Source organism: Zea mays, chromosome 6, assembly GCF_902167145.1.
Source record: "Zea mays cultivar B73 chromosome 6, Zm-B73-REFERENCE-NAM-5.0, whole genome shotgun sequence".
NCBI classification, from domain to species: Eukaryota; Viridiplantae; Streptophyta; class Magnoliopsida; order Poales; family Poaceae; genus Zea; species Zea mays.
The window spans coordinates 157,700,945-157,773,033 of NC_050101.1; the positions used below are offsets into that span (position 1 = coordinate 157,700,945).

The window sequence follows — 72,089 nt, forward strand, 5'->3', positions numbered from 1 at the left end:
CGGCGACCTTTCTCCTTCAGCTTCTCTCTGCGAGAGGTTAAATAGAGGAGCACCCCTGTCACTCGGTACACGCGAGAAACACTTTCAGTCTCACAATCCAGCCGCCGAGTGAGGGTATTTCCATCTCGTGACTCTGCGCGCACAGAGAAGCGAGAGGGCAGGTGCCTCCGAAGCCGGTGCCGTTCGAGACCTTGCACGGGGGATCGGCAATTAGGTTTTTGGGGAGCGTCTTCGCGACTGCCCAACGTCTCGATCGGATGACAAGAGAAGTTGGACAAGGATCAGGATCCTCGGAGCGCATGGGAGGGTATGATCAATTCAGTTCATTACAGTTCTATATTCTGCATATTATATATGTCGTATGTAGCTTTGCTCTATTGTATTATAATATGTTATATCTGTCTGTCTTAATTTTACAGTCATCTTGTTTATATTGTTATCTGTTTATTTCCAGTTGTTCTGCAATAATTCATGAACCATGTTTATATGCTTATTTTATTTATATGAATTACATGCTTCATATGCTTTGTGTTCTCATGATCCATATTGTTATGGATATTTTTGAGATCACGTTTTCCATGTTTGATTATCTATTATATGTTATCATCATAATGTTAATTTATGGAATTAAAATAATACAGAAAATGCCTATATTTTTAACAGATTCTTCCTCACTCACTTTCTCATAACTTAGACTTTTGTATTTCCACCTACCTTTTTCCTTGCTGCTGACTTCTAGCACAACATTCACTCCAGTCAGTGAAGGCACCTACACCTTCGCCGCGACAGGTCCTTCGCCTCGCCTCATTTGGTGGTACTAGCGAAGGTCTATAACCCCACTCTGCACTGCATGGAGCATGGCTAAACGAGGGTTTATTGGAGCTCCGGCTTCTTTACTGCTTAGCGGTAACCAACGAAGCTGCTCTAAACTAACTTTATCTCTTAATTTGCTAATTCTTTTTATGCTGAGGAAGGGGAAAAACACTCCATCTCCATCCTACCTCAAACAGTGCCTAACATGTTCTTTCGTTCGGTGATTCAAAAATGTTAGTAAAGTCAGCACATGTAGGAAAATGTAGGAAAAGATAAGGGCTTGTTCGGTTATTCCTATCCTATGTGGATTGGATGGGATTGGAAAAAATTGTGAAAGATTTTGACTTGTTTGGTATTGAAACCCATCCAATCCCACCCAATCCACATGGATTGAGAGCAAAACGAACAAGCCCTAAAAGAGTTCGCATTCCAACCAGTGCGTAGATTTCAATACTGAGTATAAACGAGCAAGCAACTGAGCTTATCGTTCTTTCCTTATTTCTTTATGTTTTTTCGAAGAATTTATCTGCTAATAACCTTTCGTCTCAGCCGCCATATATTAAACAAAATATCCGTTTTCTTTTCCTGCCAATCGTACTATTTCCCTTGTAAGCATAGTTTTTTTTTTACCGCATGAAACAAAGCCTTTGTCGTGGTTTACAGGTTCATGCAGAGAAGCAGACAAGCAGAAACCACAACTGAGCCATAGAGCGAGACGAGGACCGGCTTCATTTTCATTTTCATTTCACAGCGACGTCTAATTAACTTCCATTCCATGGTTTGCGGATGGGGTTTGTCACGGACGAGAGCGTTTTGTTATTTTTACATGAGGCCGATCGAAGGATATTTTCCATTTTGTACGTAGGAAATTGACAAGGACGTGTTGGTGTGCCTCAGGGCTCAAGCTGTCGTTTCACTTGGCCATCTAGTATGATTGAAGTTACTGTTCCGGAGCTTTCCTGCTCGTCCTTCCCGGTTTGATACTTTTGATTGTTAGATATCTTCTGTTCGCTTGGCTTTAATTTGTACCGGTTTTACTTTTGTACTAGTACCACACTGAGTTAGTGAGGTTATGTGCAGAGATGGTAGTATAGGACCAGCTAAGGGTTTGTTCGGTTAGCTCTCAATCCATGTGGATTGAGTGGGATTGGATGAGTTTGAATCCCAAACAAATCAAATCTCTTTTCAATTTTTTCCAATCTCATCCAATCCATGTGTATTGGGAATAACCGAACAAACCCTAACCTGTACCAGAGTGGATTTTCTGCTTAGCCTTCTTCTGGCTGCAAGACTTACCTTGGCCGCGTCCCTCGTTAGGGCTGTTGTGTGCTTCCGGTACACGCGGAAGCGGAACAGATCGAAGTGTCAGGCAGCAGCAATGGAGTTCAGCTCCAGCAGCACTCCCGTGACCGTGAGCGAGTCCGATCCGTGATACAGCCCCCACTCCCGCCGCATGCAGCAGCTGGTGCAGACGACAAACGTACCGGCCGCCGCGCGTCCCCATCCGTCCTAAAACAATTTTCTCGTCAATGTTGATGGCGGGCGCGGGCGCGGGTGCGGTGCATTATCACTGAATACATCTGTGCTTAACAGTATAATTATGTGTGGTTCCATACTTCCATCCTCGCATGCATGTGAGGGCCATAGCTCACTGTCGCATGCCCTGCTCTGCTTCAGCACCACACACACACAACAATCAGTGTGGCCATAACAAGCAGCTAGCGAGAGCTCCCCGCGTCCAGCCATGGCAACCACGACGACGGCTGGTAGGAACAATGGAGAAGGAGAACAGAAGAGGTGGAGGGAGAAAGGAGGCTTCAAGACCATGCCATTCATACTTGGTGAGGAGTTAGCTTTGATATATAGCCGCAGCATATATTTGCGATCCATCAGATGGTATTTTGAACAAGCAACGAGCGAGAAATCTAGACGATCGGTCCCCGAAACGAGTGATGTCGGCGCAGTTCTTTTGCCTTGTTTGGACGTTCGATATGACGGACCGTCTAATGGGCATCTCCTTACGATGGATTGCAGGGAACGACATCTGCGACCGGTTCGCCACGGCCGGCTTCGGCGCCAACATGATCACGTACCTGACGCAGCAGCTGCACCTGCCGCTGGTGGAGGCGTCCAACCTGCTGACCAACTTCGGCGGCACGTCCAGCCTCACGCCCATCCTGGGCGCGCTCGCCGCCGACTCCTTCGCGGGCCGCTTCGGGACCATCGTCGCCGGCTCCGTCTTCTACCAGCTCGGCATGCTCGGCCTCGTCGTGTCCGCGCTCCTCCCTTCGCTCCGCCCCGCGCCGTGCCCCGGCGCCCCGGCCGCGTGCCAGCGCGCCTCCGGGTGGCAGCTCGCCGCGCTGTACCTCTCCCTCCTCTGCACGTCCGTCGGCTCCGGCGGGCTGCGGCCCTGCGTCGTGGCGTTCGGCACCGACCAGTTCGACCGCGAGCCCGGGGAGCAGCAGGTCACCGCGGAGGCGGCCGGGGAGGTGGCGGAGCGCAAGCGGCGCTACTTCAACCTCTACTTCTTCACGATGGGGGTGGCGGCGCTGCTGGCGCTGACGGTGGTGGTGTACATCCAGGACAACGTGGGCTGGGGCTGGGGGTTCGGGATCCCCGCCGTCGCCATGTTCGTCTCCATCGTCGTGTTCGTGGTCGGGTACCCGCTGTACGTCCGCCTCAAGCCCGGGGGCAGCCCGTTCACGCGTCTCGCGCAGGTCGCCGCCGCCGCCTTTAAGAAGCGCCACGTCGCCGTGCCGGAGGACGCAGGGATGCTGTACCAGGACAAGGAGCTCGACGCCTTCATCTCCACCAACGGCAGGCTGCTGCACACCGATCAGCTCACGTAAGTCCGTGTCTCTATCTAATTTGTCGTGCTTTGTAATATGTTTCAACGTGTTCTCTGCACACACACACAACACAACACAATCCGTAAGCGTAAGGTAGCGTCCACGTGATGTGCTTTCTGCATTGGGAATTGGGATTGGGATTGGGACCTGCTTGCCTGAAACGGTACTGGACATATCGGCAACATTTGTGGTGGTGGTTACGCTATCTCGTGCGCAAATAAGAGGGGTTGCGCAGTTGCAAGCTCAGGGAGATGCTGCGCCGCCTAATTTTTGCCGTGCAACGCCGCTTTCGCTGTCACGCTAATATAATCCATCTTCACATCCCCTTCTAGGCTGCTACTCTGTAAATTAGATAAATTAAATCATAAAAAATAGATAATTTTCGCAGGGCGGCGATATAAATTAGGTACTCCCTCTGTTTCAAAATAGCAATCGTTTTAACTTTTTATTTTTATATTTATATTCAAATAAATAAGAATAAATATAGACACATATATATATACATCAAGAATTATATGAACCTACTAATTCTCTAAAACGACTACTATTTTAAGACAGAGTGAGTATTTTTTATCGACGAAGACCCACGAAAATTAGTTGGACTACTTTTCATCGACTATGATTAGATCATAGAAATTAGTTGGTCTAATTTTCGTGGGCCAACCATAGCCAACGGAAATTTGTGTTATCAGCATCAAAGTGTGCTTACACTTCAACCATTTGTATCTATCCATAATATGTATTCATATTCATCTACTCATAACACAATGTTCATCCATATCAGGTACATTCACAAACATATATATTCATCCATGTCACATACATTTACGCAAATCGATCCACATCATACAAATCATCCACACCATAAATATGAATTCATGACAAATCTTTAAGCAACAAAATTTTCATGACAAATCGTTCCAAGTACTAATATAGATACATCAAGCCACTCTTAATTCCAATTCATCGAATAATTAGAGTTCTTACCTCTATCTAGAGTATTGTTGAACTGGGGGTTAATGAATGAATTAGATCCCTTGATGTCGATCTCTCTAGGCATTGATAACTATGGAGTATGAAAACTCTACAAATTAAATTAGTTAGAATTGAGTTATAATGACTAAAGTTATATAGAATTCAACTAAGTTGACTATTTTTTGATAGAATTTAAGCTAGATTGACTAAGGGGTTGTTCGTTTGGGATTATAATCTGCCAAAATTATATAATCTAATTTATTTTAAATTACCACTTAGTTTAAAATAAGTTAGATTATATAATCTGGGCAGATTATAATCTCAAACAAACAATCCCTAAGTTATGCGACAATGACTAAGTTTTGCTAAAATTGAGCTAGATTAACTATTTTTCTAGAATTGAGATAAATTAGATATTTTTGTAAAGTTAACTAAGTTCAGATAAAATTTAACTGAGTTGGCTATTTTTGCTAGAATTAAGCAAAGTTAGCTATTTTTTATTAGAAGTTAGCTAATTTGGCTAATGACGTGACTACTTGAGGTCGATGCATCGATTGAGAACCCCATTGTAGTGGTGGTGGTTGTGCCATCTATAATGCAGCAAAATGAAACACTATTAGCTATGTTAAATGCTAAAAATAATAATTAAAGACCAATCATGCTTACTTGAAACATCATTTACTATTGTGTTATATAGTTGGTGAAATACTCATCACTCGGCCAGTAACAGACCTAGAGTTCCCAATCATACTCTTGATGTTGCCTCTAGCTCATCGCTCAGCCTTATCGCTTCATGAATCCAAAGCAACACCTCTTGTGATGTGGTTCTACGATCGCTAGCGTTAGAGTTCTGTGACAAGGACACTACCTTATGTGCTCTCACTTTTCTAGAATTAATGACTCCATTAAATATGGAGTACCTACAATATAAATAATTCAGGGCATCAATTTCATACTTGCGTTTCAAATTTTTTGAAAATATAATATCATACATTCTATTTGTCGGTGTCTCGGACCCGAGGGGTCCCTGGACCGACGAGTGAATTGTCGCTGCGTGTCCCTGCCCAGATGGGTTGGCGCGGGATGAAACACAAGAGGTGGGACAAACCTTGTATTATCCTGCACCAGGGGTGCCACTCGCAGTAGGGGTTACAAGCGCGTCGCGTGAGAGAGAGAGAGAGGGCACAGAGCTCGTCCGCCGCTTCCCTCGCGCGAACCCCCCTCAGGGTTGCCCTGGATCTCCCTTTTATAGAGGCAAGGAGAGAGTCCAGACGTACAATGGAGGGCATAGTTACGCGCTAACGTGTCCGGCAGTGGAGTGCCTAAGCCTTGTGTACATGCCAACGTGGCCGTCGGGGGAGAGCTTGGGCCCTGTACATGTGATGGCGTGGCCTTCGGAGGAGCGCCTGAGTCCTGTAGGAGCACAGCTGGTAGCGCGGCGAGGATCCTGCTGATGTCTCCTTGCTGTCGTAAGGAGCTGAGAGCCACCGACATCATGGTGCACGCGGGACACCATCATTACCCATCGCCGGGGTAAGCCAGATGGGACGCCGGTCTTGTTCCTTGTAGCCTGAGCAGGCTAGGAATAGGGAAATGATGCATCCCCTATTAGCGCGGTCAGTCCGAGCCCAGGGTCGGTCGAGGCGGAGACTTCTCTTGAGGCCGAGGCCGGGGTCGGGCGAGGACGCGATTCCTCCCGAGACTGGGGTCGAGGCCGAGTCCGGGGGTCGGGCGAGGCGGAGACCTCCTCCCGAGGCCGGAGCCTGAGGTCGGGCGAGGCGGAGACCTGTTGCGCCCGAGGCTGAACTTGGTGGTTGATCGTGACTTGTTATCAGTCGTTTCTGGGGTGGCTGACACGGTAGTCGGAGCGGAGCGAGCGGCGCTGTTTTCCTGTCATATCGGACAGTAAAGAAGAGGGGCGAAGTGACTGCGGTCACTTCGGCCTGGCCGACTGAGGCGCGTGTGTCAGGATACGGCGTCAGACATCCCCTACATTTAATGCGCCTACGAAGCGGTCGATTGGTGAGGCGGTCTGGCCAAGGTTGCTTCATAACGAAGCCTGCCCGACCCGGTCTGGCCAAGGGTCGCCCGCTGCCTGAGGAGGTCCTCGGGCGAGGCGTGAACTCGTCTGGGACTACTGTTCCAACCCGAGGCTGGGCTCGGGTGAGATCGCGTCCCTGGGGTAGACGAAGTCTTAGCTTAAACCGCACCCGTCAGTTGGTCTGAGGGTGTTTACCAGCCATGATTAGGAGCGTTGGGGGTACCCCTAATTATGGTACCCGATAGTAGCCCCTGATCCTCGAAGGGAGTGATGGTACTCACTTGGAGGCTTTTGCCGCGTTTTCGGTGAGGGGACCAGCCTTTCTCGGTTTTTGCCTTGTTCTGGTGGGTGCGCGCGAGCGCACCCGCCGGGTGTAGCCCCCGAGGCCTCGGAGGAGTGGTTTAACTCCTCTGAGGTCTGAATGCTTTTCATGGTGCTTCGGCCGGTCTGATCGTTCCCTCATGCGGCCCGGCAGTAGCCCGGGTGCGTGGTCGGGTTCCAAGTTATCAAGCTGGTTTGTTGATGCTGTCAACAGTTTTGGCCGTAGCCGGGTGCGAGAGCAACCCCCGAGCCTCTGCACGGAGCGAGAGGACGATCAAGGACTTTCCCAACTTTTATTATATGCCCCTGCATCGCCTTTCCACAAGGAGGAGGGGGAAAGCGCCATGTTGCCCTCGGAGGGCGCCGAACATGGTGTTTTCAGTGAGCTGCTAACGGGTGATCCGAGTGGACGCCCGTGCTCCGTTCGTTAGGGGTCGGCTGGTGGCCCAGAGGCGCGCTCCAAAAATACCTGCGAGTGATTCGTCGGACCCAGACCCCTTCGACAGGGTCCGAGGGCTCGATGCCTCCCTCCGGTGGGATTCTGTTACAAATCGTTCCCGCCGGTCTCGGAAATGTCCTAGGGTACCTCGGGAGCGTAGCCCGAGCCTCGGCTATGTATCAAACGTACCCAGAGTCATCCCTCACACTGCATGCTCTGGGGCAATTGTCGAACCCTTCCTAGGGGCCAGCCTACGAACCCCTGATCAGTAGTGGGCACGGAGCCCGGGCGCTCTGGGGCGGCTGTCGAACCCTTCCGAGGGGCCAACCTTCGAACCCCTGATTAGTAATGGGCTTGAAGTCCGAGTGCTCTGGGGCGGCTATCGAAACCTTTCCGAGGGGCCAGCCTTCGAACCCTTGATCAGTAGGAGGGCTCGGGGCCCGCTTCCCCCGCCAAGAAGGATCCTTTCCACAACGTCCCCTTTCCCGGTCCCTGTGGCAAGAGAGAGAGAGGAGGAGGAGGAGGGGAAGGATATGAATTTAAATAAGGTGGCGCACCTTTTTTGACGCGGTCATTATGGCGAAGGCAAAGCGACGCCCGCCTCGCCTGCCAGAGGTGTTGCCTGCTCCGTCGGGGAGTTAATGCGATGGGACGGGTGGTTCGCGGGGTAGCAGTTGTGCATGCGCGAGTCGTTCGAGGAACGGTCGTTTTGTCTGAGTTTGAACTTCACGGCGGGTTCGGGCGAAGTGTTGAACGGGTCTTGCCCAGGCCTTTATATACCCGGAAGAGGGACCAGTTGTGGTTCTTTACTCTGCTGCTCGCCTCCTGCTTTGGTTTTCGCAACCTAAGGGAATATCCAGAGAAAGAAAACCGGTGTACCTTGTCCGCTCCGCCACCACCCCCTTCGTATGGCGATGGCCGACCGGGTGACCGTCGTTCCACCGCGTGACCCGTGGCCATTTTCCATCGTCACAGTGGACGATCTGGAGGCCCTTGTCGCCGACGGTTTGCTCCGTCCCCTCTCCGGTGACCCGTAGCCAGAGTGGATGGTCCCTCCGAGCGGGGCTGACCCGACCCCACCGCCGGGGTATGTGCTGAGCTTCGTTTCATGCGGGCGCTCCTGCATTACTACGGGGTGGACCTGCACAACCTCAACCCCAACTCCATTGCGCAAGCGGCCATCTTCGCGGCAGTTTGCGAAGGCTTTTTGGGGATTGACCCCCACTGGGATCTGTGGACCCATCTCTTCTCCGTGGAGCTTTTTGCCTTGACGACGGGGGAGAAGAATGTTCATATGGTAGTGCGGGCCGGCGGTTGCACCCTCCAGTCGAGGCAGGCGTGCGCGCAACAGTACATCCCCGCCATCCTTGTGTCTTCGAACAAGGGGTGGCAGCGCCGGTGGTTTTACCTCCGGAATGACGATGGGAGGCTCCCGTTGTTTTCTCAATGAGTGGTGACTGCTCCCGACAGCAATTGGCGCTACGGGGCCGCGCGCGAGAAACAGGAGAAACTCCAGCCCCTTCTGGAGGCCTTGCAGGAGTTACGAGATGGGGGGCTCACCGCCGCTGGGGTGGTTGCCGCCATCCATCGCCGGAGGGTGCTTCCCTTGGCAGAGCGGCGATTGCCACTTTCGGAGATGATGCCGGGAGTCGACTTGGAGGGTTCACAGATGTCCTCGGTCCCCCTCTCTGTCGATGACCTTCGCAGGCGGGTAGCGGGCACGGTGGGGAGGTTGGACTCCGGTGCCCTTACCCAGCCCTTGATGCGTCCCGAGCGTGGGTGCGTGTGCCTTGGTGAGTGTCCGCTCCTTCTCCTATCTTGTGTCAGGTTGCCTTTGATTCTCTCAGTCGGGATTTCCGCTCGTCTCCAGGAGTTGGGGTGTTGCAAGCCTTCCCTGCCACCGGTCCCGGAGGACGCGGTGGACCGAGCCATGCGGAGGGTCGCTGCGGAGAAGAAGAAGGAGAAGAAGGATGCGAAAAAGGCTCGGGCTCGCGAGCGGATGCGGGCTCGGGACGCCTTGGAGAGGCGCCGTCGGAGGCAGGAGAGGGACGGGCTTCCGAGGGAGCCGTCGCCGGAGACGCCTGACGACGACGATGATGATGACGAAGACGACGACATGGCGGCCTGCCTTGGCCTCAGCCCGGATCTGAGGCTGGGCCAGGGGTCGTCGAGCCAGCCCCCGAGTGGGCTAGCGCCATCGGTATCTAGGGCTAGGACATCAGGGTCCCGATCCGAAGAGCAGGGGCAGGCTGAGGGGGTACTTGACCCCTTGGCCGAGGTAGTTGAGGTGACCCTAGGGAGTCAGGCCGTCCCGCCTGTCTCCCATGAGCAGTCGCCCGTGTCGGTCGTACAGGAGGTTGATCCTCGGGCCGTCGTGACGTCGCATGGGCAGGCCATCCCTTCGGCGCCCCGGGCGCCTGAAGTGGGAAGGGCGCCGAAGCCAGCAGCGGGGCGAACCTTGGCGGCGCCTGCGGGGACCGAGGCCCGAGGGGCCTCCCCGCAGGCACGATTGGCCTTGGTCCGGAGCGGGTAAGTATCTGAGGATACCTATGTCCTGGCTCCTTCCTCGTGTGTCCTGATCCTGCTTTACCTTTTCCTCCCATCAAACGGAGGCTCGGTTCGGCTGGTCTGGCTCCCAGGAAGGCCCTTAAGACGGTGCCGGCTTCTGCAGCCAGTGCCGCATCGCGCCATGCCGATCGGCCGGCCTCCGCACAAGATGCCCCCAAGCGGGGGGCCCAGGCGGCGCGAGTTGCCATGGGGCGAGCTCCCCAGGCTGACCCCTCCGTCGAGACGGCCGTCGTGCCGGGGGAGACCGCTGGCGCGGCCGCGGCCTTGAGCCCACCTGACGTGTTGTCAGCGCCGGCATCAGCTTCTGCCGAGGCTGTTGCCGTTCTGCCCGTGGAGCCACCCGTTGCCGCTGATGCTGAGATGGTTGAGGTGCCGCTGCTCGAGGTCGGTGATCGGAAGCCCGCCTCCTTAGCCGAGGGGGTACCCGATGCGTCGACTGCAGGCGGTCTCGACGCCTTGGAGGAGGGGGGGGTGCAGAACCGTGGCCCGTCTTGGGGAGCGGCGACCTCATCCCCGCGCGGCGTGATCCCACTGAGCGGCGCACGCAGGCGCTCTAGTTCTGGACCCACGGCACCCCAAAACCCCTCTTCGTCCTTGACGATGAGCGGGAGGAGCAGTCTTGGGATGAGCTCCGTGAGTATGCCGAGGCAGCGATGGGGTCGCTTCGGTCGACCGTGGAGATATTTTCCAGGGACGTTCCCAGGATCCTCCAGGTAAGGATTTCAGGCATACCTTTCGCATGACCAGGGCATTCTTTGTGACGTCCTGCTTCCCTTCCTCAGGATCTGACGGATCTGAGCACTCCCAAGTCGTCGTTCATCCGCCGCGAGGCCGACGTCTAGGGTTCGCTGCGGTTCCTGAGGGTCGCGCTTACCGAGGCTACCGAACGCCTCTCCCAACGGAGCGCCGAGGCGCGGACCTTCGGTTGCTCTGTGATGAGCTGGGGGTGGAGGCAGCTGCGGCACGCGTAGAGGCGCAGCGGCAGCAGCTGGAGCTTGGCCAGGTCATCGGCGAGCGGGACCAATCTTGGAACCAGGCCGCCGAGGCCGAAAGCCGGGCTGAGGCCCTTGGGGGCCAGCTAGCCGAGGTGTCCGCTCGGGCCGGGGCCCTTGAGGAGGACTTGGCCGCGGCCGTCGAATCTACCAGTCCGCCCAAGCCGCAGCCTCGGAGCAGCGTGCCCGGGCTGAAGGTATGTTTTGGCCTCTTTGTGACTTCGATCTTCATTCTTCAACTCGTGTATGAAGAATTCTGTTTGGCTGTTTCCAGAGTTCGAGTCAGCCCTCAACGAGTCCGCTAAGGCACTTGCCCGGGCGACTGAGCGGAAGGATGCCGACCGCGTGGCCATGCCTGAAGCTATCTCGGCCTTCTGCCAGGTCTTTGGTCTTGACGACGTCCCCTCGGGAAGCTCCCCCTAGAGTCGCCTGTAGGCCTTGGGCGGCCATGTGCGCAGCAGACTCCGTGAGGCGCTGCATCACGGTGTTAGGCGGGCCTTCGCCGTGCTCGCTTCCCACTACGATGTGGATCTAGAGCGGGTCAGCGAGGGGTACTGTCTACCCGGCGAAGATGAAGCTGCCCTGGCCGAAGTTCAGAGGCTTGACGCGGCCGTCGCGGGCCTAAGCGCGGTGCTGGCGTCCTCCTTCGAGGTGGAGATCCTTCCGCTTGCGTCGCCGTCCAAGGCCGAGGCAGATCTCACCGAGGGTGGAGACGGCGCTGAGGGTGGAGACGAAGCCAAGGGTGCCGCTCCTCCCCCGGGCGATGCCTGATGATAGTCGCCTAGAGGGGGGGTGAATAGGGCGAAACTGAAATTTACAAATATAAACACAACTTCAAGCCGGGTTAGTGTTAGTAATAAAGAAATGAGTCCGCGAGAGAGGGCGCAAAACAAATCCCAAGCCAATAAGCAAGTGAGACACGGAGATTTGTTTTACCGAGGTTCGGTTTTTGCAAACCTACTCCCCGTTGAGGAGGCCACAAAGGCCGGGTCTCTTTCAACCCTTCCCTCTCTCAAACGATCCCTCGGACCGAGTGAGCTTTCTCTTCTTAATCACTTGGAACACAAAGTTCCCACAAGGACCACCACAAGTTTGGTGTCTCTTGCCTCAATTACAGGTGAATTTGATCGCAATGAAAGAATCAAGAAAGCACGATTTGAAAAAGCCAAGCGACAAGAGCGACAAACAACACACGGATCCCTTTCTCTCTCAAGCCACTAATCACTAATGATCTCTTTTCTCAATTGTGAAACTTGGAGAGATGGAGGCTTTGAATGTGTCTTGGAATGGATTGCTAGCTCTTGTATTGAATGTTGAAGGTTGGAATGCTTGGATGGATTGAATGGAGGTGGTTGGGGTTGTATTTATAGCCACCAACCACTTCCTAGCCGTTGGGCCATTCTGCTGAGCGCGGACGGTCCGCCCTCCTGGTGCGGACGGTCCGCCCCTGTAGATCAACGGCTGAAAATGCAACGGTCAGCAGTAACGGCTATATCAACGGCTATATTGCATTTAATGCGTCGTCAGATGTCAGACAGAGCCAGTCGCGGACGGTCCGCCCGCCTGGTCCGGACGGTCCGCGAGGCCGCTATAATTCATTTCTCCGAACCCGTTACCTTCGGGTTTTTCGGTTTCTCACCTACCGGACGGTCCGCGCCAGAGGCCGGACGGTCCGCGCAAGGGCTCGGACGGTCTTTGCTTTTCCTCCGGACAGTCCATAGCACAGACTTGGATTTTTGCATTGGTTCTGGCCGAGTGACATCCTCGTGTCGCGGACGGTCCGCCGCAAGGGCCCGGACGGTCCGCGCTTGGCCTGTTTTTCCAAAAAGCTTCTCCTGTCCGGAATAATCTACGGTATTCCGGACAGTCGATTTAGTATAGTTATAGATGAACCTTTGGCACCTGTGTAACATATAATCTAGAGCAAACTAGTTAGTCCAATTGTTTGTGTTGGGCGATTCAACCACCAAAATTAATTAGGGACTAGGTGTAAGCCTAATTCCCTTTCAATCTCCCCCTTTTTGGTGATTGATGCCAACACAAACCAAAGCAAATATGGAAGTGCATAATTGAACTAGTTTGCATAATGTACGTGCAAAGGTTGCTTGGAATTGAGCCAATATAAATACTTACAAGATATGCATGGATTGTTTCTTACTTATAACATTTTGGACCACGCTTGCACCACATGTTTTGTTTTTGCAAACTCTTTTGCAAATAGTCAAAGGCAAATGAATAAGATTTTGAGAAGCATTTTCAAGATTTGAAATTTTCTCCCCCTGTTTCAAATGCTTTTCCTTTAACTAAACAAGACTCCCCCTAAATGAGATCCTCCTCTTAGTGTTCAAGAGGGTTTTGATATATCATTTTGAAATACTCTCCCCCTTTTGAACACAATAGGATACCAATTGAAAATTCAACACTTAAGATTTTGAAATAGGTGGTGGTGCGGTCCTTTTGCTTTGGGCTCTTACTCTCTCCCCCTTTGGCATGAATCGCCAAAAACGGAGTCATTAGAGCCCTTGAAGTGATATCTTCCTCTTTGGTCATAAATAAATGAGTTAAGATTATACCAAAGAAGAAGTCCTTTTGCTTGGTGCTCATGTTTTCTCCCCCTTAGAACGGAGAGTTGCTTGGAGCGACGGCGAAGGATGAGTTTACGTAGTGGAAGCCTTTGTCTTTGCCGAAGACTCCAATTCCCTTTCAATACACCTATGACTTGGTTTGAAATAGACTTGAAAACACATTAGTCATAGCATAGGAAAGAGATATGATCAAAGGTATACAAATGAGCTATGAGTGCAAGTTAACAAAAGAAATTCCTAGAATCAAGAATATTTAGCTCATGCCTAAGTTTGTTAAAAGATTGTTCATCAAGAGGCTTGGTAAAGATATCGGCTAATTGATCTTTAGTGTTAATGTATGAAATCTCGATATCTCCCTTTTGTTGGTGATCCCTAAGAAAATGATACCGAATGGCTATGTGTTTAGTGCGGCTATGTTCGACGGGATTATCCGCCATTTTGATTGCACTCTCATTATCACATAGCAAAGGGACTTTAGTTAATTTGTAACCGTAGTCCCGCAGGGTTTGCCTCATCCAAAGTAATTGCGCGCAACAATGGCCTGCGGCAATATACTCGGCTTCGGCGGTGGAAAGAGCAACTGAATTTTGCTTCTTTGAAGCCCAAGACACCAAGGATCTTCCCAAGAACTGGCAAGTCCCCGATGTGCTCTTCCTATTAATCTTACACCCTGCCCAATCGGCATCGGAATAACCAATTAAATCAAATGTGGATCCCCTAGGATACCAAAGCCCAAACTTAGGAGTATAAGCCAAATATCTCAAGATTCGTTTTACGGCCGTAAGGTGAGCTTCCTTAGGGTCGGCTTGGAATCTTGCACACATGCATACGGAAAGCATAATATCCGGTCGAGATGCACAAAGATAAAGTAATGAACCTATCATCGACCGGTATACCTTTTGATCCACGGACTTACCTCCCGTGTCGAGGTCGAGATGCCCATTAGTTCCCATGGGTGTCTTGATGGGCTTGGCATCCTTCATCCCAAACTTGGTTAGAATGTCTTGAGTGTACTTCGTTTGGCTGATGAAGGTGCCCTCTTGGAGTTGCTTTACTTGAAATCCTAGAAAATACTTCAACTCCCCCATCATTGACATCTCGAATTTCTGTGTCATGATCCTACTAAACTCTTCACATGTAGACTCGTTAGTAGACCCAAATATAATATCATCAACATAAATTTGGCATACAAACAAGTCATTTTCAAGAGTTTTAGTAAAGAGTGTAGGATCGGCCTTTCCGACTTTGAATCCATTTGCAATAAGAAAATCTCTAAGGCATTCATACCATGCTCTTGGGGCTTGCTTGAGCCCATAAAGCGCCTTAGAGAGCGTATAGACATGGTTAGGATACTCACTGTCTTCAAAGCCGGGAGGTTGCTCAACATAGACCTCTTCCTTGATTGGTCCATTGAGGAAGGCACTTTTCACGTCCATTTGATAAAGCTTAAAGCCATGGTAAGTAGCATAGGCCAATAATATGCGAATTGACTCAAGCCTAGCTACGGGTGCATAGGTTTCACCGAAATCCAAACCTTCGACTTGGGAGTATCCCTTGGCCACAAGTCGAGCTTTGTTCCTTGTCACCACACCATGCTCATCTTGCTTGTTGCGGAAGACCCATTTGGTTCCTATAACATTTTGGTTAGGACGTGGAACTAAATGCCATACCTCATTTCTAGTGAAGTTGTTGAGCTCCTCTTGCATCGCCACCACCCAATCCGAATCTTGGAGTGCTTCCTCTACCCTGTGTGGCTCAATAGAGGAAACAAACGAGTAATGTTCACAAAAATGTGCAACACGAGATCTAGTGGTTACCCCCTTATGAATATCGCCGAGGATGGTGTCGACGGGGTGATCTCGTTGGATTGCTTGGTGGACTCTTGGGTGTGGCGGCCTTTGCTCTTGCTCATCCTCCTTTTCTTGATTATTTGCATCTCCCCCTTGATCTATGCCGTCATCTTGAGGTGGCTCATTTGATTGATCTTCTTCTCCATCAATTTGAGCCTCATCCTCATTTTGAGTTGGTGGAGATGCTTGCATGGAGGAGGATGGTTGATCTTGTGCATTGGGAGGCTCTTCGGATTCCTTAGGACACACATCCCCAATGGACATGTGTCACACCCGGTTTTAGAAGGCAAACCGAATGCGAACCATGTACGTGCCAGGATCAGTTATTCACGTACACAGCAGTTACATAATATGGACATCATCACACAGTGCTCAAAATAGTATTAATAAGGGAAATAGTCGATTACATCATACGTCTGAGACGTCCATATAGTTCTTACAATAAATCAAAGTGCGGAAAAGAAACGTAGATAACGCGGCCTTCACAGGCAGCCGACTGGGGGTTGCCGCTAACCCACACCTAGAACTCGTCGTAGTCTTGGAACTCCTGGAAGTCTCCTTCCACGGCTTCATCTTCGCCTGAGCAGTGGTTGCAATGCTGACAACCTGGGGGGGGGGTTTGGTGTGTAGAGCAAGGGTGAGTACACATCAACATACTCAGCAAGTATCCTGTTTGGCTGTAGTGGACTAGCTTTATGTGGGGATAAGTCAAGCAGTTGCTTTTAGTTGGTCAGGTTATTACTTACTAGTAGAAAGCCAAGTTTTAGCATTAACCCAAGTTATTAACCCGATGTACCCTTTCCAAACGGAAAGAATACCACTTACCAGCATCATAGTCATAACCAGAATCAACAGTCTCATAACCACCTGTACCACAATGTCTCTGATCAAGTATCACTAATCTCTGGAGCTCCCTTGGCCGCTCATAACCGCGAGCACGGCTGATATATCAGTTTCATAACACTCTGCAGAGGTTGTGCACTTTACCCACAAGCCGTGATTCCCTCTCTAGCCCGGGCTTGCAAGACCCTTATTCACTCCCGAGGTGAATGGCCAGGGATTCACTACGAAGCCTTTACAAAGATTCCCCGGGGCTGTAGCCACCCGTTAGGTTTCCTAAATGCACCGCACTCCTCCCCAAGGGGCGAACCCAAACTTGGCAGAGCGAGCCGCATACACCGAGCCCCATTGACGGCACGACGGCTAAGTGAACTACACCCCGGATCCTCTAATTATTCAGCTAAGGGCACCCCATTCCACCCTCATGGTTGCACTGTTTTCCCGGGCGGTCATCCATAGAACAGGTCCTTACGGAGAGGCACTCGAGAAACCGCTCGAGCCCCCTTGAAAACCACAAGTATAATCATAAAGAAGAACGGGAAAACAGCGTATCATAGATAATCACATCATGTTCATTGATTAGAGTTGAGCAATAGCATCAGACTAAGTAGTAATAATCTGACCCAAATAGGTAAACAAGGACATGGATAACAAAAGCTAGTCAATCCTTAGGTATAAAGGTGTAATGCGGGAGGTGAATTAAAGAATGAATAGGACATAGATAGGTCAAAGGACACTTGCCTCCACCAACCGACTGCTGCTCAGGGGCTTCTCCTGCGAATTCCTCGGGCTCTTCGACCGGATCGTTCTCTATGCGAGCGCAAACATACATACATACATCCACATATTTAATACAAAAGAACAGTACACCATACAAGATAACAAATAAAGCGAATATGCATCAAGTATGACATTCGATAACGCATTTGTTATGGTTAGAAAGAAACGGGAAAGGTCTCGCAGGGGGTTAAATCTTATGCACTAATGACACAATTGGTTTTTAACAAAATAATTCTGTTATATATATTTATATATACTAATGGAAACATAATCACTTTTAGTTGATCAACATTGCACAGGGTAAACAATTAACTACGTGAATCAATAACATAACGGAATTTTAAATTAAACTTCCTATTTTCCCATAGCATGAACAGTGATTAGCCTACTTAAAATACAGTAATTATGATCACAGAAAGTAAATAAAATAAAATATATAAAAAAAAATAAAAAAAAACAGAGGGGGGGGGGGGCGGTTGAACCGGCCCTAGGGGCGGTTGAACCGGCCCGGGGGCAGGCGGCCGAGCTGGGGCGGCCGAGCGCGGGGGGGGGGGGGGGGGGGGGGGGGGGCGGCCGAGCTGGGGCCGGGGGCGGCTGAGCCGGGGCCGAGGCCGGCTGAACCGGCCCGGGACAGGGGGGGCGCGACCAGGGGCCAGGGCGGGCGGCGGGCGCGGCCAGGGGGCCGAGCGGGCGGCGGACGCGGCCAGGGAGCCGAGCGGGCGGGGCTGGGGGCGGCCGGGCGGCCGGGCGGCGCGGTCGGGCGGCCGGGCGCGGCCAAGGGCCAACGGCCAAGGGGAGAAGGAGGGGAGGGGGAAGGAGAGAGGAGGGAGAAGGGGGAGGGGAGGGGGCTCACCGGCGAGGGGGGTGGCCGACGGCGAGGGCGCGCAGCCGGGGTCGGGGCAGCGGCGGCGGCTAGGGCAGGGAGGTGGGTGGGGGCGGCGGCTTGGGTGGGGAGGGAGAGAGGGAGAGAATGAGGGAGAGGGAGAGGGGATTTGGGGAAAAAGAGGGGGGGGTGGGGGCGGCTGGGCCTGCTTTGGGCCCAAGAGGGGGGGGGGGTGGGGGCGGCTGGGCCGGCCGGGGTCGGCCCACGGCGCGGGAGAGAGAGAAAAAGAGGAGAGAAAAAGAGAGGGAGAAAAAAAAGAAAGAAAAGATCTTCTCCACATTTTCGAAATCCGATCTTTCTACATGAATGCAATTGCGCTTTCGAAGCAATCAAAAGAAATGCAGGGTTCGGCATGGTGCATCAAACAACATAAAGCATTTAGGGTTTTTATACGTACGGGAATTCCAAACCGAATCCCGCTAGAACTTTGGAAAAGGTCAAGGTTTAGCGAGGGGAAAAAGAAAAAGAAAAGGTAACGCCCGAATTTTGGCGAGTAAAGAAAAGAAAAAAAATCAACTGCAAAATTCGGGGCGTTACAAACCTATCCCCCTTAAAAGAATCTCGCCCTCGAGATTCAGGGTTGGCTAGCAAAGAGCTCAGGGTACTTAGCCATCAGATCATCTTCACGCTCCCAGGTTGCTTCTTCCTCAGAGTGGTGACTCCATCTGACTTTGCACATTCTGACGGTCTTCCTTCGGGTGACTCTATCTGCAATCTCAAGGATCTGAGCTGGCTTCTCAACATAGGTCAAGTCCTCCTGGACCTCGAGACCTTCCACTGGCAACTGCTCTTCTGGCACACGCAAGCACTTCTTCAACTGAGACACATGAAAGACATCATGCACAGCAGACAAATTCTCTGGCAAACTGAGCTGATAGGCCACTTCTCCACGTCTTGCAAGAATCTGATACGGACCAATGTAGCGGGGTGCTAGCTTGCCTTTCACTCCGAATCTTCTGACTCCTCTAATCGGTGACACTTTCAGATAGACAAAGTCTCCGACTTCGAAACTCAGCTCTCTTCTTCTTGTGTCTGCATAGCTTCGCTGCCTTGATTGCGCTATCTTCAGATTCTCTCGGACCATCTTGATGTTCTCTTCGGCTTCAAGCAAAATATCTGGCCCAAACACCTGCTTCTCTCCAGGCTGATCCCATTGCAACGGAGTTCTGCAACTCCTTCCATACAGCGCTTGAAATGGTGACATCTTCAAACTGGCCTGATAACTGTTGTTATAGGAAAACTCCGCATAAGGCAATCTCTTGTCCCATCCGGACTGATCTTGCAACGCACAGGCTCTTAACATGTCTTCGAGAATTTGATTGGTTCTTTCGGTCTGGCCATCTGTCTGCGGGTGATAAGCTGAACTGAAATTCAGATGCGTGCCCAAGGCTTCATGCAACTGCTGCCAGAAATGAGAGGTGAACTGCGTTCCTCTGTCTGACACTATCTTCTTTGGCACACCATGAAGACAAACGATCCGAGACATATACAATTCTGCCAATACTGCACTGTTGTAGTTGGTCTTGACAGGTATGAAGTGGGCTGACTTGGTCAAGCGGTCCACTACTACCCAAATGGAATCGTAGCCGGCTCGAGTGCGAGGCAATCCGACTATGAAATCCATGCCAATTTCATCCCATTTCCACTGAGGGATCTGCAACGGTTGCAACAATCCAGCTGGTCTCTGGTGTTCTGCCTTAATTCTTCGACAACTATCGCACATAGCCACATGCTCTGCGATTTCTCTTTTCATTCCGTACCACCAGAATTTCTTCTTCAGATCCTGATACATCTTCTCACTGCCAGGGTGAATCGAATAAGCTGTCTCATGAGCTTCCTTAAGAATCAACTCCCGAATAGACTGGACATTGGGAACACACAAGCGGTCTTTGAACCATACCACACCTTCTGCATCTTCTCGAAAATCTTTGCCTTTGCCTTCTAGAATCAGTCGCCGGATCTCACTGATTTTCTCATCATTCTTCTGCGCTTCTTTGATTTCGCGCTCCAAGGTAGGTTCCAATTCAACTGTGACTCCTCGCGAATTGTTCAGAAATCCGAGGCTCAACCTGTCAAACTCCTTGGCCAACTCATAAGGCATCGGGCGAGCAACCATCAGATTGACTTGACTCTTTCTGCTCAAAGCATCTGCCACCACGTTTGCTTTGCCTGGATGGTAATGAATCTCCAACTCATAGTCTTTGATCAATTCTAACCATCTTCGTTGCCTCATGTTCAACTCTGACTGAGTGAATATGTACTTCAGACTCTTGTGGTCTGTGTAAACATCGCATTTCTGTCCATACAGATAGTGCCTCCATGTCTTCAGTGCGTGAACCACTGCTGCCAACTCTAGATCATGGATTGGGTAGTTCTTCTCATGAACCTTCAGCTGTCGGGACGAGTAAGCCACAACTCTTCCCTCTTGCATCAACACGCATCCCAAACCTGTGTAACAAGCATCGCAATACACCGAGAAGGGCTTGTGCACATCAGGCAAGACTAGGACGGGCGCTGTAGTCAACTTCTCTTTCAGCGCTTCAAAGGCCTCTTGGCATTTCTGGGTCCACTTGAACTCAACCTTGTTGCCTAGCAACGCTGTCATTGGCTTTGCAATCTTCGAAAACCTTTTAATGAATCGCCGATAATATCCGGCCATTCCAATGAAGCTCTTGATTCCTCTAGCATCTGTTGGCGCTTTCCAGTTTAGAATGTCTGCCACTTTCTTCGGATCCACAGCCAATCCTTCTTTGTTGATTATGTGACCCAAGAACAGGACTTCACTGATCCAGAACTCACACTTGCTCAACTTTGCATACAACTGGTGCTCTCGCAATCTCTGCAATACCATCCTCAAATGATCTGCATGCTCTTCTTCACTTTGAGAATAAACCAGAATGTCATCAATGAATACCACCACAAACTTATCAAGGTAATCCATGAATACACTGTTCATCAAGTTCATAAAGAACGCTGGTGCATTGGTCAAACCAAAAGACATCACTGTGAACTCATATAAACCATACTTGGTAATGAATGCCGTCTTCGGAATGTCCGAAGGTCGGATCCTGAGCTGATGATAACCTGACCTCAGATCGATCTTGGAGAACACACTGGCTCCTCTCAACTGGTCGAACAGATCTTCTATTCTGGGCAAAGGATACTTGTTCTTGATCGTGACTTCATTCAAAGCTCGATAATCAATACACATCCTCTTGGTGCCATCTTTCTTCTCCACAAACAAGACAGGGGCGGCCCAAGGCGAGGTGCTTGGCCGGATGTAACCTTTCTCTGACAGCTCATCAATTTGCTTCTTAAGTTCATCCAATTCTAGTCCAGATATTCTGTAAGCTCTCTTAAAGATAGGGGCGGTTCCAGGAAGAAGCTCTATAGCAAATTCAACTTTCCGCTCTGGTGGCATACCCGGTAAATCCTTTGGAAACACATCTGGGAATTCAGACACAACCTTGATACTCTCAATTGGATCTGCTTCACTGCTATCAACAGTCATCTGATAACAACTTCCTTTCTTCGGCCCAGGCGGGACTAACTCGGTCACCACTTCCTCTCCTAGTGGGGACACCAACTTGATTGTCCTTTTATCACAACTGATAACTGCCTGATACTTATCTAACCAATTCATCCCTAGGATGACATCTATTCCCTGAGTACCCATTACTATAAGGTTGGCGGGAAACGCTATCCCCCTTATTTCCACACTTACATTTAAACAAATGCTATCAGCTCGAATTCTACCACCGACTGAGTCAATTTGAATGGGGGTTAACATGGTAGTAGTTGGAAGATTATGTGCTTCTACCCATGATGCAGTAATGAAAGAATGTGTTGCTCCAGTATCAAATAACACTTCTGCAATATGGGAGTCGACTGGGAACATACCTACTGTCATGTCGGGGGTCTCCTGAACTGCTTCAGCTTCCAAATGGTTCAGCCTTCCATGATTATAGCGCTGCTGAGAGCGATTGCCTGCTCCAGGCTGAGGCACATTCTGCTTTGCTGGGGCATTGGGGCCTGACTGCTGCTGGGCTGCCTTCTTCGGACATTGCATCACCCAATGGCCTTGCTCTCCACAGTGGAAACATGCCCTGTTTCCAACCTGAGCTGGTGCTGCCTGACTGTTCTGCTGATTTGTTGGGGCAGGAAGACGAGGTGCTTGCTGATTCTGCTTTTGAAACTGACCTCCTGACTGATTGCTCTGACGGTTCTGGTACTGATTCTGAGGGTACTGCCTTTGAAACTGCTGATACTGCTGACGCTGCTGATGCTGCTGAGGTGGACGCTGGTTCTGCCTGAACTGCTGAGGTTGATTGCCTGAGAAACGGGGACGGCTGCTGCTTCCAGGCTGGGGTCCACTGATCTTGCGCTTACGATCTTCCATCTCCTTACGCTTCCTTTCTGTCATGATCGCTCTATCAATCAGGTGCTGGAATGTCGGGAAGGTGTGATTCATCAGTTGGTACTGCAGAGGGTCAACCAAGCCTCTCAGAAAACGGTACTGTCGCTTGGCGTCGGTGTTGACATCTTCAGGAGCATAGCGAGACAATTGCAGAAACCTGTCCCGATACTCACTGACAGACGATGACCCTTGCTTAAGGGCCAGGAACTCCTCCTTCTTCACTGTCATCAGACCTGCAGGCACATGGTACTGACGAAAGCTACCTCTGAATTCTTCCCAGGTGATGGTGTCGGGGTTGGCATGGGTGGCGAGGTAAGACTCCCACCATGACTGGGCTGCTCCTCTCAACAGACGGGGACCATACAAGACTTTCTCCCGGTCATCGCACTGAGCGGTATGCAACTCCCGCTCCACAGTGCGCAGCCAATCTTCAGCATCCATGGGGTCAGAAGAATGAGCGAACGTTGGTGGATGACCTCTCATGAATTCAGCACGCTTGTCTCTAGGCATCTGAGGCATCTGAGGCTGGGGTGGTGCTTGCTGCTGTTGCTGCTGCTGCTGCTGCTGCTGAATGGCGGCCAGAGTCTGACCGATGGCTTGAACTGCCTGAGTCTGCATCAGAAACATCTGCTCAATCGACATCGGGGGCGGGGGCGGCAGGTGCTGCTGCTGGGGCACCTCATCCTGCGGAGCGGCTCGCTCCTGCTGAGCACGCCTTCCTCCTCTACGCCTGTTCTCTGACATCTGCAGAACGCAACCACACATCAGAACTGATCTGGCAAAGCTTGCAGCATAAGAAAAGAGTATAGAATTCTCCAACAGCACTGAACAGATGAGCATCTTCACTGATCTCCAACACAGACCACACAGCTTCTCAGATAAAGAGGAAAGTGGAATAAAAGGTTTCCCAACTATATAACTAACTTTATTGACATAGTATGTAAACCAAAATGCAGGGGATACCCACACTCTGGTGACAATCATTACAAAGATCCAAACCAAACATAGTTCATCATGACAAACATAAATGCACAGGATATAGCAAACTACCCTGTCTAACTAAAACTAACTAAGACCGAGACTAACGCTAAGACTGAAGCTTCCATGTATATATTTATTTCGTATTAATTACAAGATCCAACTCTAACGATCTATGGTTCTAGATTTATCTTGGTCTTGCAGGCGGGATTGCCATAAGACTGGTGTCCACGCTGAGGTGAGCGGTACGGGTGCTGAGTCCCAACGGGAGCGGGGGAACCACCGTCCAGATAACGACGTTCCGCGCGCTCAGCCCGCAGCAGGGCGATCTCAGCACGAGCCCTACTCAGCTCATCTAGTGCATGGTCCAGCTCCGTGTTTAGCACGGCGGCTAGGTTGACTGTGCTGCTCAACCTAGGATTGCCCTCACCGACAGGTGAGACAATCACGCCTCCTGTGCTGCCAGATGAACGGCGGGGGTAATACTTCAGGTCAAGACCGTCAGCTGCCCCACCGAAAACCGAGAAGTAGTGCGAAAGCGCACGCCGTGCAGCATCTTGCATGGCTGCCTCAGCTGAGTCCCGCTCAGAGATAGAATAGTGCTCTGAACAGGCCTCTGCACCCTGGAGACTGTCCTCCGGGCAGCGCACCAAGCAAGTCGCCTCCCAGCGGTCCGGGTAGACCCCGCGACTATGCTGGTAGACCACACAGCGATACTCGACGGACCAAGTATGCCGGTCAAATGCCCGACGTAGCAGGGTGTCGAGCGCATCATGGAAGGGACACCCGCGAGCAGCGTCGCGAGTGACGGGTCGAGCAACCCATCCTTCCGGCTCAGGGTTAGCAGAGAAGTCGGTGTCGTGGCTCGAGCTGTCGTCGCCATCTCCGTCGTCTGGGTCTCCTCCAGCAGCTACTCCAGAAGCTGGGGCGCCCAGTGGTGGTGCAGGGGGCGGCTCCAGAGGAAGCACAGGGGAGCAGCTCCTCACGCAGGCGGTGGTGTAGTCTCTCCAAGTGGCTGGACTGTCCGGCCACGGGACGGCGAAGCGGACGCTCAGCAAGGCGGGAAGGTAAGAAGGGGATGACTGACTTTCGTGCAGTGTGTCTAAGTCGAGCCATCTACAAAAGACATCGCAAGCAAAAGGGTAAGAACAGAATTAATATGACCAGCAAATAATGAATCATAAGTAAATGAAGGATTGGAATAAAACATGATTTTCAGCAAGGTATAGTATATAGTAGAACATAGGTTTGGTCGGTAGGACCAACTTTTGAAGAGATATCAAAGTCAAGGAAGAGACAGAGGTCTATAATCCTTAGAACGACCATTCTACTCTAGGTTAGCGGTCCTACAGTCAGCACGGCTTTGATACCACTTATGTCACACCCGGTTTTAGAAGGCAAACCGAATGCGAACCATGTACGTGCCAGGATCAGTTATTCACGTACACAGCAGTTACATAATATGGACATCATCACACAGTGCTCAAAATAGTATTAATAAGGGAAATAGTCGATTACATCATACGTCTGAGACGTCCATATAGTTCTTACAATAAATCAAAGTGCGGAAAAGAAACGTAGATAACGCGGCCTTCACAGGCAGCCGACTGGGGGTTGCCGCTAACCCACACCTAGAACTCGTCGTAGTCTTGGAACTCCTGGAAGTCTCCTTCCACGGCTTCATCTTCGCCTGAGCAGTGGTTGCAATGCTGACAACCTGGGGGGGGGTTTGGTGTGTAGAGCAAGGGTGAGTACACATCAACATACTCAGCAAGTATCCTGTTTGGCTGTAGTGGACTAGCTTTATGTGGGGATAAGTCAAGCAGTTGCTTTTAGTTGGTCAGGTTATTACTTACTAGTAGAAAGCCAAGTTTTAGCATTAACCCAAGTTATTAACCCGATGTACCCTTTCCAAACGGAAAGAATACCACTTACCAGCATCATAGTCATAACCAGAATCAACAGTCTCATAACCACCTGTACCACAATGTCTCTGATCAAGTATCACTAATCTCTGGAGCTCCCTTGGCCGCTCATAACCGCGAGCACGGCTGATATATCAGTTTCATAACACTCTGCAGAGGTTGTGCACTTTACCCACAAGCCGTGATTCCCTCTCTAGCCCGGGCTTGCAAGACCCTTATTCACTCCCGAGGTGAATGGCCAGGGATTCACTACGAAGCCTTTACAAAGATTCCCCGGGGCTGTAGCCACCCGTTAGGTTTCCTAAATGCACCGCACTCCTCCCCAAGGGGCGAACCCAAACTTGGCAGAGCGAGCCGCATACACCGAGCCCCATTGACGGCACGACGGCTAAGTGAACTACACCCCGGATCCTCTAATTATTCAGCTAAGGGCACCCCATTCCACCCTCATGGTTGCACTGTTTTCCCGGGCGGTCATCCATAGAACAGGTCCTTACGGAGAGGCACTCGAGAAACCGCTCGAGCCCCCTTGAAAACCACAAGTATAATCATAAAGAAGAACGGGAAAACAGCGTATCATAGATAATCACATCATGTTCATTGATTAGAGTTGAGCAATAGCATCAGACTAAGTAGTAATAATCCGACCCAAATAGGTAAACAAGGACATGGATAACAAAAGCTAGTCAATCCTTAGGTATAAAGGTGTAATGCGGGAGGTGAATTAAAGAATGAATAGGACATAGATAGGTCAAAGGACACTTGCCTCCACCAACCGACTGCTGCTCAGGGGCTTCTCCTGCGAATTCCTCGGGCTCTTCGACCGGATCGTTCTCTATGCGAGCGCAAACATACATACATACATCCACATATTTAATACAAAAGAACAGTACACCATACAAGATAACAAATAAAGCGAATATGCATCAAGTATGACATTCGATAACGCATTTGTTATGGTTAGAAAGAAACGGGAAAGGTCTCGCAGGGGGTTAAATCTTATGCACTAATGACACAATTGGTTTTTAACAAAATAATTCTGTTATATATATTTATATATACTAATGGAAACATAATCACTTTTAGTTGATCAACATTGCACAGGGTAAACAATTAACTACGTGAATCAATAACATAACGGAATTTTAAATTAAACTTCCTATTTTCCCATAGCATGAACAGTGATTAGCCTACTTAAAATACAGTAATTATGATCACAGAAAGTAAATAAAATAAAATATATAAAAAAAAATAAAAAAAAACAGAGGGGGGGGGGCGGTTGAACCGGCCCGGGGGCAGGCGGCCGAGCTGGGGCGGCCGAGCGCGGGGGGGGGGCGGCCGAGCTGGGGCCGGGGGCGGCTGAGCCGGGGCCGAGGCCGGCTGAACCGGCCCGGGACAGGGGGGGCGCGACCAGGGGCCAGGGCGGGCGGCGGGCGCGGCCAGGGGGCCGAGCGGGCGGCGGACGCGGCCAGGGAGCCGAGCGGGCGGGGCTGGGGGCGGCCGGGCGGCCGGGCGGCGCGGTCGGGCGGCCGGGCGCGGCCAAGGGCCAACGGCCAAGGGGAGAAGGAGGGGAGGGGGAAGGAGAGAGGAGGGAGAAGGGGGAGGGGAGGGGGCTCACCGGCGAGGGGGGTGGCCGACGGCGAGGGCGCGCAGCCGGGGTCGGGGCAGCGGCGGCGGCTAGGGCAGGGAGGTGGGTGGGGGCGGCGGCTTGGGTGGGGAGGGAGAGAGGGAGAGAATGAGGGAGAGGGAGAGGGGATTTGGGGAAAAAGAGGGGGGGGGGGTGGGGGCGGCTGGGCCTGCTTTGGGCCCAAGAGGGGGGGGGTGGGGGCGGCTGGGCCGGCCGGGGTCGGCCCACGGCGCGGGAGAGAGAGAAAAAGAGGAGAGAAAAAGAGAGGGAGAAAAAAAAGAAAGAAAAGATCTTCTCCACATTTTCGAAATCCGATCTTTCTACATGAATGCAATTGCGCTTTCGAAGCAATCAAAAGAAATGCAGGGTTCGGCATGGTGCATCAAACAACATAAAGCATTTAGGGTTTTTATACGTACGGGAATTCCAAACCGAATCCCGCTAGAACTTTGGAAAAGGTCAAGGTTTAGCGAGGGGAAAAAGAAAAAGAAAAGGTAACGCCCGAATTTTGGCGAGTAAAGAAAAGAAAAAAAATCAACTGCAAAATTCGGGGCGTTACAACATGTTCCTTAATGCGATGCATGGAGCCTCTTCATCACCTATCTCATCAAGATCAACTTGCTCTACTTGAGAGCCGTTAGTTTCATCAAACACAACGTCACATGAGACTTCAACTAGTCCAGTGGACTTGTTAAAGACCCTATATGCCCTTGTGTTTGAGTCATAACCAAGTAAAAAGCCTTCTACAGTTTTAGGAGCAAATTTAGATTTTCTACCTCTTTTAACAAGAATAAAGCATTTGCTACCAAAGACTCTAAAATATGAAATGTTTGGCTTTTTACCGGTGAGGAGTTCATATGATGTCTTCTTGAGGATTCGGTGTAGATATAACCGGTTGATGGCGTAGCAAGCGGTGTTGACCGCCTCGGCCCAAAACCGATCCGAAGTCTTGTACTCATCAAGCATGGTCCTTGCCATGTCCAATAGAGTTCTATTCTTCCTCTCCACTACACCATTTTGTTGAGGTGTGTAGGGAGAAGAGAACTCATGCTTGATGCCCTCCTCCTCAAGGAAGCCTTTGATTTGAGAGTTCTTGAACTCCGTTCCGTTGTCGCTTCTTATTTTCTTGATTCTTAAGCCGAACTCATTTTGAGCCCGTCTCAAGAATCCCTTTAAGGTCTCTTGGGTTTGAGATTTTTCCTGTAAAAAGAATACCCAAGAGAAGCGAGAATAATCATCCACAATAACAAGACAATACTTACTCCCGCCGATGCTTATGTAAGCAATCGGGCCGAATAGATCCATGTGGAGTAGCTCAAGCGGCCTGTCGGTCGTCATGATGTTCTTGTGTGGATGATGGGCTCCAACTTGCTTTCCTGCCTGACATGCGCTACAAATCCTGTCTTTCTCAAAATGAACATTGGTTAGTCCTAAAATGTGTTCACCCTTTAGAAGCTTATGAAGATTCTTCATCCCAACATGAGCTAGTCGGCGATGCCAGAGCCAACCCATGTTAGTCTTAGCAATTAAGCAAGTGTCGAGTTCAGCTCTATCAAAATCTACCAAGTATAGCTGACCCTCTAACACTCCCTTAAATGCTATTGAATCATCACTTCTTCTAAAGACAGTGACACCAACATCAGTGAATAGACAGTTGTAGCCCATTTGACATAATTGAGAAACGGAAAGCAAGTTGTAATCTAAGGAATCTACAAGAAAAACATTTGAAATGGAATGGTCAGGAGATATAGCAATTTTACCAAGACCTTTGACCAAACCTTGATTTCCATCCCCGAATGTGATAGCTCATTGGGGATCTTGGTTTTTCTCATATGAGGAGAACATTCTTTTCTCCCCGGTCATGTGGTTTGTGCACCCGCTGTCGAGTATCCAACTTGAGCCCCCGGATGCATAAACCTACAAAACAAATTTAGTTCTTGACTTTAGGTACCCAAACTGTTTTGGGTCCTTTGGCATTAGATACAAGAACTTTGGGTACCCAAACACAAGTCTTGGAATCCTTGTGTTTGCCCCCAACAAATTTGGCAACTACTTTGCCGGATTTGCTAGTAAGCACATAAGATGCATCAAAAGTTTTAAATGAAATGGCATGATCATTTGATGCATTAGGAATTTTCTTCTTAGGCAACTTGGCACGGGTTGGTTGCCTAGAACTAGATGTCTCACCCTTATACATGAAAGCATGGTTAGGGCCAGAGTGAGACTTCCTAGAATGAATCTTCCTAATTTTGCTCTCAGGATAGCCTGCAGGGTATAAAATGTAACCCTCGTTATCCTGAGGCATGGGAGCTTTGCCCTTAACAAAGTTAGACAAGTTCTTAGGAGGGGCATTAAGTTTGACATTGTCTCCCCTTTGGAAGCCAATGCCATCCTTGATGCCAGGGCGTCTCCCATTATAAAGCATGCTACGAGCAAATTTAAATTTCTCATTTTCTAAGTTGTGCTCGGCAATTTTAGCATCTAGTTTAGCTATATGATCATTTTGTTTTTTAATTAAGGCTAGGTGATCATGGATAGCATCAATATTAATATCTCTACATCTAGTGCAAATAGAAACATGCTCAACATTAGATGTAGAGGTTTTGCAAGATTTAAGCTCTACAACCTTAGCATGCAACATTTCATTCTTAGTTCTAAGGTCGGAAATAGTAGCATTGCAAACATCAAAATTTTTAGCCTTAGCAATTAAATTTTCATTCTCTAATCTAAGGCTAGCAAGAGATGCATTCAATTCATCAATCTTAGCAAGCAAGTCAACGTTATCATTTCTAAGATTGGGAATTGAAACATTACAAACATGTGAATCAACCTTAGCATTTAAAATAGCATTTTCATTTCTAAGGTTGTCAATCATCTCACGGCAAGTGCTTAGCTCACTAGACAATTTTTCACATTTTTCAACTTGTAGAGCGTAAGCATTTTTAACCTTAACATGTTTCTTATTCTCCTTGATTAGGAAGTCCTCTTGGGAGTCCAAGAGATCATCCTTTTCATGGATGGCACTAATTAGTTCATTTAATTTTTCCTTTTGTTCCATGTTAAGGTTAGCAAAAAGAATGCGCAAGTTATCCTCCTCATTTTTATCATCATCCTCATCACTAGATGTTTCATATTTAGTGGAGGACCTTGATTTTACCTTCTTTTTGCCGTCCTTGGCCATGAGACACTTGTGGCCGACGTTGGGGAAGAGAAGGCCTTTTGTGACGGCGATGTGGGCGGCGTCCTCGTCGTCGGAGGAGTCGCTTGAGCTTTCGTCGGAGTCCCACTCCCGACAAACATGGGCATCGCCGCCCTTCTTGTAATACTTCTTCTTCTCCTTTCTTCTTCCCTTCTTGTCGTCGCCCCTGTCACTGTCACTAGACATAGGACATTTTGCAATAAAGTGACCGGGCTTACCACACTTGTAGCAAACCTTCTTGGAACGAGGTTTGTAGTCCTTCCCCTTCCGTTGCTTGAGGATTTGCCTAAAGCTTTTGATGATTAGGGCCATCTCCTCATTGTCGAGCTTGGAGGCGTCAATTGGTTGTCTACTTGGTGTAGACTCCTCCTTCTTCTCCTCCGTTGCCTTAAAGGCCACTGGTTGCACCTCGGAGGTGGAAGGCTCGTCAAGCTCGTTGATCTTCTTGGAGCCCTTAATCATGCATTCAAAACTCACAAAATTCCCGATGACTTCCTCGGGGGTCATTAGTGGATATCTTGGATTACCACGAATTAATTGAACTTGTGTGGGGTTAAGGAAAATAAGAGCTCTTAGAATAACCTTAACCACTTCGTGGTCATCCCACTTTGTACTCCCGAGGTTGCGCACTTGGTTCACCAAGGTCTTGAGCCGGTTGTACATGTCTTGTGGCTCCTCCCCTTGGAGAAGACGGAAGCGACCGAGCTCCCCCTCGATCGTTTCCCGCTTGGTGATCTTGGTGAGTTCATCACCTTCGTGCGCCGTCTTGAGAAGATCCCAAATCTCTTTGGCGTTCTTCAACCCTTGTACTTTGTTGTATTCTTCCTTGCTTAGGGAGGCAAGAAGGATGGTTGCGGCTTGGGAGTTGAAGTGCTCGATTTGGGCCACTTCGTCCGTGTCATAGTCCTCATCCCCTATTGATGGTACCTGTACACCATACTCAACAACATCCCATATACTCTTGTGGAGAGAGGTTAGATGAAATCGCATTAAATTACTCCACATAGCATAATCTTCACCATTAAAAGTTGGTGGTTTACCTAATGGGACGGAAAGTAGAGGTGTATGTTTAGGAACACGAGGATAGCGTAGGGGAATCTTACTATACTTCTTACGTTCTTGGCGTTTAGAAGTGACGGACGCCGCGTCGGAGCCGGAGGTAGATGTCGATGAAGTGTCGGTCTCGTAGTAGACCACCTTCCTCATCCTCTTGTGCTTGTCCCCACTCCGATGCGGCTTGTGAGAAGAAGATTTTTCCTTCTTCTCCTTGTGGTGAGAAGAGGAAGATCTTTTCTCCTTCCGCTTGGAGGAGTTCTTCTTCTTCTCCCTTTTCTTGGTGCGGGACTCTTCCGATGAGGTGCTCCCTTGGCTTGTAGTGGGCTTGTCGCCGGTCTCCATCTCCTTCTTGGCGTGATCTCCCGACATCACTTCGAGCGGTTAGGCTCTAATGAAGCACCGGGCTTTGATACCAATTGATAGTCGCCTAGAGGGGGGGTGAATAGGGCGAAACTGAAATTTACAAATATAAACACAACTTCAAGCCGGGTTAGTGTTAGTAATAAAGAAATGAGTCCGCGAGAGAGGGCGCAAAACAAATCCCAAGCCAATAAGCAAGTGAGACACGGAGATTTGTTTTACCGAGGTTCGGTTTTTGCAAACCTACTCCCCGTTGAGGAGGCCACAAAGGCCGGGTCTCTTTCAACCCTTCCCTCTCTCAAACGATCCCTCGGACCGAGTGAGCTTTCTCTTCTTAATCACTTGGAACACAAAGTTCCCACAAGGACCACCACAAGTTTGGTGTCTCTTGCCTCAATTACAGGTGAATTTGATCGCAATGAAAGAATCAAGAAAGCACGATTTGAAAAAGCCAAGCGACAAGAGCGACAAACAACACACGGATCCCTTTCTCTCTCAAGCCACTAATCACTAATGATCTCTTTTCTCAATTGTGAAACTTGGAGAGATGGAGGCTTTGAATGTGTCTTGGAATGGATTGCTAGCTCTTGTATTGAATGTTGAAGGTTGGAATGCTTGGATGGATTGAATGGAGGTGGTTGGGGTTGTATTTATAGCCACCAACCACTTCCTAGCCGTTGGGCCATTCTGCTGAGCGCGGACGGTCCGCCCTCCTGGTGCGGACGGTCCGCCCCTGTAGATCAACGGCTGAAAATGCAACGGTCAGCAGTAACGGCTATATCAACGGCTATATTGCATTTAATGCGTCGTCAGATGTCAGACAGAGCCAGTCGCGGACGGTCCGCCCGCCTGGTCCGGACGGTCCGCGAGGCCGCTATAATTCATTTCTCCGAACCCGTTACCTTCGGGTTTTTCGGTTTCTCACCTACCGGACGGTCCGCGCCAGAGGCCGGACGGTCCGCGCAAGGGCTCGGACGGTCTTTGCTTTTCCTCCGGACAGTCCATAGCACAGACTTGGATTTTTGCATTGGTTCTGGCCGAGTGACATCCTCGTGTCGCGGACGGTCCGCCGCAAGGGCCCGGACGGTCCGCGCTTGGCCTGTTTTTCCAAAAAGCTTCTCCTGTCCGGAATAATCTACGGTATTCCGGACAGTCGATTTAGTATAGTTATAGATGAACCTTTGGCACCTGTGTAACATATAATCTAGAGCAAACTAGTTAGTCCAATTGTTTGTGTTGGGCGATTCAACCACCAAAATTAATTAGGGACTAGGTGTAAGCCTAATTCCCTTTCACCTGATTCTGCCGGAGCAGTTTGTTTGGAACATGCATGTGTCTTTCGCGACCGCCGAGGCCTAAACACTTTGTCGTCGTGTTATAAAGCTGTGTTTCTTTTCCTCTTGTTTCGAGTATCCGGACTCGTTTGTCAGTAGCAGAATTGCTTATACGAGTAAGAGTTATTTTTCACGGAAGGTGACGAGTGAGGTATCCGTATCCCGGAGGCGTAGGAGTCCCTCGGCTCGGTCGGCCTTGCCGCTTACATGCGCTCTTATTCGTTTTGCGGGGTTCTGTTACCGATATAGTCGGGAAACACGAAAGTCGTTTTGGTGGAAAACTTTTCCGAGGAAAATTTTGACGCAGAGGGGTTCCCCCCTTCTAGCCCCCGAGGGAGGGTCGGGCTTTGCCGAGGCAAGGCTGACCCTTCCTTGGCGGTTAGACTCTATGTATGTAAACGAGGTACATGAACGACTTAAAACATCTTAAGGGTAGAAGCGATGTAGCTGTTGGATGTTCCAAGCGTTGCTGTAGACCTCGCCTTGGTCGTTGGCCAGCTTGTATGTTCCGGGCTTCAAGATCTTGGCGATGATGAAGGGCCCTTCCCAGAAAGGAGTGAGCTTGTGGCGCCCTCGGGCGTCCTGTCGCAGGCGAAGCACCAAGTCTCCCACTTGGAAGCCTCGAGACTGAACGCTTCGGGCGTGGTAGCGCCGCAGCGACTGCTGGTACCGTGCCGATTGTAGTAGGGAAACGTCCCGAGCCTCCTCGAGTTGGTCCAGCGAGTCTTCTCGGCTGGTCTGGTTGCTTCGGTCATCTTACGCCTTGGTCCTCGGGGACCTATATTCTAAGTCCGTGGGGAGGACGACCTCAGCCCCATAGACTAGAAAGAACGACGTAAAACTCGTGGCGCGACTCGGCGTCGTCCTCAGACTCTAGACTACCGAGGGTAGCTCTTTCGTCCACCGCTTGCCGAACTTGTTGAGGTCGTTGTAGATCCTTGGTTTGAGCCCCTGCAAAATCATACCGTTGGCACGCTCCACCTGCCCATTCGTCATGGGATGAGCTACGGCAGCCCAGTCCACACGGATGTGGTGGTCGTCGCAGAAGTCCAGGAACTTTTTTCCGGTGAACTGCGTGCCATTGTCGGTGATGATTGAATTTGAGACCCCGAAGCGATGGATGATGTTGGTGAAGAACACCATCGCCTGCTCGGACCTGATGCTGTTTAGGGGTCGGACCTCGATCCACTTGGAGAATTTATCGATAGCGACCAGCAGGTGCGTGAAGCCCCCGGGTGCCTTCTGCAAGGGACCGACGAGGTCTAGACCCCACACAGCAAATGGCCAGGTGATGGGTATCGTCTGCAAGGCCTGAGCGGGCAGATGCATCTGCTTTGCGTAGAATTGACACCCCCGACAGGAGCGCACAATCCTAGTGGAATCGGCCATCGCGGTTGGCCAGTAGAAACCTTGTCGGAAGGCATTCCCCACGAGGGCTCGAGGCGCTGCATGGTGGCCGCAAGCCCCCGAGTGTATTTCTTGCAACAGCTCTTGTCCATGGGCGATAGATATGCATCGTTGGAGGATGCCCGAGGGGCTGCGGTGATAGAGCTCTTTTTCATCATTCAGCAAGACGAATGACTTGGCGCGCCGAGCCATCCACCGAGCTTTGGTCTTGTCGATGGGAAGCTCTCCTCGGAGGAGATATTCCAGGTACGGGGTCTGCCAGTTCGGATCTGGCGTGACCCCATTTTGTTCCTCCTCGACGGGCAAGGCCTCTTCCTCGATGGCCGAGGGTGCCTGGGTTCCGCCGAGGGTACCTCAGGCTCGACCGAGGGTACCTCGGGCTGGGCCGAGGCTTCCTCAGGCTCGGGCGCGTCGTCGATCTTGACGGATGGTTGATGTAGGTCTCTGGAGAAGACGTCTGGGGGAACCGACGTTCGCCCCGAGGCTATTTTCGCCAGCTCGTCCGCAGTCTCGTTGTACCATCGAGCGATGTGGTTGAGCTCCAGCCCGTAGAACTTGTTTTCCAGGCGCCAGACTTCGTCGCAGTAGGCTTCCATCCTCCGGTCACGGCAGTGGGAGTTCTTCATGACTTGGTCAATGACAAGCTGCGAGTCGCCTCGAGCGTCGAGGCGTCAGACCCCTAGCTCGATGGCGACGCGTAGCCCGTTAACCAGTGCCTCGTACTCGGCCATGTTGTTTGATGCCAGAAAATGGAGGCGAATGACGTAGCGGAGATGCTTTTCGAGGGGTGAAACGAAGAGCAGGCCAGCGCCTGCTCCTATTTTCATGAGTGACCCATCGAAGTACATGGTCTAGAGCTCGGGCTAGATTAGAGTTGTTGGTAACTGGGTGTCTGTCCACTCAGCCAGGAAGTTTGCCAAGACCTGGGATTTTATGGCCTTCCGAGGAGCGAATGATAGCGTTTCGCCCATAAGCCCCACCGCCCACTTTGCTATCCTACCCGAGGCCTCACGGCACTGGATGATCTCCCCCAGGGGGAAGGATGACACCGCAGTCACCGGATGAGACTCGAAGTAGTGTCGCAACTTTCGCCGTGTCAGAATCACTGCGTAGAGCAGCTTCTGGATCTGTGGGTAGCGAGCTTTGGTCTCGGAGAGCACTTCGCTGATGAAGTAGATTGGCCTCTGGACGGGCAGTGCATGCCCTTCTTCTCGTCTCTCGACTACGATCGCAGCGCTGACCACCTGAGTAGTCGCGGCTAAGTAGATCAAGAGGGCTTCTCCTGCAGCGGGAGGCACCAAGATGGGTGTGTTCGTAAGGAGCGCCTTAAGGTTTCCGAGGGCTTCCTCGGCCTCGGGGGTCCAAGTGAAGCACTCGGTCTTCCTTAAGAGGCGATACAGAGGCAAGCCTTTCTCGCTAATGCGTGAGATGAAGCGGCTCAGAGCCGCAAGGCATCCCATGACCCTCTGTACTCCTTTCAAATCTTTTATCGGTCCCATGTTGGTGATGGCCGCGATTTTCTCTGGGTTGGCCTCGATGCCCCGCTCGGAGACGATGAATCCAAGGAGCATGCCTCGGGGGACTCTGAAGACACACTTCTCGGGATTGAGTTTCACGCCTTTCGCTCTCAGACACTTGAATGTCGTTTCAAGGTCAGAGAGGAGGTCGGAGGCTCTCTTCGTCTTGACAACGATGTCGTCGACGTAAGCCTCGACCGTTCTGCCGATGTGTTCTCCGAACACGTGGTTCATGCACCTCTGGTAAGTGGCGCCTGCATTCCCATGCCAAAAGGTGTGATGAAAGAAGTCGCGAGCTGGTCGGACTCTTTCATCTTGATTTGGTGATTGCCTGAGTAGGCATCGAGGAATGACAGGGTTTCGCACCCAGCAGTGGAGTCCACGATTTGATCAATGCGAGGTAGAGGGCAGGGAACTTTCGGACATGCTTTGTTTAGACCAGTGTAGTCTACACACATCCTCAATTTCCCATCCTTCTTCCTTACAAGAACAGGGTTAGCTAACCATTCGGGATGGAATACCTCTTTGATAAACCCTGCCGCGAGTAGCTTGTGGATCTCCTCGCCTATGGCCCTGCGCTTTTCTTCGTCAAAACGGCACAGGGTTTGCTTCACGGGTCGGGCTCCAGCTCTGATGTCCAGTGAGTGCTCGGCGACATCCCTCGCTATGCCGGGCATGTCCGAGGGACTCCACGCAAAGACTTCGGCGTTTGCGCGGAGAAAGTCGACGAGCACTGCTTCCTATTTGGGGTCAAGCTCGGAGCCGATCCAAACTTGCTTGCTAGCGTCGTTGCTGGGGTCGAGAGAGACGGACTTGACCGCCTCAACTGGTTCGAAGTTGCCGGCGTGCCGCTTTGCGTCGGGCGACTCCTGGGAGAGGCGTTCTAGGTCGGCGATGAGGGCCTCGGACTCGGCGAGAGCCTCAACGTACTCCACGCACTCCACGTCGCATTCGTACGTGTGGCGGTACGTGGATCCGACGGTGATGATCCCATTCGGGCCCGACATCTTGAGCTTGAGGTAGGTGTAGTTGGGGATGGCCATGAACTTGGCGTAGCATGGTCTTCCCAACACCGCGTGGTAGGTCCCTCGGAACCCGACGACCTCAAAGGTGAGAGCTTCTTTTCGGAAGTTAGAGGGAGTTCCGAAGCAGACGGGTAAGTCGATCCGTCCGAGGGGTAGGATTCGCTTCCCGGGCGCAATCTTGTGGAAGGGTGCCGCGCCGGCCCGGACTTCAGACCGATCAACCCCTAAGAGTTCCAGGGTCTCGGCGTAGATGATGTTAAGGCTGCCACCTCCGTCCATGAGGACCTTGGAGAGCCTAACGTTGCCGAAGATCGGATCGACGACGAGCGGGTACCTTCCCGGGCTTGGCACGAAGTCGGGGTGGTCGCCTCAGTCGAAGGTGATAGGCTTGTCGAACCAGTCTAGGTAGACTGGCGCCGCCACCTTCACCAAGTAGACTTCCCGGCGCTCCTGCTTGCGATGCCGAGCCAAGGTGTTCGCCGCCTGCCCGCCGTAGATCATGAAGCAGTTATGGACTTCCGGGAATCCCTCTTCCTTGCCGCCCTCCTCCTTGTCGTTGTCATGGCCCTTGCCATCCTCCATCGGGGGCCCGGTCTTATGGAAGTAGCGTCGGAGCATGACACATTCTTCGAGGGTGTGCTTGACGGGCCCCTGGTGATAGGGGCATGACTCTTTGAGCATCTTATCGAATGCGACGGCCCCTCCAGGAGGTTTTCGAGGGTTCCTGTGCTCGGCCGCAGCGAAGAGATTTGCGTCTGCGGCGTCGCGCTTCGCTCGCGACTTGTTTTTAGCCTTCTTCTTCGTGCCCCGCTGGGCGGACGCCTCAGGGGCGTCTGTCTTCAGCTCCCTCTGAGGCTGCTTGTCCTTTCAGAAGATGGCTTCGACTGCCTCCTGACCCGAGGCGAACTTGGTGGTGACGTCCATCAGTTTGCTCGCACGGGTGGGAGTCTTGCGCCCCAGTTTGCTCACCAGGTCTCGGCAAGTGGTGCCGGCAAGGAAAGCCCCGATGACATCCGAGTCGGTAACGTTGGGCAGCTCGGTGCGCTGCTTTGAAAACCGCCGGATGTACTCTCGGAGGGACTCCCCTGGCTGCTGGCGGCAGCTTCGGAGGTCCCACGAGTTCCCAGGGCGCACGTACGTGCCTTGGAAGTTTCCCGCGAAAGCTTTGACCAGATCGTCCCAACCGGAGATCTGCGCAGGAGGCAGATGCTCCAGCTAGGCTCGGGCCGCGTCGGAGAGGAAAAGGGGTAGATTACGGATGATGAGGTTGTCATCATCCGCCCCTCCCAACTGGCATGCGAGTCGGTAGTCTGCGAGCCACAGCTCCGGCCTCGTCTCCCCCGAGTACTTGGTGATAGTAGTCGGGGCTCGGAAACAGGCAGGGAACGACGCTCGTCGTATGGCCCGGCTGAAGACTCGCGGACCGGGTGGTTCAGGCGAAGGACTGCGATCCTCCTCACTGTTGCAGCGTCCCCCACGCCTAGGATGGTAGCCTCGGCGCACCTTCTCATCGAGGCAGGCTCGATGGTCGAGATGGTGGTGCCCGTTGCCGAGGCGTTCCCGGGCGGCGGGCGCCTCGTCCCGCGTACGCTCGGGATGGACCGAGGCTTCCCGAATGCGCCGGGAGGACACCACGTGATGCTCCGAGAGGTCAGCTCGCCTGCGGGAGGCGGAGCTCTCGGCTCGTCGAACCGCGACGCCTTCTAGGAGATTCTTGAGTTCGCCCTGGATACACCGTCCCTCGGTGGTGGATGGCTCCAGCATGGCTCGAAGCAGCATCGCCGCTGCAGCTAGGTCCTAGCCGGACCCGCTGACGGCCGGGGGCAGCGCTGCCTTGGCATTGTCGACAATGCGGCGCCGGATGTCTTGGGCCTAATGACAGGCTTCTCCGGCGAGTGTTCGGCCTGCCCACTCCTGTTCGATGTTCTGTCGGAGCTGTACAAGCCGGCCTGCTTCCCCGTCGACCCGGGCCTGCATCTCACGGATTTGCTCGAGTTGTATGTCCTGACCCCCGCAGGGACTGGGACCACAGCTAGCTCCCGCGAGATGTCAATGCGAGATGCGGGCCCAGGGGGATCGTCAACCTCTGGCATACCGAGGTGGTTGCCTTCGTTGTGATCTCCCAGATCGACGTGGAAACATTCGCGACTTGGGCCGTAACCCTCGTCGTCAAGGTCATGGCCATCGTTAGAACAACCGGAGAGGCAGTGGTCACATGCGGACATGAAGTCCCGCATGGCACCGAGGTCATTGAGGGCAGAGAAATCCCAACCGGAGTCGGGGTCGTCCTCTTCCTTAGAACCCGCCGGTCCGAAGGTTGAGACGGCTGTCAGTCGGTCCTAGGTCGACCACATGTGGTACCCCGGAAGGTTTGGATACGCCTTTACGAAGGCGCTCACCATAGCGGGGTCGCTAGGTGGATCGAAGCTGAACCGAAAAGGTACGGGATGGAAAACGGACGGTGCCTCTTGGTCGTTGGACGGTGGTGAAGTCGCGTCGAGGGCGGAGCACACCGTCATCTCAGGTACGAGGGTAACGCCCAGCAGGTCCTTTGCGAGGGTGCTGGCGTCATCAGTCCACTTGGGGCTGACTCGTCGTGGGGAAGTGACACCCGCCATCGCCTCAGGTGCGAGGACAATGTCCGACATGTCCCCCGGGGGAGTGCCGGCGTCGCCGACTCGCTCTGGTGCGACAGCCGATAAGGTGCCACCTCCTGCGTGGCCATGGTTGCCTCGTCTCCACCTCCTCTGTCGAGGAGGGTGGCGGGGACGACCGGAGTGCTCCTCTTCTGCCGCGGGGAGATGCTGTCGTAGAGCTCGCTGCCGCCGGGCGAGTTGGAGACCGTCGTTGTCGTCACGCCGCGGGGGGAGGAGTACCATGTCGTAGCTGCCGTCGAGGGACATGAACTCGAGACTCTCGAAGCGGAGCACCGTCCCGGGCTGGAGAGGTTGCTGAAGACTCCCCATCTGGATCTCAACGGGAAGGTGTTCGTTAACACGCAGCAGGCCCCTACCTGGCGCGCCAACTGTCGGCGTCTCGGACCCGGGGCGTTGTCACACCCGGTTTTTAGAAGGCAAACCGAATGCGAACCATGTACGTGCCAGGATCAGTTATTCACGTACACAGCAGTTACATAATATGGACATCATCACACAGTGCTCAAAATAGTATTAATAAGGGAAATAGTCGATTACATCATACGTCTGAGACGTCCATATAGTTCTTACAATAAATCAAAGTGCGGAAAAGAAACGTAGATAACGCGGCCTTCACAGGCAGCCGACTGGGGGTTGCCGCTAACCCACACCTAGAACTCGTCGTAATCTTGGAACTCCTGGAAGTCTCCTTCCACGGCTTCATCTTCGCCTGAGCAGTGGTTGCAATGCTGACAACCTGGGGGGGGGGGTTTGGTGTGTAGAGCAAGGGTGAGTACACATCAACATACTCAGCAAGTATCATGTTTGGCTGTAGTGGACTAGCTTTATGTGGGGATAAGTCAAGCAGTTGCTTTTAGTTGGTCAGATTATTATTTACTAGTAGAAAGCCAAGTTTTAGCATTAACCCAAGTTATTAACCCAATGTATCCTTTCCAAACGGAAAGAATACCACTTACCAATACCATAATCATAACCAGAACCATCAATCTCATAACCACCTGTACCACAATGTCTCTGATCAAGTACCACTAATCACTGGAGCTCCCTTGGCCGCTCATAACCGCGAGCACGGCTGATATATCAGTTTCATAACACTCTGCAGAGGTTGTGCACTTTACCCACAAGCCGTGATTCCCTCTCTAGCCCGGGCTTGCAAGACCCTTATTCACTCCCGAGGTGAATGGCCAGGGATTCACTACGAAGCCTTTACAAAGATTCCCCGGGGCTGTAGCCACCCGTTAGGTTTCCTAAATGCACCGCACTCCTCCCCAAGGGGCGAACCCAAACTTGGCAGAGCGAGCCGCATACACCGAGCCCCATTGACGGCACGACGGCTAAGTGAACTACACCCCGGATCCTCTAATTATTCAGCTAAGGGCACCCCATTCCACCCTCATGGTTGCACTGTTTTCCCGGGCGGTCATCCATAGAACAGGTCCTTACGGAGAGGCACTCGAGAAACCGCTCGAGCCCCCTTGAAAACCACAAGTATAATCATAAAGAAGAACGGGAAAACAGCGTATCATAGATAATCACATCATGTTCATTGATTAGAGTTGAGCAATAGCATCAGACTAAGTAGTAATAATCCGACCCAAATAGGTAAACAAGGACATGGATAACAAAAGCTAGTCAATCCTTAGGTATAAAGGTGTAATGCGGGAGGTGAATTAAAGAATGAATAGGACATAGATAGGTCAAAGGACACTTGCCTCCACCAACCGACTGCTGCTCAGGGGCTTCTCCTGCGAATTCCTCGGGCTCTTCGACCGGATCGTTCTCTATGCGAGCGCAAACATACATACATACATCCACATATTTAATACAAAAGAACAGTACACCATACAAGATAACAAATAAAGCGAATATGCATCAAGTATGACATTCGATAACGCATTTGTTATGGTTAGAAAGAAACGGGAAAGGTCTCGCAGGGGGTTAAATCTTATGCACTAATGACACAATTGGTTTTTAACAAAATAATTCTGTTATATATTTATATATGCTGATGGAAACATAATCACTTTTAGTTGATCAACATTGCACAGGGTAAACAATTAACTACGTGAATCAATAACATAACGGAATTTTAAATTAAACTTCCTATTTTCCCATAGCATGAACAGTGATTAGCCTACTTAAAATACAGTAATTATGATCACAGAAAGTAAATAAAATAAAATAAAAAAAAATAAAAAAAACAGAGGGGGGGGGGCGGTTGAACCGGCCCTAGGGGCGGTTGAACCGGCCCGGGGGCAGGCGGCCGAGCTGGGGCGGCCGAGCGCGGGGGGGGGGGGGGGGGGGGGGGCGGCCGAGCTGGGGCGGGGGCGGCTGAGCCGGGGCCGAGGCCGGCTGAACCGGCCCGGGACAGGGGGGGCGCGACCAGGGGCCAGGGCGGGCGGCGGGCGCGGCCAGGGGGCCGAGCGGGCGGCGGACGCGGCCAGGGGGCCGAGCGGGCGGCGGGCGCGGCCAGGGAGCCGAGCGGGCGGGGCTGGGGGCGGCCGGGCGGCGCGGTCGGGCGGCCGGGCGCGGCCAAGGGCCAGCGGCCAAGGGGAGAAGGAGGGGAGGGGGAAGGAGAGAGGAGGGAGAAGGGGGAGGGGAGGGGGCTCACCGGCGAGGGGGGGGTGGCCGACGGCGAGGGCGCGCAGCCGGGGTCGGGGCAGCGGCGGCGGCTAGGGCAGGGAGGTGGGTGGGGGCGGCGGCTTGGGTGGGGAGGGAGAGAGGGAGAGAATGAGGGAGAGGGAGAGGGGATTTGGGGAAAAAGAGGGGGGGGTGGGGGCGGCTGGGCCTGCTTTGGGCCCAAGAGGGGGGGGGGCGCAGGGGCTTGGGCCGGCCGGGGTCGGCCCACGGCGCGGGAGAGAGAGAAAAAGAGGAGAGAAAAAGAGAGGGAGAAAAAAAGAAAGAAAAGATCTTCTCCACATTTTCGAAATCCGATCTTTCTACACGAATGCAATTGCGCTTTCAAAGCAATCAAAAGAAATGCAGGGTTCGGCATGGTGCATCAAACAACATAAGGTATTTAGGGTTTTTCTTACACGGGAAATCCAAACCGAATCCCGCTAAGCTTTGGAAAAGGTCAAGGTTTAGCGAGGGGAAAAAGAAAAAGAAAAGGTAACGCCCGAATTTTGGCGAGTAAAGAAAAGAAAAAAATCAACTGCAAAATTCGGGGCGTTACAAACCTATCCCCCTTAAAAGAATCTCGCCCTCGAGATTCAGGGTTGGCTAGCAAAGAGCTCAGGGTACTTAGCCATCAGATCATCTTCACGCTCCCAGGTTGCTTCTTCCTCAGAGTGGTGACTCCATCTGACTTTGCACATTCTGACGGTCTTCCTTCGGGTGACTCTATCTGCAACCTCAAGGATCTGAGCTGGCTTCTCAACATAGGTCAAGTCCTCCTGGACTTCCAGACCTTCCACTGGCAACTGCTCTTCCGGCACACGCAAGCACTTCTTCAACTGAGACACATGAAAGACATTATGCACAGCAGACAAATTCTCTGGCAAACTGAGCTGATAAGCCACTTCTCCTCGTCTTGCAAGAATCTGATACGGACCAATGTAGCGGGGTGCTAGCTTGCCTTTCACTCCGAATCTTCTGACTCCTCTAATCGGTGACACTTTCAGATAGACGAAGTCTCCGACTTCGAAACTCAGCTCTCTTCTTCTTGTGTCTGCATAGCTTCGCTGCCTCGATTGCGCTATCTTCAGATTCTCTCGGACCATCTTGATGTTCTCTTCGGCTTCAAGCAAAATATCTGGCCCAAACACCTGCTTCTCTCCAGGCTGATCCCATTGCAACGGAGTTCTGCAACTCCTTCCATACAGCGCTTGAAATGGTGACATCTTCAAACTGGCCTGATAACTGTTGTTATAGGAAAACTCCGCATAAGGCAATCTCTTGTCCCATCCGGACTGATCTTGCAACGCACAGGCTCTTAACATGTCTTCGAGAATTTGATTGGTTCTTTCGGTCTGGCCATCTGTCTGCGGGTGATAAGCTGAACTGAAATTCAGATGCGTGCCCAAGGCTTCATGCAACTGCTGCCAGAAATGAGAGGTGAACTGCGTTCCTCTGTCTGACACTATCTTCTTTGGCACACCATGAAGACAAACGATCCGAGACATATACAATTCTGCCAATACTGCACTGTTGTAGTTGGTCTTGACAGGTATGAAGTGGGCTGACTTGGTCAAGCGATCCACTACTACCCAAATGGAATCGTAGCCGGCTCGAGTGCGAGGCAATCCGACTATGAAATCCATACCAATTTCATCCCATTTCCACTGAGGGATCCGCAACGGTTGCAACAATCCAGCAGGTCTCTGGTGTTCTGCCTTAATTCTTCGACAACTATCGCACATAGCCACATGCTCTGCGATTTCTCTTTTCATTCCGTACCACCAGAATTTCTTCTTCAGATCCTGATACATCTTCTCACTGCCAGGGTGAATCGAATAAGCTGTCTCATGAGCTTCCTTAAGAATCAACTCCCGAATAGACTGGACATTGGGAACACACAAGCGATCTTTGAACCATATCACGCCTTCTGCATCTTCTCGAAAATCTTTGCCTTTGCCTTCTAGAATCAGTCGCCGGATCTCACTGATTTTCTCATCATTCTTCTGCGCTTCTTTGATCTCGCGCTCCAAGGTAGGCTCCAACTCAACTGTGACTCCTCGCGAATTGTTCAGAAATCCGAGACTCAACCTGTCAAACTCTTTGGCCAACTCATAAGGCATCGGACGAGCGACCATCAGATTGACTTGACTCTTTCTGCTCAGAGCATCTGCCACTACGTTTGCTTTGCCTGGATGGTAATGAATCTCCAACTCATAGTCTTTAATCAACTCTAACCATCTTCGTTGCCTCATGTTCAATTCTGACTGAGTGAATATGTACTTCAGACTCTTGTGGTCTGTGTAAACATCGCATTTCTGTCCATACAGATAGTGCCTCCATGTCTTCAGTGCGTGAACCACTGCTGCCAACTCTAGATCATGGATTGGGTAGTTCTTCTCATGAACCTTCAGCTGTCGGGACGAGTAAGCCACAACTCTTCCCTCTTGCATCAACACACATCCCAAACCTGTGTAACCAGCATCGCAATACACCGAGAAGGGCTTGTGCACATCAGGCAAGACTAGGACAGGCGCTGTTGTCAACTTCTCTTTCAGCGCTTCAAAGGCCTCTTGGCATTTCTGGGTCCACTTGAACTCAACCTTGTTGCCTAGCAACGCTGTCATTGGCTTCGCAATCTTCGAAAACCTTTTAATGAATCGCCGATAATATCCGGCCATTCCAATGAAGCTCTTGATTCCTCTAGCATCTGTTGGCGCTTTCCAGTTTAGAATGTCTGCCACTTTCTTCGGATCCACAGCCAATCCTTCTTTGTTGATTATGTGACCCAAGAACAGGACTTCACTGATCCAGAACTCACACTTGCTCAACTTTGCATACAACTGGTGCTCTCGCAATCTCTGCAATACCATCCTCAAATGATCTGCATGCTCTTCTTCACTTTGAGAATAAACCAAAATGTCATCAATGAATACCACCACAAACTTATCAAGGTAATCCATGAATACACTGTTCATCAAGTTCATAAAGAACGCTGGTGCATTGGTCAAACCAAAAGACATCACTGTGAACTCATATAAACCATACTTGGTAATGAATGCCGTCTTCGGAATGTCCGAAGGTCGGATCCTGAGCTGATGATAACCTGACCTCAGATCGATCTTGGAGAACACACTGGCTCCTCTCAACTGGTCGAACAGATCTTCTATTCTGGGCAAAGGATACTTGTTCTTGATCGTGACTTCATTCAAAGCTCGATAATCAATACACATCCTCTTGGTGCCATCTTTCTTCTCCACAAACAAGACAGGGGCGGCCCAAGGCGAGGTGCTTGGCCGGATGTAACCTTTCTCTGACAGCTCATCAATTTGCTTCTTAAGCTCAACCAACTCTGGTCCAGATATTCTGTAAGCTCTCTTGAAGATAGGGGCGGTTCCAGGAAGAAGCTCTATAGCAAATTCAACTTTCCGCTCTGGTGGCATACCCGGTAAATCCTTTGGAAACACATCTGGGAATTCAGACACAACCTTGATACTCTCAATTGGATCTGCTCCACTGCTATCGACAGCCATCTGATAACAACCTCCTTTCTTCGGCTCAGGCGGGACTAACTCGGTCACCACTTCCTCTCCTAGTGGGGACACTAACTTGATTGTCCTTTTATCACAACTGATAACTGCCTGATACTTATCTAGCCAATTCATCCCTAGGATGACATCTATTCCCTGAGTACCCATTACTATAAGGTTGGCGGGAAACGCTATCCCCCTTATTTCCACACTTACATTTAAACAAATGCTATCAGCTCGAATTCTACCACCGGCTGAGTCAATTTGAATGGGGGTTAACATGGTAGTAGTTGGAAGATTATGTGCTTCTACCCATGATGCAGTAATGAAAGAATGTGTTGCTCCAGTATCAAATAACACTTCTGCAATATGGGAATCGACTGGGAACATACCTACTGTCATGTCGGGGGTCTCCTGAACTGCTTCAGCCTCCAAGTGATTCAATCTTCCATGATTATAGCGCGGCTGAGAGCGATTGCCTGCTCCAGGCTGAGGCACATTCTGCTTCGCTGGGGCATTGGGGCCTGACTGCTGCTGGGCTGCCTTCTTCGGACATTGCATCACCCAATGGCCTTGCTCTCCACAGTGGAAACATGCCCTGTTTCCAACCTGAGCTGGTGCTGCCTGACTGTTCTGCTGATTTGCTGGGGCAGGAAGACGAGGTGCTTGCTGATTCTGCTTCTGAAATTGACCTCCTGACTGATTGCTCTGACGGTTCTGGTACTGATTCTGAGGATACTGCCTTTGGAACTGCTGATACTGCTGACGCTGCTGATGCTGCTGAGGTGGACGCTGGTTCTGCCTGAACTGCTGAGGTTGATTGCCTGAAAAACGAGGGCGGCTGCTGCTTCCAGGCTGGGGTCCACTGATCTTGCGCTTACGATCTTCCATCTCCTTGCGCTTCCTTTCTGTCATGATTGCTCTGTCAATCAGGTGCTGGAATGTCGGGAAGGTGTGATTCATCAGCTGATACTGCAGAGGGTCAACCAAGCCTCTCAGGAAACGGTACTGTCGCTTGGCGTCGGTGTTGACATCTTCAGGAGCATAGCGAGACAACTGCAGAAACCTGTCCCGATACTCACTGACAGACGATGACCCTTGCTTAAGGGCCAGGAACTCCTCCTTCTTCACTGTCATCAGACCTGCAGGCACATGGTACTGACGAAAGCTACATCTGAATTCTTCCCAGGTGATGGTGTCGGGGTTGGCATGGGTGGCGAGGTAAGACTCCCACCATGACTGGGCTGCTCCTCTCAACAGACGGGGACCATACAGAACTTTCTCCCTGTCATCGCACTAAGCGGTATGCAACTCCCGCTCCACAGTGCGCAGCCAATCTTCAGCATCCATGGGGTCAGAAGAGTGAGCGAACGTTGGTGGATGACCTCTCATGAATTCAGCACGCTTATCTCTAGGCATCTGAGGCATCTGAGGCTGGGGTGGAGCCTGCTGCTGTTGCTGCTGCTGCTGCTGCTGAATGGCGGCCAGAGTCTGACCGATGGCTTGAACTGCCTGAGTCTGCATCAGAAACATCTGCTCAATCGACATCGGGGGCGGGGGCGGCAGGTGCTGCTGCTGGGGCACCTCATCCTGCGGAGCGGCTCGCTCCTGCTGAGCACGCCTTCCTCCTCTACGCCTGTTCTCTGACATCTGCAGAACGCAACCACACATCAGAACTGATCTGGCAAAGCTTGCAGCATAAGAAAAGAGTAGAGAATTCTCCAACAGCACTGAACAGATGAGCATCTTCACTGATTCTCCAACACAGACCACACAGCTTCTCAGATAAAGAGGAAGGGAGAATAATGGGTTTCCCAACTATATAACTAACTTTATTGACATAGTATGTAAACCAAAATGCAGGGGATACCCACACTCTGGTGACAATCATTACAAAGATCCAAACCAAACATAGTTCATCATGACAAACATAAATGCACAGGATATAGCAAACTACCCTGTCTAACTAAAACTAACTAAGACCGAGACTAACGCTAAGACTGAAGCTTCCATGTATATATTTATTTCGTATTAATTACAAGATCCAACTCTAACGATCTATGGTTCTAGATTTATCTTGGTCTTGCAGGCGGGATTGCCATAAGACTGGTGTCCACGCTGAGGTGAGCGGTACGGGTGCTGAGTCCCAACGGGAGCGGGGGAACCACCGTCCAGATAACGACGTTCCGCGCGCTCAGCCCGCAGCAGGGCGATCTCAGCACGAGCCCTACTCAGCTCGTCTAGTGCATGGTCCAGCTCCGTGTTTAGCACGGCGGCTAGGTTGACTGTGCTGCTCAACCTAGGATTGCCCTCACCGACAGGTGAGACAATCACGCCTCCTGTGCTGCCAGATGAACGGCGGGGGTAATACTTCAGGTCAAGACCGTCAGCTGCCCCACCGAAAACCGAGCAGTAGTGCGAAAGCGCACGCCGTGCAGCATCTTGCATGGCTGCCTCAGCTGAGTCCCGCTCAGAGATAGAATAGTGCTCTGAACAGGCCTCTGCACCCTGGAGACTGTCCTCCGGGCAGCGCACCAAGCAAGTCGCCTCCCAGCGGTCCGGGTAGACCCCGCGACTATGCTGGTAGACCACACAGCGATACTCGACGGACCAAGTATGCCGGTCAAATGCCCGACGTAGCAGGGTGTCGAGCGCATCGTGGAAGTGACACCCGCGAGCAGCGTCGCGAGTGATGGGTCGAGCAACCCATCCTTCCGGCTCAGGGTTAGCAGAGAAGTCGGTGTCGTGGCTCGAGCTGTCGTCGCCATCTCCGTCGTCTGGGTCTCCTCCAGCAGCTACTCCAGAAGCTGGGGCGCCCAGTGGTGGTGCAGGGGGCGGCTCCAGAGGAAGCACAGGGGAGCAGCTCCTCACAGACTCTATCTCCTGGTGGAGCGAGAGGGAAGAGCTCCGCTGCTCCTGTCGTCGACGTTCCTGCTCCTCACGCAGGCGGTGGTGTAGTCTCTCCAAGTGGCTGGACTGTCCGGCCACGGGACGGCGAAGCGGACGCTCAGCAAGGCGGGAGGGTAAGAAGGGGATGACTGACTTTCGTGCAGTGTGTCTAAGTCGAGCCATCTACAAAAGACATCGCAAGCAAAAGGGTGAGAACAGAATTAATATGACCAGCAAATAATGAATCATAAGTAAATGAAGGATTGGAATAAAACATGATTTTCAGCAAGGTATAGTATATAGTAGAACATAGGTTTGGTCGGTAGGACCAACTTTTGAAGAGATATCAAAGTCAAGGTAGGGACAGAGGTCTATAGTCCTTAGAACGACCATTCTACTCTAGGTTAGCGGTCCTACAGTCAGCACGGCTTTGATACCACTTATGTCACACCCGGTTTTTAGAAGGCAAACCGAATGCGAACCATGTACGTGCCAGGATCAGTTATTCACGTACACAGCAGTTACATAATATGGACATCATCACACAGTGCTCAAAATAGTATTAATAAGGGAAATAGTCGATTACATCATACGTCTGAGACGTCCATATAGTTCTTACAATAAATCAAAGTGCGGAAAAGAAACATAGATAACGCGGCCTTCACAGGCAGCCGACTGGGGGTTGCCGCTAACCCACACCTAGAACTCGTCGTAATCTTGGAACTCCTGGAAGTCTCCTTCCACGGCTTCATCTTCGCCTGAGCAGTGGTTGCAATGCTGACAACCTGGGGGGGGGGGTTTGGTGTGTAGAGCAAGGGTGAGTACACATCAACATACTCAGCAAGTATCCTGTTTGGCTGTAGTGGACTAGCTTTATGTGGGGATAAGTCAAGCAGTTGCTTTTAGTTGGTCAGATTATTATTTACTAGTAGAAAGCCAAGTTTTAGCATTAACCCAAGTTATTAACCCAATGTATCCTTTCCAAACGGAAAGAATACCACTTACCAATACCATAATCATAACCAGAACCATCAATCTCATAACCACCTGTACCACAATGTCTCTGATCAAGTACCACTAATCACTGGAGCTCCCTTGGCCGCTCATAACCGCGAGCACGGCTGATATATCAGTTTCATAACACTCTGCAGAGGTTGTGCACTTTACCCACAAGCCGTGATTCCCTCTCTAGCCCGGGCTTGCAAGACCCTTATTCACTCCCGAGGTGAATGGCCAGGGATTCACTACGAAGCCTTTACAAAGATTCCCCGGGGCTGTAGCCACCCGTTAGGTTTCCTAAATGCACCGCACTCCTCCCCAAGGGGCGAACCCAAACTTGGCAGAGCGAGCCGCATACACCGAGCCCCATTGACGGCACGACGGCTAAGTGAACTACACCCCGGATCCTCTAATTATTCAGCTAAGGGCACCCCATTCCACCCTCATGGTTGCACTGTTTTCCCGGGCGGTCATCCATAGAACAGGTCCTTACGGAGAGGCACTCGAGAAACCGCTCGAGCCCCCTTGAAAACCACAAGTATAATCATAAAGAAGAACGGGAAAACAGCGTATCATAGATAATCACATCATGTTCATTGATTAGAGTTGAGCAATAGCATCAGACTAAGTAGTAATAATCCGACCCAAATAGGTAAACAAGGACATGGATAACAAAAGCTAGTCAATCCTTAGGTATAAAGGTGTAATGCGGGAGGTGAATTAAAGAATGAATAGGACATAGATAGGTCAAAGGACACTTGCCTCCACCAACCGACTGCTGCTCAGGGGCTTCTCCTGCGAATTCCTCGGGCTCTTCGACCGGATCGTTCTCTATGCGAGCGCAAACATACATACATACATCCACATATTTAATACAAAAGAACAGTACACCATACAAGATAACAAATAAAGCGAATATGCATCAAGTATGACATTCGATAACGCATTTGTTATGGTTAGAAAGAAACGGGAAAGGTCTCGCAGGGGGTTAAATCTTATGCACTAATGACACAATTGGTTTTTAACAAAATAATTCTGTTATATATTTATATATGCTGATGGAAACATAATCACTTTTAGTTGATCAACATTGCACAGGGTAAACAATTAACTACGTGAATCAATAACATAACGGAATTTTAAATTAAACTTCCTATTTTCCCATAGCATGAACAGTGATTAGCCTACTTAAAATACAGTAATTATGATCACAGAAAGTAAATAAAATAAAATAAAAAAAAAATAAAAAAAACAGAGGGGGGGCGGTTGAACCGGCCCTAGGGGCGGTTGAACCGGCCCGGGGGCAGGCGGCCGAGCTGGGGCGGCCGAGCGCGGGGGGGGGGGGCGGCCGAGCTGGGGCGGGGGCGGCTGAGCCGGGGCCGAGGCCGGCTGAACCGGCCCGGGACAGGGGGGGCGCGACCAGGGGCCAGGGCGGGCGGCGGGCGCGGCCAGGGGGCCGAGCGGGCGGCGGACGCGGCCAGGGGGCCGAGCGGGCGGCGGGCGCGGCCAGGGAGCCGAGCGGGCGGGGCTGGGGGCGGCCGGGCGGCGCGGTCGGGCGGCCGGGCGCGGCCAAGGGCCAGCGGCCAAGGGGAGAAGGAGGGGAGGGGGAAGGAGAGAGGAGGGAGAAGGGGGAGGGGAGGGGGCTCACCGGCGAGGGGGGGGTGGCCGACGGCGAGGGCGCGCAGCCGGGGTCGGGGCAGCGGCGGCGGCTAGGGCAGGGAGGTGGGTGGGGGCGGCGGCTTGGGTGGGGAGGGAGAGAGGGAGAGAATGAGGGAGAGGGAGAGGGGATTTGGGGAAAAAGAGGGGGGGGGTGGGGGCGGCTGGGCCTGCTTTGGGCCCAAGAGGGGGGGGGGGGCGCAGGGGCTTGGGCCGGCCGGGGTCGGCCCACGGCGCGGGAGAGAGAGAAAAAGAGGAGAGAAAAAGAGAGGGAGAAAAAAAGAAAGAAAAGATCTTCTCCACATTTTCGAAATCCGATCTTTCTACACGAATGCAATTGCGCTTTCAAAGCAATCAAAAGAAATGCAGGGTTCGGCATGGTGCATCAAACAACATAAGGTATTTAGGGTTTTTCTTACACGGGAAATCCAAACCGAATCCCGCTAAGCTTTGGAAAAGGTCAAGGTTTAGCGAGGGGAAAAAGAAAAAGAAAAGGTAACGCCCGAATTTTGGCGAGTAAAGAAAAGAAAAAAATCAACTGCAAAATTCGGGGCGTTACAGGCGTCCCTGGATCGACGAGTGAATTGTCGCTGCGTGTCCCTGCCCAGATGGGTTGGCGTGGGATGGAACACAAGAGGTGGGACAAGCCTTTTATTATTCTGCACCAGGGGTGCCGCTCGCAGTAGGGGTTACAAGCGCGTCGCGTGAGAGAGAGAGGGCACAGAGCTCGTCCGCCGCTTCCCTCGCGCGAACCCCCCTCAGGGTGGCCCTGGATCTCCCTTTTATAGAGGCAAGGAGAGAGTCCAGACATACAACGGGGGGCGTAGCTATGCGCTAACGTGTCCGGCAGTGGAGTGCCTAAGCCTTGTGTACATGCCAATGTGGCCGTCGGGGGAGAGCTTGGGCCCTGTACATGTGATGGCGTGGCCGCCGTAGGAGCGCCTGAGTCCTGTAGGAGCACAGCTGGCAGCGCGGCGAGGATCCTGCTGACGTCTCCTTGCTGTCGTAAGGGGCTGAGAGCCACCGGCGTCATGGTGCACACGGGGCACCATCATTACCCGTCGCCGGGGTAAGCCAGATGGGACGCCGGTCTTGTTCCTTGTAGCCTGAGCAGGCTAGGAATAGGGAAATGATGCATCCCCTATTAGCGCGGTCAGTCCGAGCCTAGGGTCGATCGAGGCGGAGACTTCTCTTGAGGCCGAGGCCGGGGTCGGGCGAGGACGCGAATCCTCCCAAGACCGGGGTCGAGGCCGAGTCCGGGGGTCGGGCGAGGCGGAGACCTCCTCCCGAGGCCGAAGCCTGAAATCGGGCGAGGCGGAGACCTGTTGCGCCCGAGGCTGAACTTGGTGGTTGATCGTGACTTGTTGTCAGTCGTTGCCGAGGTGGCTGACACGGCAGTCGGAGCGGAGCGAGCGGCGCTGTTTTCCTGTCATATCGGACAGTAAAGAAGAGGGGCGAAGTGACTGCGGTCACTTCGGCCTGGCCGACTGAGGCGCGTGTGTCAGGATACGGCGTCAGCCATCCCTGCATTTAATGCGCCTGCGAAGCGGTCGGTTGGTGAGGCGGTCTGGCCAAGGTTGCTTCACAACGAAGCCTGCCCGAGCCGGGCCTCGAGAGAGCCGAGGGGGCGCCCGCTGCCTGAGGAGGTCCTCGGGCGAGGCGTGAACTCGTCTGGGACTACTGTTCCAACCCGAGGCTGGGCTCGGGTGAGATCGTGTCCCTTGGGTAGACGAAGTCTTGGCTTGAACCGCACCCGTCAGTTGGTCTTAGGGTGTTTACCAGCCATGATTAGGAGCGTTGGGGGTAACCCTAATTATGGTACCCGACACTATTGTTCTTTTCATCCCCACTAGTGTGCACAATAGAAGGATCAACTAGTAGTGCTCAATAATTGCAATCCTCTCTAAATCAATTGACCATTTCTTGAACATATTACATCTACAATACAAACAAACCAAGCAAGGTAATAATGAAATTTGATATAATAAATATGAAGTGTAGACAACTCACTAGACGAATTGTGCATGATTCAATGCACAACTGCTCTTGGTTTGTAGAGTGGTCTGTGATGTCTAACAACATGGATCTCAATGTCTCTCAACGCTACTCCAGTGGCACCTACCTGTAGAGACAAGTTATTACCAGAGTCATCTATGATATAATACAACTTATCATTCGTTTAGCTTTTCGAATATGTTTGTCAATGCCATAAGTGTGCTTCAGATCCTTGTCTTGATTTTTGTCTATGCTTCTTAGACAAATCCTAGAACTCTTTCGAAGCCCAGAGTTTGCAAAGAGCATCGTAAGCCTCCTTACAAATTCACCATCCACATAACTATCACCTGCATGCATATATTTGTTCACAACTATATCAATATTATGTTGGGAGTGTAAGCCAAAATATCTAAAAATGTTTTAACTTATGGTATTGCTCCTAAGCCAAATAAATGGATGAAGATCCCTATTTTATGTGCATTGGTTGCCTTAGAATATCCTTAAAATACATATTTTTTTTGCATGTATATGGGCATAGGCTACTAAGTACTTGACAACCTTTCATGTATTCTTGTGAAACATTGTATGCACATGGGGCGCATAGTTTCCTTCCACTAGGTAAATGAAAACATCGTTTCAAAAAGAAATACGTGACAAGAAAAATATATGCATTATACTTTAAAAAACTTAATCGCTCCTAGTGTGGCATAGTTAACCACGAACCAAACAACCCCTAGTTCTTTAATTCAAGTGACTAGCCTTAATTAAAGTATGACGTAGTTAGCCGCAAACCAAATAAACCCTTAGTTCTTCCTTTTTTCTAGCAGCTGCCACAGCCCAATACTCCACTTTCCACTATCATGTTAACGACTATAGATGGCAATGACCCTGATTCCCCATGGAGAATTCTTCCATTAGAGATGGTTTGGTGATAAGTGAATTGAAGAGTATCCATGGGAGAGGAAATCCCTTTGGTTCCCCTCCAATTCTCTTATCAACAAATCAATCCTTAGGGGATGGAGATAGAAAAAATTCTTCCCCATGAGAATATAAATGGAGAAAAATTCTTCCCCGACGGATAAACGACGAGTAAACAAGGATAGGACGAGAAAGCATCTCTCATCTCCGTTTCTCGCAGGGACACGTTAAACTTACATATAATGTTGTTTTTTATAATAGTTAATGATAAAAATAAATATTTATCTTGTCAAAAGATCGCTCATCATACAAATATAAATGTGTTTATTTTGATGGTTTCTTATATCTACAAACAATTTCCTCCGCTGAGTGTTCATAAAGATTCTCGCGGAGAGGGATGTGCAGCTATTTTCCGACGGAAATTCCTTTGCCATCACTAGTAACGACACAGATGAAAACTGTGTTGATTTATCTTTTCCTCTGTGAATTAAGGTTCTTGGACCGGGCAGCGATTGTGACGCCGGGTGACATCTCCGCTTCCGGGCAGCCGGACCTGTGGCGTTTGTCAACGGTGCACCGCGTGGAGGAGCTCAAGTCCATTGTCCGCATGCTGCCCATCTGGTCAGCAGGGATCATGCTGGCCACCGCTGGCTCGCACAACGGCACCTTCACCATCTTGCAGGCGCGCACCATGGACCGGCACATCACCCGGCACTTCGAGATACCACCAGCGACCATGTCGATCTTCGGGACCGCGGCCATGCTCGTCAGCCTGGCTCTCTACGACCGCGCGTTCGTGCCGCTGGCACGCCGCGTCACGGGCCTGCAGTCCGGGATCACCTACTTCCAGCGCATGGGCATCGGGCTCGCCATCTCCATCCTCGGCGTCGCCTCCGCCGCTCTCGTAGAGACCAAGCGCCGCGATGCCGCGGCCGACAATGGATTCCTGGACAATCCGGACGCCGTCGTCCCGATCAGCGTGTTCTGGCTTGTGCCGCAGTTCGCCATCCATGGCGTCGCCAGCGCCTTCTCGTCGGTGGGGCACATGGAGTTCCTGTACGACCAGGCGCCCGAGAGCATGCGCAGTACTGCCGCTGCGCTCTTCTGGCTCGCCAGCTCCATCGGCCACTACCTCGGCACGGTGCTGGTCACGGTGGTGCAGCGCACCACCCGCGGTCGTGGCGACTGGCTCCAGGACAACATCAACCGTGGAAGGATCGACAACTACTACTGGCTCGTCACCTGCCTCATGGTGCTCGACCTTGGCTACTACATCGTCTGCTTCCATTTCTACACCATGAAGCCACTAGAGATGGCAGACGAACAAGATGATCATGACGAAGAGTGTGAGCTCTCCACTGTCCCGAAAAACGGCATCGGTGCCGGTGTGGTGTAACGTTGATTTGCGGGTAATTAATTAGGATGGACGTTAGATGTTAATATATGGGTTAGATACTACTACATGGTTAATACCACCCTCCGCATTACGACACAAAATTCGGTGCAACGGATAGGGATTATTGATACCTGTAACCTGTTCACACTTAAAATTGTCCAATATTAGTCCTCAAAGTTTGGGTTGTGCCCAATGGGCCGGCCCGAGCACGGATCGAGAAAAAAGGCACAAGGCCTGACCTAGCACGAACGATTTATTCGCGGGCTAGCACGGCACGAATCGCGGGCTGGACCGTACTCTAACTTTCGGTCTGTCGTGCTACATGGCCTGGCCCGCCGTCGTGGGCCGTACTCGTGCCGGCTCGGAACGGTAATAGGCACGAGATTACGGTTTTTAGGCTTTAGGGTGCACGCGCACGCGGTCTATCGATCATCGGGTCACGCTACACCAAAATTATACACTTCCTACGGTTTTTTAACTTCCTACAACTTTTATAACAAACTGTAGGAAATAAATAACTTCCGAGAGGCAACTGGTAGGTCTAGGAAATAAGCATAACTTTCTACGGTATTTTATAAAAGTTGTCGGAAGTTAAAAAAACCGTAGGAAGTTAGCTAACTTCCTACGACCTCCTCTAGGAAGTTAGGTTTCAGCTGTTGACCAGTCAAACGAAAAGCTTACTTCCTACGACTGGCTCTAGGAAGTTAGCTGCCCAGCTAACTTCCTACGGCCTCCTCTAGGAAGTTAGGTTTCAGCTGTTGACCAGTCAAACGAAAAGCTAACTTCCTACGGCCGGCTCTAGAAAGTTAGCCGCACACCTAACTTCCTACTGCCTCCTCTAGGAAGTTAGATTTCAACTTTTGACCAGTCAAACGAAAAGCTAACTTCCTACGATCGGCTCTAGGAAGTTACTTAACTTCCTAGAGTAAATGTACAAACTCTAGGAAGTTACGTAACTTACTACGGCTTTACTCTAGGAAGTTATTTTTTTATTTTAAACCGCAAATCAACCTTATCTTCTCCTCCACGAAACAACCTTATCTTCTCCTCACTTTCCTTTCTCGCTTCTGTTCCTTGCGATCACCGCCCAGGAGCCAGAAGACGCGCAGGGTCATGCGCTGAGGTGCGCCTAGGCCAAGCTCTGCCCCATCCCCTCACCTACCGAGCTCCGCGCCTCCGCCCAGGACCCGAGTCTGAGCCCCTCCTTGCATCTATTTTGCCCTATCGCCCAGGTGGAGCACCACCTCTGCCTACGCCCTACGCTGCCCCAAGACTACCTCTCCGGCGGTGGCAACGTTGGTGCTGCGTGCTGGCACACTGACGCTCGTGAGCCCTGGTTCTAGCTCCGGTTCAACAGCGTCATCAACATGCTCTCCACCTCCATGCCTTCAGGTAGCCAAGGCACGAGGAATTTGGTTTAGAGTTGACTGTTGTTTATATGTTAGTTGGTTTATTATGGATATCAAACCTATGTATTTTATTGTAGTTCTAATTCTTGAAGTGTTACAATTCCTTGCTTACATACACTGGTTTGCTCGGCTTTACTTCAGCTTGGTCGTCGCCGTGGGTCAATAAGAAGGCGCAGATATAGCTCCGCATTTGCCCTCACATTAGTTTTTTTTGCTGCTATTGTATGTACTTAAATCAATCCTGTCCCATTAATTTCTTTGTTGAAGCAGGTGTGCTGCAACTTTTTGAAGCATTTTTTCCTGTAGATGTTGGCATCTAATTTTCTTCCAATACAGTAGTAGTTTTTATTTATCATATATTACTTATTAAACAAATTGAAGCATTCTTTTTTTAGATGTTGGCATCTAATTGTCTTCCTACATAATAGTGGTTTCTATTTATCATCTATTGCTTATGAAATAAATTGAACCAATAGTTGATCTCATATTCTTGCTGGGAATGGACATCTTTCTTTCTTTTTTAAATAATCGGAGATAGTAGTAATGTTGACATTGCTCCATTTCATTTATGATGAATATGGACATCCTTTATGGCAGTGCCTGCTTGCATTAGTGGCCAACAATCATTTTGTTTTAGCTGTACATATCCATGCACTTTCATGCCCCCAACTGTTCGCATGTCACTTTGACAAAGTTATTTATATTATGTGGATAAGAGCTTTTGCATTCTAGAACCATGCCAGCCGATGTCCACTGGTGTCATCACTAGTTCTAAAACGTCCCAGGATTTGTATTTTAAAGCAGTTGCTACACTGATGACTAATATATTTCCCCTCATTTACTTAAGTATTTTATATTTATTTACAAAAAGGTGAAGGTAAAAAGCAAAGTTTTGTTGCAAGCATATTCACATGAAGCCCTTTTATATAGATAAATTAATGTTCATCCAGTTTCATAATTTTTTGAGGTATGCACGAGCTGCTTAATTTGGCCTAACAAATGTCTGAATTATCACCTTTTATGTTTTGTTTACACTTGTGTCCTGCATGCTCATTTTATAGATAATCTAATAATATATAGCTGGAGTACCTTCTTGTTTTCTACCCTCTTGAGATCAAGCAAGAGAATGCCCTTCACTATGGGGAGGATGTAAGTATGGTTGGGTGGGTTTGTATGGGCTCTTGCCCCTTCTTTTTGTTAATATATGATGGCCCAACTCTGAACAAAAAGGGGTTCAATTAAAAAATCGCAATTAGCAAATAATTTTTTCACAATTGAAGAAAAAGAGGTTTGGTTGAATAAAAACAATACTAAATGACACTGTGTTGTTCAGCTCTGACTGAAATTTTACATGTTCATAAATAGATATTTGTTGGTAAGGGACATATCACTTCACATGCCCTTATGACTTCAGAACCTCGTGGATCCTTTTTGTGTCTCTTGAAATTGAGGTAACTACAGTACATATCGTTGAGAGCTACCATCTTGGGTAAGAGTTGTACTAACCCCTCTTCGTTCTCATGTTTGAAAGGTATATGAAGGGATGATAGTTGGATACGATCCACGTGACAGTGACCTTGAGGTAAGATGATCAAATACAAATCACTATCTATTTCTTTTTCTCTGTCCATACTTGAGACCAATGTCTCTTTGGTAGATGGATCCTATGAAAACTAAATAACTTACAAACATCCAAGCCCTCAGAAAGGTTGAAATTGTCCGTTTGTCTCCATCTCGATTGGTATATCTTCTTTCTGCTCTTTGAAAGGGAATTAGGCTTACACCTAGTTCCTAAATAATTTTGGTGGTTGAATTGCCCAACACAAATATTGGACTGACTAGTTTGCTCTAGTGTATAAGTTATACAGGTGCAAAAGGTTCACATCTAGCCAATAAGAAGACCAAGTGTTGGATTCAACAAAGGAGCAATAAGGCAACCGAGGGCACCTCTGGCTGGAGGCACCGGACTGTCCGGTGTGCACCGGACAGTGTCCGGTGCTCCCGTAGACTTCGTTTTCTACCCTTCGCCAGAGGACTTCGACTTCAACCCTTCGCCCTCGGGAATTCGCGGAGGCCGGCGCGCTATAATTCACCGGACTGTCCGGTGTGCACCGGACATGTCCGGTGCGCCAACGAACCGCGGCCTCCGGAACTCGCCAGCCTCGGGTTCGCGCGGCAGCCGCTCCGCTAAAATTCACCGGACTGTTCGGTGTGCACCGGACTGTCCGGTGAACCACGGAGCAACGACTACTTCCGCGCCAACGGTCACCTGCAAGCGCATTTAATGCGCGCTCTGCGCGCGCAGTCGGCAGGCGCGCCCATACCGATGCACCGGACAATGAACAGTTCATGTCCGGTGTACACCGGACATCCAGGCGGGGCCACATGTCAGAGCTCCAACGGTCAGAATCCAACGGCAACGATGACGTGGCAGGGGGCACCGGACTGTCCGGTGTGCACCGGACTGTCCGGTGCGCCATCGAACAGAGGCTGCCAGCAACGGTCACTTTTGGTGGTTGGGGCTATAAATACCCCAACCACCCCACCATTCATTGCATCCAAGTTTTCCAACTTCTAACCACTTACAAGAGCTAGGCATTCAATTCTAGACACATACAAAGAGATCAAATCCTCTCCAATTCCACTCAAGCCTTTAGTGACTAGCGAGAGAGATTTGCCGTGTTCTTTTGAGCTCTTGCGCTTGGATCGCACTCTTTCTTTCTCTTTTGCTCTCGTGATCAACACTCAATTGTAACCAAGGCAAGAGGCACCGATTGTGTGGTGGCCCTTGCGGGGAAGTTTTGTTCCCGGTTGATTGAGAAGAAGGAAAGCTCACTCGGTCCGAGGGACCGTTTGAGAGAGGGAAGGGTTGAAAGAGACCCGGCCTTTGTGGCCTCCTCAACGGGGAGTAGGTTTGCGAGAACCGAACCTCGGTAAAACAAATCCGCGTGTCACTCTCCTTATTTGCTTGCGATTTGTTTTGCGCCCTCTCTCTCGGACTCATTTATATTTCTAACGCTAACCCGGCTTGTAGTTGTGTTTATATTTGTAAATTTCAGTTTCGCCCTATTCACCCCCCCCTCTAGGCGACTATCAATTGGTATCAGAGCACGGTGCTTCATTAGAGCCTAACCGCTCGAAGTGATGTCGGGAGATCACGCCAAGAAGGAGATGGAGACCGGCGAAAAGCCCACTACAAGCTACGGGAGCACTTCATCGGAAGAGTCCCGCACCAAAAGGAGGGAGAAGAAGAAGAGCTCCTCCAACAAAGGGAAGGAGAAGAAATCTTCTTCTCACCACAAAGAGAAGAAGGAAAAATCTTCTTCCCACAAGCCGCATCGGAAAGGCGACAAGCACAAGAGGATGAGGAAGGTGGTCTACTACGAGACCGACACTTCATCAACATCGACCTCCGACTCCGATGCGCCCTCCGTCACTTCTAAGCGCCAAGAGCGCAAGAAGTATAGTAAGATCCCCCTACGCTACCCTCGCATTCCTAAACATACACCTTTACTTTCCGTCCCATTAGGCAAACCACCAACTTTTAATGGTGAAGATTATGCTATGTGGAGTAATTTGATGCGATTTCATCTAACCTCTCTCCACAAAAGAATATGGGATGTTGTTGAGTATGGTGTACAGGTACCATCAATAGGGGATGAGGACTATGACACGGACGAAGTGGCCCAAATCGAGCACTTCAACTCCCAAGCCGCAACCATCCTCCTTGCCTCCCTAAGCAAGGAGGAATACAACAAAGTACAAGGATTGAAGAACGCCAAGGAGATTTGGGACCTACTCAAGACGGCGCACGAGGGTGATGAACTCACCAAGATCACCAAGCGGGAAACGATCGAGGGGGAGCTCGGTCGCTTCCGCCTTCGCCAGGGGGAGGAGCCACAAGACATGTACAACCGGCTCAAGACCTTGGTGAACCAAGTGCGCAACCTCGGGAGCACAAAATGGGATGACCACGAAGTGGTTAAGGTTATTCTAAGAGCTCTTATTTTCCTTAACCCCACTCAAGTACAATTAATTCGTGGGAATCCTAGATATCCACTAATGACCCCCGAGGAAGTTATCGGGAATTTTGTGAGTTTTGAATGCATGATTAAGGGCTCCAAGAAGATCAACGAGCTTGACGAGCCTTCCACCTCCGAGGCGCAACCGGTGGCCTTCAAGGCAACGGAGGAGAAGAAGGAGGAGTCTACACCAAATAGACAACCAATTGACGCCTCCAAGCTCGACAACGAGGAGATGGCCCTAATCATCAAAAGCTTTCGGCAAATTCTCAAGCAACGGAAGGGGAAGGACTACAAACCCCGTTCCAAGAAGGTTTGCTACAAGTGTGGTAAGCCCGGTCACTTTATTGCAAAATGTCCTATGTCTAGTGACAGTGACAGGGGCGACGACAAGAAGGGAAGAAGAAAGGAGAAGAAGAAGTATTACAAGAAGAAGGGCGGCGATGCCCATGTTTGTCGGGAATGGGACTCCGACGAAAGCTCAAGCGACTCCTCCGACGACGAGGACGCCGCCAACATCGCCGTCACCAAGGGCCTTCTCTTCTCCAACGTCGGCCACAAGTGTCTCATGGCCAAGGACGGCAAAAAGAAGGTAAAATCAAGGTCCTCCACTAAATATGAAACATCTAGTGATGAGGATGATGATAAAAATGAGGAGGATAACTTGCGCATTCTTTTTGCTAACCTTAACATGGAACAAAAGGAAAAATTAAATGAACTAATTAGTGCCATCCATGAAAAGGATGATCTCTTGGACTCCCAAGAGGACTTCCTAATCAAGGAGAATAAGAAACATGTTAAGGTTAAAAATGCTTATGCTCTAGAAGTAGAAAAATGTAACAAATTATCTAGTGAGCTAAGCATGTGCCATGACACTATTAACAACCTTAGAAATGAAAATGCTATTTTAAATGCTAAGGTTGATTCACATGTTTGTAATGTTTCAATTCCCAATCTTAGAGATGATAACATTGACTTGCTTGCTAAGATTGATGAATTGAATGCATCTCTTGCTAGCCTTAGATTAGAGAATGAAAATTTAATTGCTAAGGCTAAAGATTTTAATGTTTGCAATGCTACTATTTCCGACCTTAGAACTAAGAATGAAATGTTGCATGCTAAGGTTGTAGAACTTAAATCTTGCAAACCCTCTACATCTAATCTTGAGCATGTTTCTATTTGCACTAGATGTAGAGATATTGATGTTAATGCTATTCTTGATCATATGGCTTTAATTAAACAACAAAATGATCATATAGCAAAATTAGATGCTAAAATTGCCGAGCACAATCTAGAAAATGAGAAATTTAAATTTGCTCGTAGCATGCTTTATAATGGGAGACGCCCTGGCATTAAGGATGGCATTGGCTTCCAAAGGGGAGACAATGTCAATCTTAATGCCCCTCCTAAGAACTTGTCTAACTTTGTTAAGGGCAAAGCTCCCATGCCTCAGGATAACGAGGGTTACATTTTATACCCTGCCGGCTATCCTGAGAGCAAAATTAGGAAGATTCATTCTAGGAAGTCTCACTCTGGCCCTAATCATGCTTTTATGTATAAGGGTGAGACATCTAGTTCTAGGCAACCAACCCATGCTAAGTTGCCTAAGAAGAAAATTCCTAATGCATCAAATGATCATGCCATTTCATTTAAAACTTTTGATGCATCTTATGTGCTTACTAGCAAATCCGGCAAGGTAGTTGCCAAATACGTTGGGGGCAAGCACAAGGGTTCAAAGACTTGTGTTTGGGTACCCAAAGTTCTTGTGTCTAATGCCAAAGGACCCAAAACCATTTGGGTACCTAAAGTCAAGAACTAAAATTGTTTTGTAGGTTTATGCATCCGGGGCTCAAGTTGGATACTCGACAGCGGGTGCACAAACCACATGACAGGGGAGAAGAAGATGTTCTCCTCATATGAGAAAAACAAAGATCCCCAACGAGCTATCACATTCGGGGATGGAAATCAAGGGTTGGTCAAAGGTTTGGGTAAAATTGCTATTTCACCTGACCATTCCATTTCCAATGTTTTTCTTGTTGATTCATTAGATTACAACTTGCTTTCTGTTTCCCAATTATGTCAAATGGGCTACAACTGTCTTTTTACTGATATAGGTGTCACTGTCTTTAGAAGAAGTGATGATTCAATAGCATTTAAGGGTGTGTTAGAGGGTCAGCTATACTTAGTGGATTTTGATAGAGCTGAACTCGACACATGCTTAATTGCTAAGACTAACATGGGTTGGCTCTGGCATCGTCGACTAGCCCATGTTGGGATGAAGAATCTTCATAAGCTTCTAAAGGGAGAGCACATTTTAGGATTAACAAATGTTCATTTTGAGAAAGACAGGATTTGTAGCGCATGCCAGGCAGGGAAGCAAGTTGGAGTCCATCACCCACACAAGAACATCATGACGACCGACAGGCCGCTTGAGCTACTCCACATGGATCTATTCGGCCCGATTGCTTACATAAGCATCGGCGGGAGTAAGTATTGTCTTGTTATTGTGGATGATTATTCTCGCTTCACTTGGGTATTCTTTTTACAGGAAAAATCTCAAACCCAAGAGACCTTAAAGGGATTCTTGAGACGAGCTCAAAATGAGTTCGGCTTAAGGATCAAGAAAATAAGAAGCGACAACGGCACGGAGTTCAAGAACTCTCAAATTGAAGGCTTCCTTGAGGAGGAGGGCATCAAGCATGAGTTCTCCTCTCCCTACACGCCACAACAAAATGGTGTAGTGGAGAGGAAGAATCGAACTCTATTGGACATGGCAAGAACCATGCTTGATGAGTACAAGACACCGGACCGGTTTTGGGCCGAAGCGGTCAACACCGCCTGCTACGCCATCAACCGGTTATATCTTCACCGAATCCTCAAGAAGACATCATATGAACTCCTAACCGGTAAAAAGCCCAACATTTCATATTTTAGAGTTTTTGGTAGCAAATGCTTCATTCTTATTAAAAGAGGTAGAAAATCTAAATTTGCTCCTAAAACTGTAGAAGGCTTTTTACTTGGTTATGACTCAAACACAAGGGCATATAGGGTCTTTAACAAGTCCACTGGACTAGTTGAAGTCTCTTGTGACGTTGTGTTTGATGAAACTAACGGCTCTCAAGTAGAGCAAGTTGATCTTGATGAGATAGGTGAAGAACAGGCTCCATGCATCGCGCTAAGGAACATGTCCATCGGGGATGTGTGTCCTAAGGAATCCGAAGAGCCTCCAAGTACACAAGATCAACCATCCTTCTCCACGCAAGCATCTCCACCAACTCAAAATGAGGATGAGGCTCAAGTCGATGAAGGGCAAAATCAAGAAGATGAGCCACCTCAAGATGACGACAATGATCAAGGGGGAGATGCAAATGATCAAGAAAAGGAGGATGAAGAAGAACCAAGACCGCCACACCCAAGAGTCCACCAAGCAATCCAACGAGATCACCCCGTCGACACCATCCTCGGCGACATTCATAAGGGGGTAACTACTCGATCTCGGGTTGCTCATTTTTGTGAACATTACTCTTTTGTTTCCTCTATTGAGCCACACAGGGTAGAGGAAGCTCTCCAAGATTCGGATTGGGTGATGGCGATGCAAGAGGAGCTCAACAATTTCACGAGGAATGAGGTCTGGCATTTAGTTCCACGTCCTAACCAAAATGTTGTAGGAACCAAATGGGTCTTCCGCAACAAGCAAGATGAGCATGGTGTGGTGACAAGGAACAAAGCTCGACTCGTAGCCAAAGGGTATTCACAAGTCGAAGGTTTGGATTTCGGTGAAACCTATGCACCCGTAGCTAGGCTTGAGTCAATTCGCATATTATTGGCCTATGCTACTTACCATGGCTTTAAGCTCTATCAAATGGACGTGAAAAGTGCCTTCCTCAATGGACCGATCAAGGAAGAGGTCTATGTTGAGCAACCTCCCGGCTTTGAAGACAGTGAGTATCCTAATCATGTCTATAGGCTCTCTAAGGCGCTTTATGGGCTCAAGCAAGCCCCAAGAGCATGGTATGAATGCCTTAGAGATTTCCTTATTACTAATGGCTTCAAAGTCGGCAAGGCCGATCCTACACTCTTTACTAAAACTCTTGAAAATGACTTGTTTGTATGCCAAATTTATGTTGATGATATTATATTTGGGTCTACTGACGAGTCTACATGTGAAGAGTTTAGTAGGATCATGACACAGAAATTCGAGATGTCGATGATGGGGGAGTTGAAGTATTTTCTAGGATTCCAAGTCAAGCAACTCCAAGAGGGCACCTTCATTAGCCAAACGAAGTACACTCAAGACATTCTTGCTAAGTTTGGGATGAAGGATGCCAAACCCATCAAGACACCCATGGGAACTAATGGGCATCTCGACCTCGACACGGGAGGTAAGTCCGTGGATCAAAAGGTATACCGGTCGATGATTGGTTCATTGCTTTATTTATGTGCATCTCGACCGGACATTATGCTTTCCGTTTGCATGTGTGCAAGATTCCAATCCGACCCTAAGGAATCCCACCTTACGGCCGTAAAACGAATCTTGAGATATTTGGCTTATACTCCTAAGTTTGGGCTTTGGTACCCTCGGGGATCCACATTTGATTTGATTGGTTATTCGGATGCCGATTGGGCGGGGTGCAAAATTAATAGGAAGAGCACATCGGGGACTTGCCAGTTCTTGGGAAGATCCTTGGTGTCTTGGGCCTCAAAGAAGCAAAATTCGGTCGCTCTTTCCACCGCCGAAGCTGAGTATATTGCCGCAGGTCACTGTTGCGCGCAATTGCTTTGGATGAGGCAGACCCTGCGGGACTACGGTTACAAATTAACCAAAGTCCCTTTGCTATGTGATAATGAGAGTGCAATCAAAATGGCCGACAATCCCGTCGAGCATAGCCGCACTAAGCACATAGCCATTCGGTATCATTTTCTTAGGGATCACCAACAAAAGGGGGATATCGAGATTTCTTACATTAATACTAAAGATCAATTAGCCGATATCTTTACCAAGCCACTTGATGAACAATCTTTTACCAGACTTAGGCATGAGCTCAATATTCTTGATTCTAGAAATTTCTTTTGCTAAGCTTGCACACATAGCTCTTTTGAATACCTTTGATCATATCTCTTTTATATGCTATGACTAATGTGTTTTCAAGTTTATTTCAAACCAAGTCATAGGTATATTGAAAGGGAATTGGAGTCTTCGGCGAAGACAAAGGCTTCCACTCCGTAACTCATACTTCGCCACCACTCCGAGCAACTCTCTCTTCTTTGGGGGAGAAATGAGCATCAAGGAAAAGGACTTCATCCTTGGGGGAGAGAGTAAAAGCTCAAACGCAAAAGGACTTCGTCTTTGGTATAATCTTAACTCACTTATTTATGACCAAAGGGGAAGATTGCACTTCGAGGGCTCTAATGATTCCGTTTTTGGCGATTCATGCCAAAAAGGGGGAGAAATGAGCCCAAAGCAAAAGGACCGCACCACCACCACCAAATTCAAACACTTAGTGCTTTCCAAAAGTCTTTATCATTTGGTATCCTATTGTGTTCAAAAAGGGGAGAAAGTAGTATTTCAAAAATGGTATATCAAAACCCTCTTGAACACTAAGAGGTGGATCTCTTTTAGGGGGAGTTTTGTTTAGTCAAAGGAAAAGCATTTGAAATAGGGGGAGACAATTTCAAATCTTGAAAATGCTTTGCAAACTCTTATTCATGTACCTTTGACTATTTGCAAAAGATCTTTGAAATGGATTTACAAAAAGAATTTGCAAAAACAAAACATGTGGTGCAAACGTGGTCCAAAACGTTATATAAGAAAGAAACATTCCTTGCATATCCTGTAAGTAGTTATATTGGCTCAATTCCAAGTAACCTTTGCACTTACATTATGTAAACTAGTTCAATTATGCACTTCTATATTTGCTTTGGTTTGTGTTGGCATCAATCACCAAAAAGGGGGAGATTGAAAGGGAATTAGGCTTACACCTAGTTCCTAAATAATTTTGGTGGTTGAATTGCCCAACACAAATATTGGACTGACTAGTTTGCTCTAGTGTATAAGTTATACAGGTGCAAAAGGTTCACATCTAGCCAATAAGAAGACCAAGTGTTGGATTCAACAAAGGAGCAATAAGGCAACCGAGGGCACCTCTGGCTGGAGGCACCGGACTGTCCGGTGTGCACCGGACAGTGTCCGGTGCTCCCGTAGACTTCGTTTTCTACCCTTCGCCAGAGGACTTCGACTTCAACCCTTCGCCCTCGGGAATTCGCGGAGGCCGGCGCGCTATAATTCACCGGACTGTCCGGTGTGCACCGGACATGTCCGGTGCGCCAACGAACCGCGGCCTCCGGAACTCGCCAGCCTCGGGTTCGCGCGGCAGCCGCTCCGCTAAAATTCACCGGACTGTCCGGTGTGCACCGGACTGTCCGGTGAACCACGGAGCAACGACTACTTCCGCGCCAACGGTCACCTGCAAGCGCATTTAATGCGCGCTCTGCGCGCGCAGTCGGCAGGCGCGCCCATACCGATGCACCGGACAATGAACAGTTCATGTCCGGTGTACACCGGACATCCAGGCGGGGCCACATGTCAGAGCTCCAACGGTCAGAATCCAACGGCAACGATGACGTGGCAGGGGGCACCGGACTGTCCGGTGTGCACCGGACTGTCCGGTGCGCCATCGAACAGAGGCTGCCAGCAACGGTCACTTTTGGTGGTTGGGGCTATAAATACCCCAACCACCCCACCATTCATTGCATCCAAGTTTTCCAACTTCTAACCACTTACAAGAGCTAGGCATTCAATTCTAGACACATACAAAGAGATCAAATCCTCTCCAATTCCACTCAAGCCTTTAGTGACTAGCGAGAGAGATTTGCCGTGTTCTTTTGAGCTCTTGCGCTTGGATCGCACTCTTTCTTTCTCTTTTGCTCTCGTGATCAACACTCAATTGTAACCAAGGCAAGAGGCACCGATTGTGTGGTGGCCCTTGCGGGGAAGTTTTGTTCCCGGTTGATTGAGAAGAAGGAAAGCTCACTCGGTCCGAGGGACCGTTTGAGAGAGGGAAGGGTTGAAAGAGACCCGGCCTTTGTGGCCTCCTCAACGGGGAGTAGGTTTGCGAGAACCGAACCTCGGTAAAACAAATCCGCGTGTCACTCTCCTTATTTGCTTGCGATTTGTTTTGCGCCCTCTCTCTCGGACTCATTTATATTTCTAACGCTAACCCGGCTTGTAGTTGTGTTTATATTTGTAAATTTCAGTTTCGCCCTATTCACCCCCCCTCTAGGCGACTATCACTCTTTTACTGAGATATCATGAGAGATGGTGTTTCTTTTCTGTAAAAGAAACACAATACTACAATGCCTTATCAGTTGGTTAATTGAGCATTGTAACTTCGATAGATGTTGCATATCATTCTTTGTCACACCACATGAGATAGCTGCAGCGTGCATTTATTTTGTGCTTCCACTAACAAAGATTAGACGCTAAGCAATAATAGAGAGGCACTGAATACCATCATTCTACATTTATACATTATGCAGACCATTGACACTAATATAGAGCATGCTGAGCCTGAGCACAAAGACCTGAGAGGTAAGTATTAACAACAACCTGCATCTTCACATTACTTTGACAACAGGTTTGGCATTCACACGTCTCAGCACTTGTAGTTGTCCCCACATTTTGGGTTGTTATGCATTCACTTGTCTCCATTATCGTACAAGTCAGCTCTTGCTTCTATTTCATAAATAAAAGAGATGACTTATTCGCTCTTATTAATTGAATTGTCTGATTTGCCTAAATTGGTTTGGAACGTTAGAGCTCCAAGACCATAAAGTCCAGGTTTAGAAAACTGCACTGCACCTGTAATTCTATCATTTAATATTATATTCAGTATATGACACTTGATTCTTGATGCGCGTGTATGACACTATATGTTAGCATCATGAATCTGAAATGTCTGTTCACAGGTACCTCATGCTGCAATCTACGAAGAATTCCAGACCGTAGTGTAGTAGGTTGTGGCTGTCTTGAGATAGATGTCCAAGAACAAGCAGGTTGAAGCATCGCTGGCTGATAGAGAAAGGGCGATTTCTTTCATGATATTATCTATACATAATTTGCCTGCTGTCTTTTCTGTTCTCACAGACATCACGTGATTCGCCAGCAATTCATTCACCCACAACTCCTAGGAGTAATCCTTTTGGAGCCAAGCTCTCCAACAAGTGGCGGTAACATTTTGGTGGCGTACGTCCCTATTTTGTTGGGGCTTATTTCCTGTTCTGGCATCAACACGGTGTAACTAGCTTTTGCCACAAGCTTGGTGTTAGTTTGTGAGGGTGATAGGCCAGTGAAATTGTTCTACTGCTTAGCATAGTTGGCCCTATGGATACCAATTGATCTATAGACAGCCGGGAACTTGGCTAACTTATTACGACTATGGATGAGACTTTTGTGATGTAATTGATGAGACTATTGATTTAAATATTGTTATATGATTGTGTGTGAGATGTTTTATGTGAAAATATGTTGTGCTATATAGCTATTGATATATTTGTTATTTTGTGGAATGTGGTGTAAAATAAAAATAAACAACATTTGTAATGATGGTCAAATTAACTTCCTAGAGGCCAATTGGGTCGTAGGAAGTTAACTTCCTAGGGGCTACAGTCAGCTGTAGGAAGTTAGCCAGCTAACTTCCTAGGGGCTACAATCAGTCGTAGGAAGTTAGTCAGCTGACGGCGCTGACGGCGTGAAGCTAATATCTTCCGAGAGACCGAGAACCTACTAACTTCCGAAAGGCTTCTTTGGCTGTAGGAAGTTAGATAACTTCCTAGAGGGCTCTAGGAAGTTAAGCTAACTTCCAACAAAAAATTTTCGAGAGCCAAACTTCCGATGGGATGGCTTTACTTCCGAGAGTTTAGCTAACTTCCTAGAGTTTAGGGCTAACTTCCTAGGGTTTAGGCTCTAGGAAGTTCACTATTTTGGTGTAGTCCCACTTCCTATGTCTCCCACTCTCTCTCGGTTAGGCAGTCACGCCTCTCCCCCTCTAGCGCCATCCAGTCCAGCCCGTCGCCACTAGCTATGGCATCCACCGGCCCTTCCACGAGGACACAATGTGCTTTTCTCTTTCGTCCTCATCATCCCGATGTAGTCAAATGAACACCCACTGTCGATGCAATGATGTTGTCGTCGTGGTCGTGTGTGCCCATGCCCATCCACCATCGTCCCGAGGTGGCCAGTTGCCAAGGTATGTGTGTTAGCAGATGCGCTGTCTTCGTCTTGGTGGCCAGTGTTAGGCACGCGATGAAGCACGGTGGCCCATTTAGATCCGTGCCTTTTTCTAAGATAGAGTAGTAAGTGCTTGATCCTTCTATTCTCATCCAACCTCTATTCCCCACATCGTGCCTCATTGATGATGCAATTAAATGGAGTAATGGATTGTATGATTTTTATTGAAACCCTAATTTGGATTTAGTTGAATCAGCTCCCCTCGGGCCCTCCCCAAGGGCCCAGGCACCCAGCTGCACAGGCAAGTGCACTATTTATCTACCCCCTCTTGGCCTATCTCGGCACTAACCAAGCCACCGGCCACCATGGGGAGGAAGAGGGAACTATTAGGAAGTCTTCTGCTAGTAGGAAAGATGGTTGTAGCAATCCTCCCCAACTCTTTTCCTTATAGAGGGAGCCTCTCACTGGGGTGTAAGGTTTTTAATGAGGCAGATCGAGGAATAAAATTTAGTTTTCCTCAAATCTTGTTGTGTTCACTAATTTAGTGTATGATGATGACTTATAGTGATCCCTAGTGCTCAAAAAATGATTCTGTAATTTTTTACTGGTGTGTTGGAGAATATAAGCTATATTTTGTATTCTGTTATATATTGTGTGTCGTGCCTAGGCTAGTACGATCCAATGGAAGCTCGTCGTGCTTTAGGGCTATGTTGGGCCTTACTTTTACCCACCTGACCCGGTGAGGCACGGCTCGAACAAATTTCGTGCTGGCCCGGTCCGACACATCTAGGCCCGAAGCACAGCGGGCTCGTGCCGGGCCGCCACGGCACGACCCAAGTTGCAGCACTATCCAATATACGTAATAAACTCAATGTGACCATTGGGGTGCCTGGACTTCGGCACCAAAACTAGACTTTGGGCATTGCTCACGTTCGGTGGCATCCACCACACAAATCTTGTGAGTAATGCACTCGAAATCTCCAAAAATATGCTCTCTAGAACTTGTTTGGTGCAAAATATGATGCTAGCACCAGATATTTATAGTAAGCAGATTTGAACTTCATGTGTTCGAGAAGACATTGTCCATGTCTGGTAAATGCCCATCTGGTGTACAATAGATACTGTTGTGCTCCCATATAACTTGTGCAATGAAAACCCCTTGTCACCATGTCTGGTGCCCCAATCCGATGCCATACCAGACATGTCCATTGAATGCTCAAGAGCGTCATCGAGAACACTTCCTTATCTCCTTGCAAGCAAGCCAACTCTCAAATATTTTGGCAAACATGTTAGACCAGAGGCAACATTTTTCAAAGTGTTCTCATAAATATTTTTGCATGCACTCTAGTGTCATTTAAACCTAAATGCAAATGCATGTAGTTCCCACACCTTATGGCACTAGATGACTGAATTCACAAATTAGTGCTCCTCTCTTAATAGTACAATCATATATCCTAAACTTGATCACACACGATCCATATCAATTGGCAAAACAAAATGACCTAGCTTATACCTTTGCCTTGAGCCCATGCATTTTTTCTCATTCTTCTTGTCATGTTGAGAATTTGATCATCATTTATGACTACCATCATCACCTCCATGAATGCCACCATTGCTCTATTGTTGTGGATGAAACCTATGCCAATCACAATTCACAACACTATATTAAAGGTTGGTCCACTAGTTATCTCAATCACCAAAAAACATAGGGCTTTCAAATCCCTGAGAGCACCTAGAGGGGGGTGAATAGGTGATCCTGCAAAACTTAGCTCAAACAACACGAACTTGGTCTAAAATATGAGTTAGAGTGAGTTAAAACCAAGTTCAAGAGTAGAGAAGAGGAGAGAAGTTCATTTCACTTTATTGCTCTATCAAGATTTAATTGAAGACTTAGAGCAATACCACAAGTGAAGAATCGGAACAAGGAAGAGATAAAAATTGCAATAAGGTAAATATCACAAGAGACACGATAATTTATATCCCGTGGTTCGGTCA

The 72,089-nt window shown here is 49.8% G+C and overlaps 1 protein-coding gene across 1 annotated transcript; it reads left to right on the forward strand.

The window, feature by feature from the left end:
• The first annotated feature begins 2,400 nt into the window (after nucleotides 1–2,400).
• On the forward strand, nucleotides 2,401–55,567 carry LOC103630353 (protein NRT1/ PTR FAMILY 3.1). The gene is made up of 3 exons (XM_008651416.3): nucleotides 2,401–2,654; nucleotides 2,848–3,658; nucleotides 54,534–55,567. Exons 1-3 carry the CDS (start codon nucleotides 2,558–2,560, stop codon nucleotides 55,435–55,437), a joined length of 1,812 nt encoding a protein of 603 aa, XP_008649638.1. The 5' UTR covers nucleotides 2,401–2,557; the 3' UTR covers nucleotides 55,438–55,567.
• The last annotated feature ends 16,522 nt before the right edge of the window (nucleotides 55,568–72,089 follow it).

Bases quoted from the DNA above. Each gene is read 5' to 3' on its own strand.
- LOC103630353 (XM_008651416.3), top strand. From the start codon at position 2,558: ATGGCAACCACGACGACGGCTGGTAGGAACAATGGAGAAGGAGAACAG. The intron at 2,655-2,847 runs GTGAGGAGTTAG...GATGGATTGCAG, and splicing joins GACCATGCCATTCATACTTG to GGAACGACATCTGCGACCGG. The intron at 3,659-54,533 runs GTAAGTCCGTGT...CTGTGAATTAAG, and splicing joins CTGCACACCGATCAGCTCAC to GTTCTTGGACCGGGCAGCGA.